General features: G+C 42.8%; 1 long non-coding RNA gene across 1 annotated transcript; it reads right to left on the bottom strand.

Moving 5' to 3' along the window:
- Positions 1-33,619: 33,619 nt before the first annotated feature.
- Positions 33,620-46,737, bottom strand: LOC141935807 (uncharacterized). Its single transcript, XR_012626633.1, has 2 exons — positions 46,690-46,737; positions 33,620-33,751 (listed from the first exon to the last, which is right to left on the bottom strand). It is a non-coding gene; the product is annotated as an uncharacterized LOC141935807 (long non-coding RNA).
- Between the last annotated feature and the right edge of the window lie 25,352 nt (positions 46,738-72,089).

Raw genomic sequence — 72,089 nt, 5'->3', positions numbered from 1 at the left:
GAGGATGTTTTCCAGGACTGGGTCCAAATGAGCCGAAATTCATCACTACTCAGAGGTAAGTGTAGTGCTGTAAAAGGGAAAGGAGAATCATTAAGTTTCCTATTTGGACTAAACCTGAAGCATTAATTAGGACATTAATTTAATTTCCCTTCCTATGTCAGCTTTTAATTACGCATTAATTTACCTTCCTATGTTGGCTTTGGGGATTGCATGGAATTGCCATGGACTCCACGGCATCCTAGAGAGTGTTGTGAGCCCTGGGTCCGGGTGGTGGCTGGGCAGAGGGACCGAGCAGAGGGAAACAGGCACTTCCATCACCGGGGCTGGTAGCTCAGGCAGAGGGAGGACGGAGTCTCCAGGGCTGCTCACCCGGCTTCACGAATGCAGATGCTCAGATCCTCCACTAGTGTGAATCTCTGCAGATGCACAGATTTACTCCCCTTTCAGATCTGGCTCTAAAATTATTGCAGAAAAAATACTAATGGTGTCTTAGTCAAATTATCTCTCACTTAAATTCAGCTCTTTAAAATGTAATATTAAACTAACAATGTCTGGTGGCTCTTAATTCATTACTCCTCTATTTCAACTTTTTAAGACTTCCTTTTCATTTCAGGATATTAGATTTGATATAACAATAATGGCCTTCGTAGAGGAAAAAAACTTTTTCCTAAATAATCTTGTACTGCTTCAGAAAGATAGCTCTTCATGATCTTCATTTTCATTGTATGCTCAATTCCATTACTCATTTCTATTATGCACTACAGTTCAAAGAATAGCTGCAGCTACTTAGAAATACAGAAAGATCTCACCTACCCTCTCACTTAGAAGATTTTAGGGGATTAGGACCTTGCTGTGGGTAAGGCACAATATTGTGTTGGGTAATCTGGATTGGAATCTTGTGTCTGCCCCAGTCTCCCTGGATGACACTGGACAAGCCATTTCATGGGTTTTTTGTGAGGGTGGAATAACAGTTTCTAGCCCCAAGTGACTGCTAAGAGGATCCATTCATAATTCTTGTGGAATGATGGAAATACTTCTACCTCCTACACAAAAATATTTAGTCGATCAGGAAACAGAAAACACACTGTATGATCTAACTGAAAAGGCTTGTGACTGGGGAACTACACATCCTTCCCTGTTCCTACAGGCGTTACTGCCAGTCAGCATGATGAGCTGGATGGATTGCTGCTCTTGTTCACTCTGTCCTTATGTAGCTGGTCTGACTCATGTCAAAATTCATCATAGAATCACGGGATGGTCTGGGTTGGGAGGGACCTTAAAGACCATCTTGTTCCCACCACCCTGCCACAGGCAGGGACACCTTCCACTAGCTGAGGTTGCCAAAAGCCCCGTCCAACCTGGCCTTGAACCCTTCCAGGGAGGGGGCAGCCACAGCTTCTCTGGGCAACCTGTGCCAGGGCCTCACCACCCTCACAGGGAAGAATTTCTTCCTTAGATCTGATCTAAATCTCCCCTCTTTCAGTTTAAACCCATTACCCCTCATCCTATCCCTCCCCCTGATCAAGAGTCCCTCCCCCCTTTCCTGTAGCCCCTTTCAGCCCTGGGAGGCCGCTCTAAGGTCTCCCTGGAGCCTTCTCTTCTCCAGCTGAACCCCCCCAACTCTCTCAGTCTGTCCTCACAGGGGGGTGCTCCAGCCCCCCGAGCATCTTTGTGGCCTCCTCTGGCCCCACTCGAGCAGGTCCGTGTCCTTCTGCTGTTGGTGCCCCCAGAGCTGGGCCCAGCACTGCAGGGGGGTCTCACCAGAGCGGAGCAGAGGGGGAGAATCATGTGTTTCAGTTCAACCAACTTTATTTACACAGTAAGGACAGGCCTGGGAGTTTCAGAAGGATGCCATGAATGGCAGGGAAGGCAGAACGTGGCTGTGGTGGGTCTGTTGAGATGCGTGAATTACTCAAAGTGCAGGATTGCACAGTAAGGTCTACCCTGAGCAATCTATGGGATTAAATTTTACCACAGAAATTACCAGTCCAATGCTTGCAAAAGGCCTATTTCCAGCCAGCAGAATAAGCTCATAGGCAGCAAAAGTTGCTAAAAAACCTACTCTTTTCATCTCAGAAGAAATCAGTTGATCACCACTGGGGTAATTTGCCAGGCCATTCAAATCAGTAGGAATTCACCACTGAATTTAATGGGGCTAGAATTTTTCTTGTCACATTTCCACAGTTAGAGTAAAGAGATTATCGAAGTGCACAAGCATGATTCAGCAAAGTCCTTCCCCATTTCCTCCCTATTTCCAGAAAATTTGGTCAAGCACAAACTTGGGCAGGGGGGCTTGGGAGGATATTCAAGTGAATTATATTTTGTCATATTAATTTGAGAGGAATCAGTTAAAAATCATTTTAATCAAGGAAACAAATGGAAAAAGAAATGGAATGATCCCTTGTAGACTGCTTTTGACATTTCTGGATTTGTTTTGTATTCCCTCTCACTCAATAAACTGAAGGATGACTGAGTTCATTTCACAGAAGATGGACTGTATTTTCTTCTCTCAGCTCTGTGATGTCCATTGAATTCAACCAGAAAAAAAATTACTGTGCTTTAAAAACTCATGATTCCTACATTATTAGAGTCAACCTGCACACCTGGGGCAAGGGGAAGGAAATTAATACAATCTCTATGTATGATAGCTGCGATTATCTAAGAATGGTGGTTAATATTTGGGGAAATTTCAAAACATATATGCACTGAGACATATACATGTGTCAGTACACAGGCTGGGCGATGAGTGGCTTGAGAGCAGCCCCAAGGAGAAGGACTTGAGGGTGTTAGTGGATGGAAACCTGACTGTGAGCCAGCAACGTGCGCTCGCAGCCCAGAAAGCCAACTGTGTCCTGGGCAAGTGTGGCCAGCAGGTCAAGGGGGGGATTCTCCCCCTCTGCTCCTCTCTGATGAGACCCCCCTGCAGTGCTGGGTCCAGCTCTGGGGGCACCAACAGCAGAAGGACACGGACCTGCTCGAGCAGGGCCAGAGGAGGCCACGAAGATGCTCGGGGGGCTGGAGCACCCCCCTGTGAGGACAGACTGAGAGAGTTGGGGGGGTTCAGCTGGAGGAGAGAAGGCTCCAGGGAGACCTTAGAGCGGCCTCCCAGGGCTTAAAGGGGCTACAGGAAAGGTGGGGGGGCACTCTTGATCAGGGGGGTAGGGATAGGATGAGGGGTAACAGTTTTAAACTGGAAGAGGGGAGATTTAGATCAGATTTAAGGAAGAAATTCTTCCCTGTGAGGGTGGGGAGGCCCTGGCACAGGTTGCCCAGAGAAGCTGTGGCTGCCCCCTCCCTGGAAGGGTTCAAGGCCAGGTTGGACGGGGCTTTGGGCAACCTGAGCTAGTGGAAGGTGTCCCTGCCCATGGCAGGGGGGTGGCACTGAATGGTCTTTAAGGTCCCTTCCAACCCAAACCCTTCTAGGAAATTGATGAAGCCAAAACTGAAAAGCTTTGTTTATATATAAGCCATCACCAAATTATTGGGTTTTTTTGGTGAGCCAGTTTGAGACTGGCACCCATAGCTGCTCACTCGCTGAAAGAAAGCAAAGCAAATGGCAGCAGCTGAAAACAAGACAAGACATTAAGGGTCAGTTCTGGCCAGCTGGAAGGGGTGTTCTGTCCCCCACTTAATCCAGACGGGTCCCCACCACAGGGCTCTAAGCCTCTGGGGTGAAGAGGCTTTTAAACAGTCTGAGGAAACTGGTCTTTACTATCTTTCTACATCTTCTAGTGGCACAGCATAAAGCAAGTGGTATATGTCAGTGCAGCTCCTATCAAAGCCAACGCTTCTGCAGCGACTTCTATCAGCTGAGGATCTGACTTCATGTTTTCACAACAAAGGGCGGCAGAGAAGGAGGGTGAAATTAAGAAAGAAGAAGAAAAAAAAAGAACAACACAGGAAAAATAAAGAAAACTAAAACTGCAACTTGCCTATTCGTGACAGAGCCTGAAAACAGGGAGAGGGTGAGATTGTTCTTATACCCGGGAGGTCCTTATGTGTAATAGGCATGGGCACCAGTTGAAGACACTCAGTAAGTCTGCAGCCTGGATAAAAGATTTGCAATACAGATTGCATAAGACACATTTTTGCTTGAGGATTTGGGCATTTTTTTGGTAGATACAGAAGATAAACTTTAACCATTTATCAGCAGAATAATCAGTTACATCTCCTGTTTTTCAGCTTTTGTGCTGACTTGTTTTATTATTTGAAGTCCTCCAGTGTTTAAGGGCACTAGTGAAACGTGATGGTGCCGTTATCATGGCCATAAGAGAGAGCACAGAGTCAAAAGGAAATCCTGATTCAAAGTCTTGGTTCTACAATTTCAGCATTACACAAGTGTGACTCCGATCTCCGTGCAGAATATCAAACTGTAAAATGTGATCAAGAACATCTCTCCCTGCCTTTTCAGTCAAATAAACTGCCCACCTCCACAGATGCTGATCTTTTCCTTCAGCAAAGCTGAAATGTCAATAAAAATATTTCCATTTTTTTTTTTCCCACCGTGATTTCTTTATTATCTCATAGGTGACAGGGGCAGATTGTGCAACAAGGAAACTGCCTACAAGCTGGGTCATACCGCTGTGGCCTACAAGCCTGCACATGCAATCCCCTTCACTTAGGAATTTGCAAATTGGCTTCACTATTTAGTATGAGAGAAGGCTGTTAAAGATTTAGCAGACCTATTGCCAAAAAACTACTTTGGGAGATTGGTTTTGTTTGATCAAGTCCGTCTTCCCTAAAGTCTCATATGATGCTGTTAACACACATCACAGACACTGATGACACCGAATTATTTAATGCTACGCACCTATCTTGCATGAAATCTTGCAAAGCAAAAGAAAACGTTTACTTCAGTTGGGTGCAGTTTCTCTGTACACAATATATGGTGATGAGACAGGCACTGTAAAATATTATGGGAACCGTGTGTTAGGAAATCAGTATAAATTCCTTTTGGCAGTCCTTCTCTGCCTCTTACACACCTGATTCCAGCTTTGCTGTGCCCTGATAACATTGTCAATCTGCTGACGTGCTGGCTCGCAGCTCAATGAGTGGTGTCCTTAAAACTACTCCTGCTCAACTCCACATGTGTTTTGGTGTTTACTTCTTTTGCAATAACAACAGCTGGTATGGTTATCTAGAAAGCCAACGAAAGGGCTCTATTTCCTCCCCTTGTTCAGGTGAGCGGATGATTCGGAGAATTTCAGACAGAACTTTGCCCGTGGGTAACTGGCCTTCATTCCTTTCAGCCTGACAACAATCTGAAATGGTCACCATCCCATGTCCGCTCCACGTGAAAGGAGCTTACAATCTTTGTTCAGTGGCTCCTGAAATACTAAATTAAAGTTGAACTAAAAGTTCAGCTTTTTTTTTACAAACACTTGAGATCCTCCCAATTCATTCTTCGGGCAGATAAAAAACATGACAACAATGTCCATGCAAAAAGTAAATAGGGATTGTCTTATTGCCCCCATTCCTTGGTGGTTTGGATAACACATGTCACAAGATTAAGCTAAATGGGCAAAAAAATAGTGGCAATGGAGCAACCGTGAGGATGGCGTGTCAAAGGTGTCAAAATTTGTCCTCTTAACTATGTGCGACTGGCAAAAAGCTTAAAACCTGCTTTAAATAGAATGAATCTCAAACAGCCCCTTGTTCCTGTTTCCTCTTGTCCTGGTCAGCCTCAGCCATGAGCATCTTGTGAGCCGCACACCAAACCTACATGAAAGCATGAGTAAGGATAAGGAGATAATCAGATCAAAATGCTGCACTTGCCCGCTCTCTCAGCTTCACCGGCCTTCCGTTTTCTTTCTGAGGAAATGCAAGGGCACAGGTTCAACCTAAAAAGCCCCAGCCAGTCTCTGATCAAGCTGCCTCCTCCATCTACTAAAACAGAGGTGGCAATTAAGTACTTCGGGAGTATCTCTTTGACGCGTTCTCAGATCCTCACACAGAGCAGTTTCAGATAGGATGCTACAGCATGGGAACCTGTTATCTTGAGAAATGCAGTTTTGAGATCACAACGAATGCATTTCCTTATGAAAATGCAGAGGAGTGAGTTACAAAGACTTATTTGAAAATTAGTAATTTCAGGAGTACTCCAGGCCACGTTTTTAAAAACCTTGCAACCAAAATTAGGAGAACGTGTCCAGAACACTACACACTCTTCACTAGACAAACAGCCATTTCCAGAAGTATTCAACAGCCAACAAACTGAGCTAGTCAGAAAGCTAAAGTTCTTTTGTTAGTGCAAAATGAGGCTGAAGACCTTGGCTCGAAGGTCTTTATGAAAGCAGATGCAAGACCAACGGACTAACGCATACAGGAATTAATTTTAAATATTCATCTTCATTGTCTAAAGCTGAAAAGCATCTGTGTAACGCACATTAGCACAAAGGCCCTGCTTTTATGTTTTGAGAAAAACTCTACTATCATATCTCCTATCTTCGGATGCCTTGTATCATCGAGTAGAATCCATGTAAAGCCAATTAAAACCTATTTGTCAAAGGGTAGAACTAACATCATAATACGCATGGTCTGCTCACAGCTCACTAGCTGTTACTCGAAGTCACAAATCACAATAACTATTCTGTTGAAGTTGTAAAAGAGAAGCTAGAAATCCTGCTAAACTCAATGAGCCATTAAATAATTGACAATATTCTTTATAGGAACCTAGAATAGTTAATTAGTCCCAAAATACAAATGGTGAGCGTGAATAATTACCACCATAGATTCCAATCAAGATATCCAAGGCTAGATCTGCAGCTAGCATAAATTGACATTGCTTCATGTACAGTGCCAGCTCATACCAGCTGTGAGACTGGCTCTAAAAGCTTGGTCTTGTGCTTAAAATATGGGGGTCCGAGATGAGAACACCTTGGTTCTGTTTTCAATGCTGCCATTAACTTCCCATCAAATCTTCAAATACTTTTCCTATCAGTTTATCTGCTGGCATTGCTTTCGTTAGCACAGTTCTCAGCACATACCAGAGGATCTGTCCATTCCTTCATCTTCCTCACTGTAACAGCTTCCCCCGGCTGCTCTCTATCCCTGTTACTATTCCTCCACCTCTGTTACTCTAGGTGCTCCATTCCTCTCCCTCTTCTGTCCTCTCCATTTTGGCATTTTCAAGCTGGTGTTTCCCTCTTCAGACCAGTGAGGCTCTGCTTATTGATGGACACAACACTCTGCCCAAGTTTCGTACTGATGAGATGTGACATTCAGAAGTTATCACATTATACAAAAACAAAGAAATGCCATCGAGTTGAGTGCAGGGAATTTCTCAGTCAATAAATACTTGCAGATCTTTGGATGAAAGATATCAGTAGTACAAAGTATTGTTATAAATAAAAGCCCTCCGAGAATCTTCTGTCAGGCAAACACAACTAACGATGCGATTTGCTGCCTGTCTTGGCACCCCACCGAGTTTCACATGGGTTTCATGAAATACCATCTTCTTGCTCAACCCACAGCGTCTGGCAGAGTTTGAAGGGGTTTAGATGATCGAGGTGGGAGGCAAAGTTCTGAAGGGAGGAAAGATACACGGCACCCGTATCACTGCAAAGATGTCACGTCCTGGCTCCGTGCACTGAGCGTGACAGCAGAATGTCCTCTCCCCAGGATCCCTGCCTTCATTGCCCTGACACAGTCTTGATCTTGAAGGTGACTTTTCCGAACCAAGCTGCTCAGCTACGTGAAGATAAGCTAAACTTGAACATTTCACGGCTCAGGATCACAGGGCTCCTCACTCCTTAGGAAATTCATTCTGTGTCCTTTCCAACACTACCCAAACAACAGCAAAACAGTGGCCCTGATCCTGCAAACACCCACGAAGCGTTAGGGCTACCAACATCCAGCTTCTGACTGGACTGTCCTGTCTAGCTGGTGCCTGTGAGCAATCTTGATGGTGGAGATCTGAAACATAGCCTTGATCAACTGAAAAAATGCCTTCTATTTAGTTGCTCAGTGACCTATCATGCATCTTTGTCTTTCAAAATCAAACCAGGTGATTGAGCAGGGTATATTTGAGGAACTTGTAAATGGTTTCTTCCTCTTTTGCTGCTGCAGTGTCCAGAGAGAGCCAACTGCCAGAATGTGCTTGTACAAATATATTTGCTACAGTAAACAGCCCAAGGCAATCTGTTGCACCCAAGGACCTTGTGTTGATTCTGCACTACTCCTTGGAGGATTTGTTCCACCTTGCAAATTTAAAGATGTGAACCTGGGAGGGACCAGAACCTTGTTCCTGTACATTTGCTGGCCTGAGGCCAGCCATACAAAATATATTAATAGACACTGACAATTTTATATGGCTACACCAAAAAAACCAGAGCGGTAAAAACATCTAAAACAAATAATACTTGAAGAAAACCAGAAAAAGGGCCAAACATTATTTCTTTTCAGGGATGTTCCATAGCATTGCACTTCAAGAAAAGAGAATTTGTTGAATCTGGTGAATATTTGAGAAACAGACGAAATATTAAGACAAAAAAAAAATCTGCAGTAGCACTGACTTACTGCCCTTACTTTGGAGCACATGGTTCTCAGTCATTTCAATAGGAGCATTCATGTGGTTAGAACAAAATGCATCCTCAGGTACTTCATTCAGGGCTTCAAGGAGAACGATAATGGCCTTAGGGATGTCAGTGGTCAGGAGCCAACTGCTGGCATGAACTGTGATCTTAGAAACCAAGAGACTGCACGTGATCTCTTGGCAATATTACAGTGATAAATGGAGGCAGAGAGAGTAGCAAGATCTGGTTTTGATACGACCACTTGGCATTTTCAGTCAACCCTCTCAGTTCAGGCTCCTGAACGTGCAGCCAGTGAGGGACTCTGTTCTCATGACTCCACAGAACAGACCAGGAGCTCACTGTCAGGATTATAATGTCCCTCTCCCCCTCTTTTTTTCGTAATCACCCCTTCCACCTACTCCCACCTCTTTAGCACCTCTCAGCCATTCCTCTTGTACCATCTGTATCTTCCAGTACTTATAGGGGGCCTACAAAAAAGATGGGGAGGGACTCTTTATCAGGGTATGTAGGGGTAATGATTTTAAACTGGAAGAGGGGAGATTTAGATGAGATCTAAGGAAGACATTCTTCCCTGTGAGGGTGGTGAGGCCCTGGCACAGGTTGCCCAGAGAAGCTGTGGCTGCCCCCTCCCTGGAAGGGTTCAAGGCCAGGTTGGATGGGGATTTGGGCAACCTGGGCTAGTGGAAGGTGTCCCTGTCCGTGGCAGGGGGGTGGCACTGGAAGGTCTTTAAGGTCCCTTCCAACCCAAACCAGTCTGTGATAGAAGTCTATGATCTGCACCAAGGTGGCTCCACTCTGGAACCATCAGCGATGCCAGCAATACTGAAGAGGAGAGGGAAACCTTAGGTAACTGAGTGAAGTGTCTTGACTGCTGCAGAAAGAGAGGATGACTTTGTTGCCTCCAGCGAGCAGAAGGGTTCAACCCTGCCATACTTGTCCTTGAGCTGATGGGAATAAAAAAAGAGGATAATGAGTGGGGGTATGGGCGACAGAACACAGAGAGGAGAGCAACCCTGCTGTGGCTCTCTTCACTGCGCACAGAAGCGACCAAGCAGCATTAGCAGAACAGTTTGCCCCCAGTGTACAGTGGGATTGATCCGGTAGCTGTCCTCTCTAAGGTTTTTCAAGGAGCCTAATCTACTAAACCTCCAGCAAGTAACTTCACCTGGATTCAAATGGCACATGCTAGTGTAGCTTCATTAGCTTTAGTGGCAGCTTTTACCATCTGGGTGAAGCCCATGTGGAAGACTACTCTGATTTGCTGCTAGAAGCAAGGCCAGAATCAACCCCTTTATGTGTTTTATTTGAACTTTGCTTACCAAGTTCCCAGCTTTCTGCTGCGGCTGGCAAGAGTAGGTGACTGTAGCAAGAGTTTCCTTGTGGGTACCTGACTTTAGTTTCTCTTTGAAAAGACCCTATCATCTTCCCCATTGAAGTAATATCAGATAAGCAGTATTTAAGGCTTTGGTAGCTGTGAAAATAAAATTAAACAAAACCTCGTTGGCAATGCCAGGACAGGCTGAGCCAGTCACTATTATTGCTTTGATGTGAATTCAATTAAAATCTCGAGTCGCACAGTGATAAGTTGAAGAACAGGGGTGTCGCTGAAATTCCAGCAAAGAGTCTGAACGAGTCAAGGGGCTAGTTTCAGCCCCTCCTCGTCCTTGAAATAATGCAGTTCTACTGATTTGGCCACAGTGGTTTCAAGCTTTGAGTATCATACATAGCAAAACAATGTGACTTTTCGGAACAGATGTCCCGGGAGAAAGGCCGCAGGCAGAGATGACATTACACTCTAAATGCACAGAGAGTAACAAACAAGGTTGGATTTGAACTGCTACTTGGAGACTTCAGCATGGGAGGGATTTCAACAAAGTTTAGTTGCTTTTTAGGGCATTGAAAGAGAACACAGGTTTTCAAGAGGCCCATAAAAATGTAAAAAAATCATCTGGTCATAATAGCCCTTTTTCTTACCTTATATAAGGTAAGAAATATATCTTTACCTTACAACAGCCAGCACAGAGCTGCAGCAAGAAACTCTCACATCATGCCTGCAACTTCTTTTTTGGTCTACAGCTCTTGACCTCAACTTTACCTGGCTGTACAGAGCAATAAAGCGCTCTCTTGGACACAGCCTAATTAGCTCTGGAAAAGCTGATACGTCCAAAAGAACAGCACGTATTCATATGGAAGATCCAGCTGCTGTCCCAGAAGCCCAGTAGCTACAAAACTCCAGCATCACTTTGGAATAATTAGTGCAACGCTGTTTGCAGCACAGAGGCTGGATCTGGCATCCCCGTGCAACTTGCATCAGACAGTATCAATATAGCTTAGCGATAGAGAATCTGTCAAGTTATTTCCAGGGTTAACAACTCAGACTGTTTAAAATATAAATTTCACGTCTAGCCCGAACTTGGCTGCTTTCAGGTTCCCACTCTTGGGTCTTGCTATGCTTTTGTCAGATAGATTAAATAGTCTGCTATGATCAGAAACATCCTCCCCACGTGGATGGTGATAAACCATGATCAAGTTACTTTTAGAAGGATTTTCTTCTTCAAATTAAGGTAACAGGGACTAAACCACACTAGGGCTTCTTCCACCATGAAGCTAACCTTAACAGAGAAGGTTTTCTCAAAAGCACAAAAGACCATTTATATGCTCATTTCCCACTGAAAATCACGGGCTCCTGGGTGTCTTACTCCATTTGTAAAACTTTGAAAGTCTCCTCCCCTGTCTTGGACAGCATTAATGGAAAATAATAAAAATATAATTTAAACATGGAGTCTCAGAGAGGTGATTCAACTACCAGCCCTAGCTGCCACAGTTGTCAGTAAATTAGAAAGAAAAGAAACACAAAGTCATCTTTTTCCATTCTCTTTAATCACACCATGGTGGTTCTTTCCTCCGATGAGTGATTTTGAGAGCCTTTCCCATCAGCCTCTACCAGGTAGAAAAATGCTCAGCAAGGAAGGGGAAGGGGGAAAAAAGGGCAAACCAGGACATCCTAGCCCTTCAGCAGTGTTTGGCAGGGCGCAGATGTTATTACTGGAAAATATTACTGGATGTCTGGTATTGGGGCCAGTGCTGTTTAACATCTTTGTTGGGGACATGGACAGTGGGATCGAGGCACCCTCAGCAGGTTCACTGACAACACCGAGCTGTGTGGTGCGGGGACACGCTGGAGGGAAGGATCCATCCAGAGGGACCTGGACAGGCTGGAGAGGTGGGACGTGCCAACCTCATGGAGCTCAACAAGGCCAAGGGCAAGGTCCTGCCCATGGGTCGGTGCAATTCCATGCACAGATCCAGCCTGGGTGATGAGTGGGTTGAGAGCAGCCCCAAGGAGAAGGACTTGGGGGTGTTAGTGGATGGAAACCTGACTGTGAGCCAGCAACGTGCACTCGCAGCCCAGAAAGCCAACTGTGTGCTGGGCTGCATCAAGAGAAGTGTGGCCACCACAACTTCATGGGGCAACCTGTTCCAGTGCCTCACCACCCTCACAGGGAAGAATTTCTTCCTAATACCTAATCTGAATCTGCCTTCTGTCAGTTTAAACCCGTTACCCCTCATCCTATCCCTACCCCCCTGATCAAGAGTCCCTCCCCCCTTTTCTGTAGCCCCCTTTAAGCCCTGGGAGGCCGCTCTAAGGTCTCCCTGGAGCCTTCTCTTCTCCAGCTGAACCCCCCCAACTCTCTCAGCCTGTCCTCACAGGGGGGTGCTCCAGCCCCCCGAGCATCTTCGTGGCCTCCTCTGGCCCCGCTCGAGCAGGTCCGTGTCCTTCTGCTGTTGGTGCCCCCAGAGCTGAACACAGTGTTCAAGACCAGGTTGGATGGGGCTATGAACAACGTGGTCTAGTGGAAGGTGTCCCTGGCCATGACAGGAGGGTTGGAACCAGATGGTCTTTAAGGTCCCTTCCAACCCAAACCACTCTACGATTAGTCATCCAGCAGCAAACACACTGGGTAAAGAGAAAGGAAGGCAAAGAAGAGAACAGAACCTGTCTCCCCTCTGCACCACCTATTCCCAGGGGACAGCTGTCAGGAGCTCATAGTTCCTAACAAAAGCTGCAGAGGAGCAACAGACATTGCAGAAAAACAAACAAACCAAGAAAATGATTTATCAGAGGTGCACAAAATAAAACAAATCCTGATTTTAGAGGCTGGGGGGGCCAACTGCTTATCTGTCATGACAGCCCTACCCGCTCAGGTGCATTTTAAGTCCTTCTGTATACGCCTCATTCATTCATTCCCACAAGTATATTCATTAATTGCAGTAGGATTCCTGCTGTTACACACATTCTTAAGTAAAGCAGCGTCAATATTTTCCATGTGGCAAATGTGAAACCTTCAACTCGGAGAGGGCTTTGGAATATGCAGTCCAGACCCAGGACTGGGCTTAGGGAAAAGGCACTGCCGTGGGGAAGGAAGCCCAGGAGACACCAGTGCATGAATTAGCTGCAGCCTGGGAAATTCACCTTCTACAATCGTGGGTAAGTCACTGAACTTCTGCATACCTGTGACTCCCATTTATCCCATTGATTTAGGAGTATTTTCTTAATTTTAAGACCAGACAGTAGGAACTTCAGAATTACCTAAGATGGACTTTGTATTTAAAACTCTCTTAGTTAATTTAACAGGCTCAGGGCTTTGCTGGCAATTTCTGTACAGACACACAGATAAGCATAACCACACATTTCATAGAATCATCGGATCCCAGGTTGGAAGGGACCTCAAGGATCAGCTGGTCCAACCTTTCTGGCAAAAGCCCGGTCTAGACAAGATGGCCCAGCCTCTCGTCCAGCTGAACCTTAAAAGCGTCCAATGTTGGGGGATCCACCACTTCCCTGGGGAGATTATTTCACTAAGGCCCCTTCAAGCCCCTTAGCTACCTCAGATTTCACCCACTGGAACCCCCTTGGGGCAAAGCAGTGGGCTACAAATGCCATTTTGGGGTGCTAGAGCTTCACAGCCTCTGCTCCCTCGGGTGCCTGCCCCACTCCCCGCAACAGTCGTGCTGAGCTCTGCAAAGCAGGAGTTCCTCGTTGCCCTTGCCTAAGGAGCCTAAGCACTAATTAATCATACCAAATACAATTACCTCAAACCTCAGCAACCCTAAAAACAGTTTGAACAAGGGTTGTTTGCTCCGGGCCTTCTGTTTCAAAGAAGACCCAGATGACAGGAATTACAGAAAGTTTGAAGAGGAAATCATGTAAGGCTTTTGATGCCATTTCTCAGAAGCTTTCTGACCTCACCTCTCTCTCTCTCTCTGATTTATACCTGTGATTGTATCCCTTTCCAGCTGATTATGATACCTCTTTGGTTCTTGCTAGCTGACCTCCAGCAGGCATGTGTTAGGAGGGAAGCACGCATGAACTTTTCAAAACCAGCTTTGCTCTGCTCCAAGGAAAAGGCCAGTACCTTAATGGCTGCAACTGCCTACAACTTTATTGAGAAAAAGCCTTTCTTTCTAGTTTGGTTTTTTGTTTTTTTTCTTTTTTTTTTTCCCTCCATAGGATGTCTAAGGCCCAGGCCCAGTGCTAGTTAACGGCTGGGAAAAAAGCCCTCCCACTCCACAAGAAAAATGCACTTAATTAGGTAGCACAGATCTAATGCCTCCAGTGCTCTTTGGTTTAATCTTCACAGTTGTCCATTTTTGATGGAAAATTTGTGCTGATTTCATGGTGGCTGCTTGGAGAAAAGTCACCACGCTTCATGGTTATTTCATAGCTGGGGCGGGCGGGAGGGGTAAGCGGTGAACAATGATTTAATTAGGTTTCTGTAATAACATCTCAATTTCCAAACGGCGGCCCATATGTATTAGTACGGAATGATCTCAGTTATTGTATTTCCTTTAATTTTGTGACTGCAATGCTGATGGAAACTGAGAAAAGACTGACATCATAAACTAAACCAGAAACTCTTTGCCCACAGAATATCTATAACATCTATTAAAGCAGTTCACGCTTCCTCTCGCTGCAGCCGCATCCACGTGCAAAATCTGTGTCCAGATCTAATCAGTGCAAACGTTCATATTAGCGACAATGCTGCTGGATCAAGCCCTCCGTTAGAAAGACAACCTGAAGAAAGGTGTATCCTGATGCATGGATCAGTTAAGATAACTTAGATTGCAGACTAAGGAAAAGCTCAGCCAAAAAGCTTGTGGCATTCCCTCATTCTTGACTTCAACTCCCCATCCCAACACATCTTCCAAAATCCTATCAAAGTAAAATATCTGCATTCTACCAACACTTATACGGCTCCATAAAATAGATGGTGCATTTTGCCTGGGAATTTCAGGAGATGGCATATATACAATTTAACAAGTCTTGGTGATCTATCTTGTCCATAGGACTGGGTCAGACTGTTTATGGATGTGTTACTGTTGACATAAATAACAGGGCAAACAAACCAGAAATAGACCCCAAAGAAAAACCCAATCAGTAGCGTCTGCCTTCTAATTCCTCATTAGATAGAGTGTCAAAGCCTCGGCTAATCTCATCTTACTGTACAGTCACTCCATCTGTTCCAGTCTCTAATTTCAATATGAATTGAAATAAACATAATCCCTGAAAATGTAAAAAACATCTCCGATTTCCAAGCTCCTTTGTCTCTTAGCAAATTTTATATCCTCCTGTTTGGCACAGTGAGCTTTTCAAGTGCTACCAAGCTGATTATATTAGAGAATACTACAAATTGGATAACTCAAAACCCTCCTAGAGAGCTCTCGTAAAACTCCATGGTTGGATGGAAACTGGAACAGATGGGCGAGCTCCACCAAGCGCTATATTAACCCTGCTGTTCTCTGACTGGTGGCCAATAACACATTCAAAAAGTACAGATCTAAAAATAAGTCTCCAAAACAGAAGATGATCCAAAGCTTTTAATATACGACGGCAAGACAGATGACCACTTGGTGACATACTTTTGGTATGATTACAAACAACTACTTCCACGGAAATACAAGTATTTCAGCATCTCAATGTCTAAAAAAGAGGAAGTATTTAAACGGGAAAGGCATGTTTCAAGGCAAATTAGTGGCCATTCGTCCATTACAGCTGAAATGCTTCAACCATCACCTCATTACATATAGAGCAACAGCAAAGAGAGTGCAACAAGGGCCATAATTGGACAGGAGAAATGGAGCAGGAGTCCTGGGGGAGATTCACAATGCCCCGGTTGGTGCTGCTCTATAAAAATATCTCTATTTTGGCTGCTGAATACACAAATTCCTATTAGATTCAAATGCAGTTTTGGGTGCCCAGAGTCTTTCAATCTCAGCCCATTTGAAGTTTTAAATCCCCATCTTTCCTCCGTGCCACCGGTGAGTTGAATGACATGTTTCCACAGTCAGCCTGTGACTTCTTCGACACAACAGGGTGAAGATTTCAGAGATGTCAAAGGAATTCAGACAATCCCAAGATGCTCTGAAGGGGTCTGATGTGGAACACGCTCTGTTTCTATAGTGAGGACTCTCCTCTTGTGGAAACTGATTTTTTTTTTCTGCCAGCCACCCATGCAAAGCAGCGCTCTCATCCAGAAGTGGTGGACTGCTGCAGATCCATCTCTCTCATCCCCATTCCCATAATATTATCTTAAAACCTCACAGGTAATATACTCAGCTAAGGTATTTACTGCTGGGCAGACACCCGAGTGCTTTACACCAGTAGCCCAACACTAGCAACACAGGGGTGTGTCCCTAAAAGCCAGCCCTAAGGGAATAGCTTAGTCCTGGGGGAGGGGGAACCAACCAAATGAAAAATCCATTTAAAAATCTATTGCTTTTCCCTGATTAGGTATCAAAAAGCCTCATCCTGCAGCAAGCTCCAAATGAGCAGATCCTTGCACTCGCTTGTAGATGCAGTTGTAGGATGATCATTCCCACAAACAAACAAAACAAGCTCTATTCTTCATTCTTCATGCTGACAGGCTTGAAGGCTAATTGTTTGAAATTGCATTTCAAATGTCCCAGATGAGGTAAGTGCCAGGAGTTAGAGGTAAATCACACAACTACCCCCTTGCTGCCTCAGAGTTTAAGTAAATAGAAATTCAGGGCTAATTAATATTTAGGAAATGCAAAACTTGTCATCTTAAATCAGGCTGAAACACAATAATCACATTAAGTGCTTACTTCAGCAAAATACCACTGAAATGCTAAGTGTTTGTGAACTATGTGCGTATTTATCCACCTAATTGACTTCTGGCTCTGACAGAACTCTATTACCCGGGAGTTAGAAGAAAATTTAATTCTGATCTGTATGTTTGCACTCAAGGACTTCTGTTTGACTTCAGCTCATTTTCAGTGGCAGAACTGAAGAGCTACGCTTTTCCAGATGTAACACTACTGAGTTGAGCAACAAATGTGACATTTAGCTTTTCGCGTGACGACCTTCCATTCATATTTTGGAAATTCTTCATTCTGTTCTACTTCAGTTTCACTTCCAGATGTCCTTTAAATAAAGAAGCTCCTTGGTGCTTTAGCAGACACAGAGTCTGATAGGAATTACTAACGCAAATAGCCAACTACAGTCACTCTTTTTTTAGGCTAAGCAAGCAGCCTTGCTTTTATTTGGTACCTAAATTCTGTGATATATTGTGCCACTGACACGCAGACATCAGCTGCGTGCTCCCTTGTTCTGCACCACTTCCTTGTGCTGCAAGGAGTAAAGAGGCTGCATGGAGTAAAATTGAAAGCATTACACACCTACGCAGTAATTGACCGTTCGACCATCGTTTCCCGTGCCGGCCACAGCTATGAAAACCCAATGCCCCTCCATTTTTTGCAGCGTGGATGGCAGCTCTTGTGCAGACACCTTCAAAAGCCACAGTTCATGCGGTAGCTTGACACAGCAGACAGCTGTACAATGCTGCTCTTAAAAGCCAGACTAAAAAAACCCCATTTAATAATCTCTCTGCTGTACCAGGATGAAGCACAATCACACAGCTCGTCTGACAGTCATACGTTTGCCGAAAGGTTTGCTGGGGGTTTCGCAGAGAATTGGGACCTCGGCTAGCAGAGCACCGGGCAGGTCCAGGGGATTTCTCTGTTCTCTTCCCGCACATTGATCTGAAAACCGGTTTCTTTCTTCCCATAGGCACAAGGCTTGAATGGCCCTGCTGCTCCTTTCAATTCTCCTTCTGTGGGTGACACGCTTAAATATTTAACAAGTTCATAAGGTATTTGTCACTGCCTAACTTGCCTGTGCTAATACACCGCTATGAAAATCCTCACATTTTCTGCTTGGCACCTTTCAACGCGAACCGAGATCAACTGAGCTAATTACGCCCCTTGGATTGAAAGCCGATTCCAACAGACACCGTTCTGAGATTTACCATAGTCAGGACTGAGCAGAAGAATGTAAATAAATTTACAAGACTGTCAGCACACAGGAATTCACAGATTAAAGACAGCGCCTTGAATTGCATCAGGAAACAAAACAGAAACTCACGGAGAAGCAACGTTGCCTATGCTGTGCAAAGAAACCTGACTGGAATCAACGGGACTGCTTTTGCAGATTAAGTGTTGGTTGAATCAGGTCTTGTTTTAGCATCTGTAGCTGGTTTCCTAAGGTTTTTAAGGAAATAACCTGGCCTAGAGGTAAGAAAGTTGAGAGTAGTTCAAAATTCACAATTCCCAGCCCAAGACATTAAAGAAGAAACACTGATGCCAGCTCTTGGTTCAAGAGAATCCCCTATGTAAGAGAAACGCTGTGCTTGCAGGTAATGGAGAGAACCGGGAGCTGGTGCAGCAAAGAGGAGCACACGACGGGGACAGCACCATGAGGTTTGCCCAGATATGAAATGAAAAAAGCCTCAGCGCTAGCGATATTGGGCAAAGCAACATAAAGGACTCCTTGTCTAGCTCCAATGCTCCGAGTCAAGCCAACTGCAACAAAACTGCTCTCCTTCCCTGCCTCAAGGAAATAAAATCAAACATAGGGAGCTGGTTTTTTTTTTCTGCTCAATGAGGAAACTGAGATAAGGTTCGTGCACAAAGCCAAAGTGACACTCCTGCTTCACTTGAAAACAGAAATCAATGTTTCAGATCCCTTTTAGAGACCTTCAGATAAAGAGAGCGCCTTTGATTTCCGCACCGTGAGGACAGGTATTGGAACAAAGCTTTTGATGGATACTCCAGCCCATGTCAGTGCCTGCTCCTTTATATAGCAACAGTAGGGCTTTGCTGGCACTGTCAGGAGGACAAATGCCTCTCCTAACTGTGATGTTTTCGGCTCTGGCCTCCTGCACCAGACAGCCAATTACCAGAAGGTGCTTAGGGCGGTGCAGATGCAGGGGGAGGAAGAGTAAAATGTGCTCTGTCCTCATTTTGTGCTCTCACAAAGTAGATGATGACTGTTTGTGTTAGCCAAAGCCTGGGAACATTGGAGTGATGAAGGCCTGGCAGAGGGGAGAGATCTGTCACCCTTCCAGTGGCAGAGAGGCAGCCACCAGCGCAGGCACGTCAGCGCGCTGTGACTGCACTGGAGAAGCAACTGTTTGCGCTGGCGGAGTTAAATCCTCACAGCAATGGGAGACAACTGCACCAGCACCCCTTGCCTACGCGTGGGGCGTCTGCCAGAGATGGGTGCAGAGCAACACAGGCACTAACGCAGCACTTGGGTAATCCCGCTCAGTGTGCTTTGTCTTTGGTTTTCATAAAAATAAGCTGCAGAAAAGACTCTCACAGAGTTGCAAATGGGGCCTGGAAAAGCTCGTTAAAGGCAGAGCCTGGCAAAGTCATTACTATGTATATGTCAAGTTTAATTCTGCAAAGAAACGAATGCCATTTGTGCTCTCTGAGTAATCAATACACACCACATATCTGCCTACAACAGGGAACAAAAACTGATGGGGGGGATGACACTAAACAAACCACCACACACGTTCATGAAGTCTAAATACTCAGACTCCTTCATTTCCATACTATCCCTACTCGAGTCATTAGGAGATATTTTGTACTGTTTTCAGCCATGAAGACTTGCTGCAGGCCAGGATTAATGAGTCTGACTTCTATTGACTCAATTGCACCCAGATCAGAAACACTGGAGCCACAGGCCTCAAAGTTCCAAATAACACACAAATAAAAGCTCTGGGCAATGGAAGAGATGACCAGACCCACGACGAGATATGAGCTACCAAGGGCCCCATCATTTATTTCTGTCTTTCACCAGCTAGCTGTGTGACCCGGTGCTAACAGCTCTCTGCGCCTCCGTTCTGCAACTCAGGACAATTCACAGGAGGCCAAACCACACAGTTCCATCCAGAGGGAACTTGCTTATACTCAGATACGCACGTGTGTGTGTGTGTACAAAAGCACAAAAATACGCGTATCTCTGTACAAGTCTGCGCTGAATTCAATGCACAGGAAAGAAAGGGGGACTCGATGGGATAATGGGAAATAACAGAAAGTGTTTGTTCATTTTATAACATCAACTCCAGAACAAACCCGCCAAGGTGCTGGTAACGCTGTCTTGTTTGCTGCAGATTCACTCTTACAAAGCAACCAGAAAATCTACAACAAAAAGGAGGAGTTGCAATTCACGGGATTTCCAGTCCGTCCCTCAATTCTCGTTTTCTTCAAATCAACAAACGATCATCTCAGCCGGTAAGAAGAGTTGCCTGAAGTTAAGGGCAGTAGCCTTGGATTCAGGATCAATTCCTTGCTAAAATCTCCTGTGTGAACTAGAAGTGACTCAAGCCTGTGTGCCTCAGTTTCCTTGTAAAGCTGAGCTGATACTTTCGTACCATACACAGAGGTTGTGAACGTTCAGATATCGTTGCAGTGGCTATAAACAGGGAACGCACAATAACAACATATATTACTAATAACCCTTGTTCTTCCAACTACACATGCTTTCATTGCAACACCTGATTTTTTTTTTTTTTTTTTTACATTGTGTGTTCTGATATTTTCAGTTCAAAACCTCTAACCTGCAACTCAATTCATCAGTAAAGGAAATGGGGCTGGCTCCATCCCAACAGAAGTTCCTGCCAGACAAGTGAAGCTGCCTATTCACTCTATACTTCTCCTTTTTAAGAGTCAAAAACCGCCTATAAAGGTAATTAAATCGAATGAGTTGGATTATAAACATGACATCATTCCACACTGGATCTCAGATGAGCTCAAGACAAAAATCCCTCTCACAGTAACCTCCTTGTTCCACGCACCTGTGCACTTTGTAAATGGCTCCATATGCTTAATCGAAAAGAAATCTAATTACCTTAATTTACTTCATCCAAAAGTAGAAGAGTAAACTATATGTTTAATTATAAACTTTCCACTTTGGGCAGCTATAATTAATGAGTCAAGGAATCATGCAATATGCCTAGAGCAACCTTTATTACTCCTGAGGTACCCGAGCACCACTCGCGGTTTAGAGCAAGTCACTTCCTATTAGTATTAGGAGCCGAAGTGCCTACCTGAGGCATTAATCATGGAGGGCTACAGCTCTAAGACTTTTAATTACATACAGTGTGTATGCTATACATGGATCGCACACATAGTGCGATGTTAATAAATAGCCTTCCTGGGGCTATCAAGGGCCTTGGTTGGGTTTATTTCACATTGTTAAGTTTTATGCAGACACAGGCAAGGTTGCTAGAAAAATGAGACTGTGATTCCCATTGCTGGTCTAGCACGGGGTGGGCCGAGCCGTAGCTTGCAAATACTGAAAAGTTAGCACAGTCCAGAGAGTGGGATGCTGATGGGGCAGCGGGAGAACCTGAGCACCATTTCCACCACTGACTTCAACCAACTTTCTCCCCTCTCCGAGAAAGCCTTGCCTCCAAGTCGCCTCGACGATGGATTCCTCTGGAAATATCTCCTCTCCTTCTCCCCCTCCCCAGGTTCTGAACTAGTATTTCTGGATCACTGCATCATTTTTCCCCTTATTTACGTTAAAATGACATGTCAGACAGCACAAAGATAACCGTGTCAAACAAATTAAAATTCCTTCCAGGAAAACATTACAGAAACTAGATGGTTTCCCAGATTCACCACTTTTTGTTCCCGGATGAATGGCTCTTACTGAGGTCGTTTTTTCTCCAGTGCAAGGAGAGCCGCTGCTCTTCTTGAGCACAGCTACGAAGGCTGACCTCCAGAGGACTCAGCAAAGCTATCAGCATGAAGAAAAAAAAAAATCTTTAACAAATTATAGATACAAACAGAACAGATAGGAAAAGGGAGAGGAGAGGTAGATAATTACATGGTTTGTATTGGTGCCAAATGGGGAAAGTCAGGGTGATAACAGCTAGGGTTGCTGCTAGTCCAGGAGAGAAACAGAACACCTCTGGTAGTCAGTCGGGCTTATCTCTGAACACGGAAAACAAAAATGATTCCAAAAAAGAATCTGCAAGAAAAATCAGTTCAATATTTTCCCTTAATAAAACAAAACAAATTAAAAAAAAAATCTCTAAAGTGTACCTTTCCCAGGATGCTCAGCTGTTTTCCATAGATTTCCCCTTTAAGTACTTACGCCATTTCCTCTTCCAAAGCTACAGAAAATGGTGCAAGTGCTTTCCAGGCACAGCCTGAGTGCTGGCTCACTGCAAAGAAAACAGGTTTGCTTTGACTGGCCAAATATTTGATTGCTCTGGTTGCTATTAGCCGCACTGATTTCAACAAGGCTTCAAAGGACAACGACTATAGTCAGCAGTGCCTCTGCCAGGTCCTGCTAGCCGGGGCTCCCCGGACCTGTGTTTCAGGGTGCAAGCTTTCTATACCGCTCTCGCTTTCCTTGCTGGGCTGTGGTTGCCCTACACAGCTTGGGTGCAGACGAGCTGTACTGAAATGAATGGCAGAGAGCACCAGGTATCCTGCTGGGAGCCATTAAATGTTCAGTACAGGTTCACCTGCATGACTGCAGATGGTGAAATTAGTGGAAAATGGGTTTCCAGGCTTGTAAGAACTACCAGTACCCACCTGCATCTGGGCACAAGCTGCCTATAAACATGGGATGCGAGCTTCTAAAAAATTTAAACACGACTCTCTCAATTTCCTTTTAAAATGTTACAAAGGTGTTATTAGCCCCCATTTATATCTCTGCTTCTGCTGTAACCTTGCCTGCAATTCCTGCCTAAGCATGTATTAACCCATACTGTACAAAATTGATTTAAAAAATGTGAATCTGCCTGTTTAGGAGTCTCCGGGACTAATCCTCAAGTCTGGTTTCATCAGGGTATCACAAGAGCTCAAAGGATCCCTTTGGAATATTTACACCCTGTTATTCCTCCCTGCCCAAGGCTGCTCAAATTTTCATTCAAGGATGAGACAGAAAAAGCAAGCAGTTTTGTAAACTGGGAGAGAGCGCTCCAAAAAGGAAAGGGGGGACTTAGCTCATCTCAGTTCTTGTTGGAGTCTCAGCACGGATGTATATACAATTCTTCTGTTCTCCATAGGTTCTTGAACAAGAAACCTGTGAGAGAACAGTCAATCAGCCATTCACTCAGACGCTGTAATCTGACTACAGACCGCCCTATGAGCAGCTGTAATTGTAAAAATCTCTCCTTTGAAACTCAGGAGATAACTCCCTTTGTTCTTCAAGTGCATCATGCATTATTCCGAGGTTCATGACAAACGCCTCTGAAGAAAAGATCTCCAGAAAGCCTTGTCACACTGACTATGCTCTGAAGAGCTCTTAAAGTATTCATACGACGCTGTAAAACATTTCCGAGGCAGCCTTTACATATCTGTTACTTGAGGCCACCCATTTTGGTTTAAGTCTATTAACAGTTCCTCGGGTTTTAGGTGCAAGATCGTCTCTTGTTTTCTTGTGCATTCCTTACGCACGGTCCCTCAAATTGAGGAGGGAATGGAAGGACATGGTATCGTTACAGCTGCCAGGAACAAGTCTGCATCAGTTACATCTGTCCTTGGTTGCTCCCAATGAGCAAATAAGAATTTAAGAGACTCCTCTGGTCATCAACACCACAGGACACAAATCCTCCTGCCAAAAGGGGAATATTTTTATCCCTCTTTTAGGTCTTGAAAGAAGAGAACTAAATGACTTACACAACATGACAGAAGAAATCTGCAGGAAAGCTTGAAACAGTGTCTCACATTGAGGATAGTCCCCCAGACACCTTTGCTTTGCAATGTGGATGCAGAAAACAAATAAAAAGGAAATAAACTAAGAAACTTTTTATACCTTCTCCTTCTGGGAGTGCCTAGGGGTACCTCTGCCATAGCTGAGAACCTAATTTGTCCTGTTTTGAGTACTAGGACTCTTTTTGATGAGCTTGGACTCCACTGAGTTTTCAACAGGAGCTCACGATACACACACCTCCTCGCATTGAGGAGAGCTTCCTGCATTAAGAGCCACAAAATCAAAAAAGCTGTGGCCAGGCTGGAGAGGGCCCAGAGAAGGGCCACAGAGACGACCAAGGGAGTGGGCAGCCTGCCCTGTGAGGAAAGGCCGAGAATTTGTTCGTCCTTGGGAAGAGAAGGCTGAGGGGAGACCTTATCACCCTGTTCAGTATTTAAAGGGTGGCTACAGAGAAGATGGAGACTGCCTTTTTACAGGGAGTCACACGGAAAAAACGAGGGGTAACGGGTACAAGTTCCTCCTGCGGAGATTCCGACTGGACACAAGAGGGAAGTTTTTCACAATGAGAACGATCAGCCGCTGGGATGATCTCCCCAGGGAAGTGGTGGATTCCCCCACATTGGGCACTTTGAAGATTCATCTGGACAAGGGGCTGGGCCACCTTGTCTAGACCGGGCTCTTGCCAGAAAGGTTGGCCCTGCGGATCCTTGAGGTCCCTTCCAACCTGGTATTCGATGACTCAAAATCATCCTGACTCCTATTTTCCTTCTTTCTGGGCTCAGCCATCTTTGTTCATGGCTAATTGCTTTTGAGGCCCCCGCAGCGTGCAGCTGTGTGAACCCTCCTGCGATGAAGCGCCAGGACAGAGGTCCTGTTTGCAGGATAGGGTCCCTTTTACTGCGAGAGCATCCAGACAGGCAACTGGTTTATAGCTGCAATATACAGTAATTCAGATAATAACTCTCAGGAAAGACTTGGTGCCAGGAAAAATGAGCACCGCTGGCAGAAAATAAAGTAATAAGCTGAAGAAGATGTTTTGCAGGTGATCTTTACAAGATGGGTAGTCTAGAGGAGCCCATTAAAGAGAACATGAGTGTCTGTCTTTACTAACATGCCTGAAATCTAGCTTTCCATCTCAGAGTCTTTTCCTGGCTGGCAATTTGTTCAAAGTGCAGTCTAACCCTGCTGACCTCAGCTTGCCCTTTACAAGGAAAGCTGTGCTGGCTGTAACGCTGGAATATCAGCCCCACCGGGCTTGCTTTGGTGCTGACCCCACTTGCTCTCTGCTCCTGGTCAGACAAGCTGTCACTGTTAGCGGTCACACCGCTCACCCCAATTGTTTGAGTGCCGAGAGGCTGTATTACAACAACGGTCTCGGTTACCCACTGTGCTGTCATTTTCCATGGGACATGGAAAAGGATCTTACGGCTTTTATAGCTTCATTCCGAGTACTTGGAAACTTCAGGCTCTTTTCCCGTCAGTCAGTGCATTACTGGAGTCAGAAATGTCAGCTGGGATAGCGCACAAACTCAGAGATGGTCCCTATTCCAAAAAGCCAAATCAATAAGACAGCTAAACAGTGTGAAAAAGGATTCTCCTCACTTTATAGGACTCAAAGGGGGATGGAGAGGCTCAGGTGAAGCTGCAATGAGTCGTGTGAGAGAGCCAAAGGTAGAGATCAGACCCCCACTGCTCTCTGTCAGTCACAGGATGGTTTGGGTTGGAAGGGACCTTGAAGATCATCTAGTCCCAAGCCCCCTGCCACGGGCAAGGTCTGAAAAAAGACACAGTCAATTCACTGAAAACCCCTGTACTGACAAGGGGTCCAAGCGAAACAGGTGAAGTAAAACAAAAGAACTACTTGAGGAAGAGAAACCTCAAATAAGTGACTTGACAGTGTTTTATTTAAATGGAGACGTGGACTGAGCACCTAACACCGGTCACCCCCAAGATCCAGATTCAGAATTGCATTCTGAAGACAGGTCCGCAGGCCAGACCGCCTGGTTGAAGTGATCAGTAAGGACCCTCAACTTCAGAGGAAATATGCTACATCAGATGAAGCAAGATTTGAATTTCTTCTAGGCTGAATCAGAAAAGTTTCCAAATATTTCTTACCTCCAGTAAGGTCAAAAACCTGACTCCAGCGCTTGGGATCACGCCTCTGCTCCGAGCATCTCCCAGTGGCAGCTACACAGTGCTCCCCAAAATCCGGCCCGTGCCCCTCTGATGGGCTATTCACAACAGCAGGTACTTCTGAAAATATAAGCACTTGCTTCTGTGGGGCACATTGCAGTTACTGTAAACTTGTGCAACTCCTGTGAAATCAATCAGGCTACTTAGATCTTCATCAGCTGTACTCCCTCCCACACTTCTTTCCCCACTTTCAGGAACAGACCTACATGATGACTGTCTATAAATGTAAACTAGCACTTAAACACTAATTATTACTATATTTGATCGCCTGTGAGCAGCTACAGTTATATTTGTGCTTCTTGATGTAAAGGAAAAGATCATTTTAGGTACAGTTCTTCCTTGCTAAATTTATCAAAGACTTTAAATAAGACAGGTTTCAGAGAGAATACTGGGAATAGGGAAAACTTGATAATCCCTTAGATATCTGAGGTTTTTTTGGTCTTGATTAACTACTTCCATATACGATAATTACCAGGGGAAAAAAAAAAAAAAAGGTATGATGGTGATTCTCTAACATATTAAACGCCTTCAAAAAGAGCTGTGCTTCCGAACGACACTTAAAAGACTCCTCCACAAAGTTTACCCATTTCAAGCAGGATCAGGACTCCCCCTTACCTCTGGCTTCCTAATCTGAGTCATCTGTGAAATAAGAGGTAGTCCTTGCTCCACACAACGTGCCGTTCAATTATACACCCATAACACCCCCAAACCAGTCATGATTTGCGTTGTATAGATGAAGCAAGGAGGCCAAAAGACAAAGATTTACCCCCAGTCCTGAATTTACTCTGTGGCAAAGCCTGAAATTAAACAACTTCTGAGATCCAGCGAAGGGCCAGAAAAAGATTATTCTCCACAAACAAGAGTTCACTATATGGCCAAGTTCTCTTTTTGATATTTCACAGTAGGTATTTAGTGCTATACAAAAAGGCTATGACAAGAATTACTGATGGTGGCTTTCTCTTTCTCTCTTTCACCCTCTCCTGAAAAACGTAACTTAAATTTTTCATGGTCCATAAAATCTGTCTCAGTTGAACAAGTACATTTCCACCTAAGGAACCATCTCATGCACACTTTGCTGATAAAAACTGCGTAGTTGATAACTGATTATATGCTAACCACAGTATCACGGTTTGTTGGTTTGCAGAAGACAGGCATGTTTGTGAACCTTATTATACTTCTTATTATTTCTTTCAAAACAAGTGGTGGAATGCCTGCCTGGAAACTACAGAGAAGCATGCTAATTTCTATTTCAGGAAAAAGAAAAGGATGAGATGATGTCCTCGTTGATTTTTCTGCTCATTCAGAAACATTACATATTCTTTGTTAAACTCAGACATATCACTTAACAGACTGCTCATACCACTCAACCTTAAAAGCCTAACAGAGTCAGCCAAACAGCCACCCAGACCCTCTGTAATTCCTCTGCATTCAGGAAAAACAGGAGACTAACTCACTCAACTAAGAGTAGCTCACAATTAACTAACTCACAATTACTAAGTGTAATTCCCCATCTCTTAATGAGTGTAATAACCCCTTCTTCTGCCACGTTGACTTCATTGCCTAAGTTGGCAATTTCTTGGTGCAGAGATTTACTACAGATTTCCACAGCTTCACTTCATACAGAGCCAAGACTTCATGTGACTTCGGAGTCTTCTCCATCCTCTCCGTGACCATAAGATTTTTTTTTGGATTAGACTATTGGGGTCTTAGGCAGGAGTTAAATTCTGAACCTTCTGCTCATATTGGAGCTAAAGATGATGTGCACAGCATTTATTGACTATAGAATCCCTTTTAAAATACGTTTATTAATGGCTGATCCTCATGTCAGTGCTGGGCACCTTTGTGCTAGTCTTTTCATGCTTGCATTCATTTAACCAGGGCCAGAGATTAATTTCCTTTGCATTATCATTGCAGTGGTGACCTGCAGTAAATGTTGAGTTATGGCCAAACTTATCACAAGATACTGTTGCTGTTCATCACACCTAGCAATAATTCTCATTTTTACTCAATAGCTCAAAATGGAGAAGCAGCGAGATTCCTACAGTAAATCTTGCAAGATATTGTCTGTTAACATTTAATGCATGTCACCATGGTATAGTAAATAATTCCTTCTGTAAAACACCTAGAACCTATCCCATTTTATTATTCTTTGAACACTGGCAAAGACAAAACCAAAATCCAACTTGTGTATTAGACAATATGTATGAGATCTTAAAAAAAGAATGATTATGTCAAACCAGCCTTCTCCATCTCACAAGCACTAGCACTGAGTGACGTTCAGCTAGAAAACAGGCATTACTCAGTGTCGGGTACATAAGAATCACCATGCTGGTTCACACTAATAGTTTATGGTGGTATGTTTGGGGTTTTTTTTTAATATCCTCTCAGAGGAAAAGAAGCTGCAAGAGGAAGCATGACCCAGCCTTTTGTGTAAGCTGTCAAGCGACAGAAAGCAGAAATAATTTGAAGAACATGCTGGAATCATGGATTGTCCCTCCTGAGCAGAATGTCTTTAAGGTCCCTTCCAACCCAAACCATCCTGCGTCCTGGCCACGGCACAAACTACTCCCTGTTCCTCCCGCCCCCTGGCCCCGTGGTCCTACCCTGCACAGCCACTGTTCAGTGACACAGAATTTGGGAGTTTGGGTCTTTTCAAGCTGGTAGGAGAACCGAACCCAGCATTTTCAGTAATTCCTAGGCTAGAACATCACAGGATCGCTATCCCACTCCTTTCTCCCTGGGACTGCCATTTTAAACATCTGCCTTTAAGGGTCGCAGTGCTGCCCTCCCTTTGTTATTTTTCTGGAACCCATCTTCCCTGCGTGGTGTGCATTCTGCCTTACACAGTCATCTTTACTGTCTAATGCTATATACTACAATGAAAATTTTTACAATCTGAAAGTCATCATTTTAATGACTTTACAGAGCATAATAGGTATCATAACATATACCTTAAATGGCTGTTTTGGGGAGATATGGGTTCATTATTTTCACTTTAGAATCAAATCACCCCCTCCCAAATAAAACAATGCAATTTTATTCAAGCGATTATTTGCTTCTATGACTATTTTTCCATAACATTTTCCTATGTACATTTTTTTTTAAAAACACATTTGCGGAGATGTACCGAATTACTTATTCTGAGATATACCCTAGACATAAAAGCTTACAAAACACCCTACAGGCTCTGATTGCTGGTCCAGTGGAAATGACCAGTTCCACCTCTGAGCAGCAATCAGAGATGCTATTTAGGCAGAACAGCCAAACCAAGCCACTTCTTTGGTCTGGTCCCCTCACATTTCCAGATCATCCAGAACTGATGTATCAAACAGTTCTTCTAGCACCCATTTACGTACACACTGCCTACGAATTTGTGTCATCCCTGTTTGAACCTTCAATACTTTTTGCCTCTGCAACCTCCTGTGTCAGCAAGCGCCAGAAAATCACCTTGCCCTCAGAGCAAGGAACTATTAGCTGATTTAAATCAATCTCCAAATTTTATATAGTGCTGAAGTTGCACCCTAAGCATTCACGTTTTAAGACGATTTGCTGTGAACTCCATATGCAACTTGAGTTGTCTATGAAGAGCTGGAGTATTAGCAGATTCAAGTGTTTGCTTCACCAAGTCAGCTATGCTGCTTTAATCATATCCAATAAGACCGATAACCTGCAAGCGTTTCAAAAATGAACTATTGCTTCTTACATTATTTCAGACAGAAAAATGAAAACCAATGGAAGAGCATACATCTGCAACTCGCATATGATGCAAACACAAACAAGTGTGATTGGGAAGGTTTGAGGGAAAAATACCAGTATGAAAAAGGAGCATCAACATGGAATTCAATAACTGAAATCACACAAAATGGCTATTTTACAAGTAAAGTGAGGCTGCAAAAGGCAGGAGGGAACAGCATGTGGTGGAACCGAAACAAAACATCAAAATCACGCTCCAGCGCAAATGGATGACGTGCACCTTCCTTTTCTTTGGGCCTTTGTTCCTTTAAAAACAGAAAATAAATACTTACTGTCCTAAACACACACAAAATGACTATGCTGTGTGGTTTTAGCCAAATTTCATCTTCTCACTATAGGACTCCAAAATACCATCCCATATTTGAACATATGCTTGCTTCATTAGCACTTGCACTTGCACGGCAGAGAGATTGAATGCAATTTCTGTGAATATTGCAAAAGATGTATGCCAACACACACGGGAATACTAATACCCTGCAGTGACAAACCACTGTTTTATTTTAATCTTGGAGTTCTTTATGATAGATTGAAATAATCCAATTTTTTTTGTGAAAGATACCCCAGCAGATGTAGATCTAATCATCATAGTCGGTAATAATAATTTTGTTGGAAGAATGTGTTAAGACTGATCAATAATATATCCTCATGGTAGACAGCATGCAAACAAACCAGTAGCAATAGCCAATTCCCATCTTAAAAATCTTATGACCTAAGTATGAAAATGTCAGCGACAGATCCAAAAGTACAACCTAAAAATAGGAAAAAAAAAAAAGTCCCAAACTGGAGCCAGATGGACCCTGCCCAGTATCCTGCAGTGAGACTTCTGGAAAGGAATAAAAACCCCACAACACTGGCAACTCACAAAATGCTACCACTTTCAAAGCTAAAGATTTGGGAAGAGACATGGCTTCTCATGCTTGGTATCACAAAGTCCACCAACATTACACCGAGGCATCGGAATCCATAGCAAATTTATCAGTAATAAACCTCAACACAGAAGTGCTCAGAATGCGTATGGAAGAACGGGACTTTGCTGAGATGAGAAAAGAAAATGGAAAAAAGAATGACTCCAGGCAACTGAAAAGGACATTGGTGGAAAGTTTTCCCACGAATTCAGATAGTTATCCAGATAAAACACCACTTCAAAACAACCAAAACAGAAAAATTCAGTCATGCTGAGGTGAACTCAAGAGGTGTCGCAGTGCCTGCAAACTGGGATTCCTTGCCAGGAAAAAAAATCACAGGTGGAAAAACTTCCGTAGCTCTAATTGAAAGTCAAAGGCTCCTCAAGTTACTCACGTATTTTTGAAAGCATTGCCTGCAGTGCTTTCTGTTTGCTTCTGATCCCATAACGCAACTCCAGCCCTCGTGTAAGCTTCCTAATCCTTTAGCAGTTACGGCTACAAGTTGCCAATATAATTTTATGTTTGATCCCCCTGCTCTCAAAATGTGCTGCTGTGCAACTCCAAATGAACTCTGTTAGCACTGACCATGAAATCACTTGCTGTGATTTGTTTGCATATATATTGAAAAATCAAGTGATGTTAGTTCAGATTTGTGCAGAAGGGGTGGGGGCAGAGAAAGGAAAAAAAACCTCAGTTGCCTACAACCCATAAACTGAAGGATTTGCTGCTTAACACTGCAGGGGCTCTTGTACTTTCTCCATACCTTGTACCTATTTATGGTTCACATAGCAGTATCTAGTAAAACAAGGTTAACTCTGAGTTAATGCAGCGGCAAGTTTATTACAGGTATAAACATAATGGTCAGAGAGGTCAAAGAAATATAACGAATGGCATCATCGAATTTTGGTCTAAACCTGTAAGAAATGCACAAGAAGCCGATGCTTTTGTGCCCGACCCTTCGTTAGACAGCATCCCTTCTACTCACAGGATGTTTTTATATACAAAGGGCCCAGATGACTGCCGAGTAAATCAGCGTAGCTACGCTGACTTCTGCGGGACGATGCCAACTGAGGGTCTGGCACAAACATCATCCTCTGAGGCCAGGAATGACAAACGCGAAGGAGAACAAAAGAATTCAATGCAGGAGAAAATGAGAAATGGGTATTCTTCATTATGAGCACTGCTTGCCTCTACCAGCTGATCGTTCCAAAGTGACGGAGAATAAATTCTGGTCTCAGCAGTTCTGCTGTATTGTAAATCCAGACTGATAACTCCACTGCACCCAGCAGTGTTTGTTTTAGAGTTAGGAGCGGTCCTAGCAAAGGACTGAAATGGTAGGGCTTTGTCACACTGCTATGGCCTAAGTCCATCGTTAAGCTCTGGCTCTCAAAAGTGCTTACACACACTTTGTCCCCCTCTGAGTCACCAGACTGCTCATGTGGGGAATAATTAGGAGGAGGAAGAGGAGGCAAGGAGCACACTACAAATACTGAATCACCGCAGCATCGTGGAATCTTGCGCGTGTTACAGCGCTCTGGATGGTATGTTTTCCAGCTGCCTTCTTTCACCGTGCTCCCTCTGATGCATACCCTACACCCAGAATTAAAAAGCGCTGTAGCTGTGAAGGTTAATAATTGACAATGGACAGTTAAGAGTATCTTAGCCATCTAGTTGAAAGTCAATGATGCTAAACGCATAATTGTCCAGTACAGCTATATTTGTTTCAGGTATACTGCAGAACATTTTCTCATGCCCAAGATATTACTCTCCTGTGATAGCAGGAATATCTGAGCCAGATCAGCCTGCAAATGCTTCTTGAGGAAATTGGGTTTCTCCGCTCTATTAGGAGCATTTCATTTTTATGATTAAAATCAGAAAACAATGTTCTTCCCAGTTAAAGCGAAATGTGCAAAATACGACTTTCCTATAACTAGGTTTCCAAATACTTATCTAAAGTGCTCTGAAAAGGCATTAATAAATAAGGATGAAAAATGAAAACTGCATAGCTAACATGTTTCATAAACTATATTTGCTGTGAGTTATGGACAACATGCTTTAGAGAAATAATAATAATAGTTTACACTCCTGTACAGCACCTTTCAGTTGAGAGACTTCCATAAATAAAATACTGAGCTTTAATCAGAAAGGCAGGCATCAACTTCTCCATTATACAAAATTAGGTAAATCAAGGCAAAGACTAATAACCAGCCAACAGTTAAAAACCACAGTAGCCAAATTTCTGTGTAGACCCTTATTGACTGAAGGACTTTGATGTGTGCTCATGATCCACTCAAACTAGAGCTAAAATGAAGCCTATACCTATGTGGTAGGAGTTTACGTGTTTTGGGGATGTGCTTTCGTTGCCCTGGGATGGGTGGTTGTTTCACAAATGGACAGAGAGAAATATGAATGGATAGATGGAAGAATCGAGGCTGTGTCTTATTCCAGAAAGCGTACTATCTTGGAAGATCTCTACAGCAAAACAAGGAAGGACTTCTGACAGATCCTAAAGGTGTTTAGCCAACTGGTTCCTGCCATGATAGAAATTAGGTACCAAAATACTTGTGATCGTCTGGACCGAAATGATTTAACCGAACGTCACACAAGTAGGCTCGGGCTGGACGAAGTCCCTCAGGCAGCACACTGCCAGCTGGATCTATCTCCGTTTGTGTCTAGGCAGCTAAGTCAGCTAACAGTCAAAATTTCGTGTGGTTGGTGTCTCATTGAGCATACTGGGGGGAAGAAAAACTATGTTTTCACTCAGGTATGTGAGCTTGGATTGTACAATAGTAGAAAAAATATCCAAAAGACGAAGTACATACAGAAAACACAACGCAACAGACAAATGGAAGTAACCGAGAGGCCTTTTCTTCAATGCAACCAAAACACCTGAGGTTCCAGGGCTTTGCATCTTCCAGATCATAAAAAGGGGGAGAGCAGCAGGCTTTCGCAGGTGACAAAGGTCTAAAAATGTGCCACTTTGCTTGTGATGGACAGCTGAGAAAAAAGGAGTACAGCTGAATTTTGATTTAAAAAAAAGTCCTTGAGGCAAAAAGAAAAAAAAAAAAAAAAAAGGAGAGGGGATTACTTGGCATACAGGGGTATGCAGGAAGCTCTGAAAGACCAGAATAATGCACCATCAAAACACAACCATTTTAAAAGAGTACCTTTTCTTCCCTGCTCAGGTTGTCGTCTTTTGTTCCGTCTCATTTCAGTGACCATCAATACATCTGTCTCTTCCCTTCTCAGCTGGATGTGGTTGACAGTAATCCAATTGGATATAAGCCCAGATGCATTTCTTTCTTTCTTCCTTCTTTGTAATCTGTCTAAAAAACAAAATCCACAAAAGACTAGCATTACTTACAATTCAAAGTCAACCACTATTTCAAACTAAGCCCCCACGCTAGCAGCAAGAAAAAAAATCACAGGAAATTTATTACTGAAATTAAGTTGATAAAAAGCATTTCCTTTCCCCTCAATGCCTGTGCTCTTTTAGCATAGCAGGGCAACCTGACTCTGATAATCTAATCCACTAAATATAATGCATAGAAGAGTTCTGAGCCATCTTTAACTAGCTAATTACCATGAACCCTGCAGTAACAGGGCGGCCAACTTCACAATTTCACACACAGAATCACCCAGGATGGTTGAGGTGGGAAGGGCCCCACTGGAGATTGTCCAGTTCGACCCCTGGCTCAAAGCAGGGCCAGCTACAGCCAGGTGATCACGATCTTGTCCGATTGGGCTTTGAGGATCTCCACACAACCTCTTTGGGAAACCTCTTCAGAATTTGATCACCCACACAGTAAAAAACCAGAAACCTTCTGTTGCCAGAAGTCACAAGCTTCCATTTGTCACCGTGACGGGAGTCCCCATTTCCCAAATGGCTAAGCACAGACTCTGCCCGCATCGCCTTCGATACGGCTGGGGCTTCAGGCAACTCTCGAAGTGCAAGGTCTCCGAGATCTGATCACTCTCTTTGTCTTCACCTCAGGTGCAGCACAGCCTGCTGATTTCCTCCTGCAGCTCCTTGACCCTCCGCTGCTGCACACCTGCTGTGGCACGGCGAGCACCTCTGCCCTGTCCCAGCCCCAGCGTGGGGCTCCAGGCACTCCCCGCAGCCCCCATCTCCCCCCACAGCAGCTCAGTCTGTATCACGGTCTCTGACGATGAGGAAGAGCTGCTCCAGGCCATGCTGGGGTGTCACCGCCATCGCTGAGCACACGGATGCCGTCCTCAGCAGAGTTCCTGGTTTTCTTCTGTGCGCCCTTCTCCGTGAACCGCTGCGCAAAGCGCCGCGTCTTTTGGCTGCTTCAGCTGCACAAAGCGTGGCGTTTGCTGGCTGCCCTCGTGGAGCTGTGCTTTAGGAGCTCCCTCTGACCTGCTGAAAGGGTGCGTGACCCTCACCGTTGACCCTCAGTTTGATTAACTGCTTTCGCAAATCGCTCTTCCTGATACGATATTTCTTTGTTGGCGAGAGGAAACTTCAATGGTACAAGTCTAGAAAAGGACAAAGGACAAGCAAATGGACCAGAAATGGACCCCTGAGAGAAACTTTCTATGTTGCTGTACAATTGCAGCCCTGGTTGCAGACATTCTCAAGATGTACTGAACTATCTGGGGGCAAAGGCCACCATGCTATTCTTGATTGCCTCCTGAGATCTCCTAAAATTCAGTAGCTGCCTCACAAATTCAATACGGCCATGCTTTGGTGCCTAAGAAAGCATTGTTGAGGATCCCACCCCCTCTTTTTCTTTTGAGATAAATGCTAGCCTCTAAGACTTCAGTGAAAAGGCCGAAAACATAATTTAAGTTTACCTTAAAGTCTCAAAAACCAGGACAAGCCCAACGTTTCTCTCCCCCTGCTCCCTTCAGTTTTAGCACACCTGATTCCAGATTTGTGAGTATTCAGAACTGATAATGCTGTCAGATGCTTTTCAGCTCAGTGTAAGAGGGCTGACACACTCCTACTAGATTTTAATAACAACGAGCCACATCTGCACCTGTGGGAACCCAGCAGGGGCCAAAGGCATACTCAGAGGCAAGACGACCAGCTAGGCAGCACCTTCCAGATTTATTTGAGCATCTGGAGGCACCATGGAGCGATCTGCTCATCCTGTGGAAGCACCTTGCTGCTGCAGACAGCTCCAGTCTACAGAGCCAACTTGTGAAACACCTGCAGAGCCACGGGGACCTGGTAAACACAGGATCCCTGCCTTCTGGAACTGCTTGCATTTTGTTTTCCTCAAGTTTATGTCAGCCAGCACGAATGTGAATGCAGGAAGAGAGAATTTAAAATCTCTGGCTCTGCCTTCTGTCAATTCAATCTACCCTGTTTCTGTATCTGTCTGCAGGACATTCCTCTGGCCTCACAAACACCAGTTAGCTGCACAAACTTCTTATACACACCTCCTCCTCTGGCATATGTATTACAAAACGCACTATTTTGTGCTCTTCAGAGCCAGCTAGCAGCTCTCCTTGTTACATAAGCTTGGGCAGAGAGACCGACATTTGTTGAATATATTCTTCTTCAGGAGCTTGAGTTGACTGAGGTTTCCAGTTCTTCCTGCTCTAATTCAGTCTCATTTGAATTTACCCTGAAACAAGGGAGGCTAGAAGGCTCTCAGAAGGAATATTTAAGATGACAAAATGGTCTTGGGTAAAAGAAAGAACTTGAGGAAAGCTTAGGAAACAGAAATTGAATCTCCATTTCTTCCACAGATACCCTCTCATGGCTTGAAAGAAATCACACAACTTTTTTAGACACTAGTGCGAGAGATGTGAGTAGTTATCCATCACCAGTTCATCAGTACTGCCTCCAACACAGGGTTTGGTCAGTGCTTGCTCTTGCTTAGGCCCTCAGGATATCACAGCTCTAACAGTAGTAACAGAGCCCATGGCTAACTGTGAACAAACCAGGAAATGCAACCTTTAGGATTTCATAACCTAAAGTCCATTGTTCTTCACAGTAATGCCAAAACCTGTAACCAGCAAGAAATGTCATTTCCCAATTTTCCAGTATCCTTTAGTAGCCACTGCTCCATGTGGACTACAACTACCAGAAACACAATAAGTAAGTCCCCTCATTTTCCACCTTGACCTTTATCTGCCTCTTGACAACAGTTAGAAAAATATTTTAATCAGAGATGGTTAAAACCCAGCCTGATTATTTATGAAGCAGGTATTTCCCCCTCTCCTGTTGACTGCTTTGCTCCACTTAATCACCATGGCCATTAATTTTAAATAGCGCTAATTGCCACCTTTTGGCCTTTCAAAGCACATCTCGCCCATCTGCACTGGCAAGACCTAAACACAGAAAAAAACAGGGTTTGAGTCTTGTCAAAGCCAGGGAGGATGACAAGGGAGAATGTGCTAAGATACACCCAAGCTGGTGAAGAGGAAGTGTAAAAGACACCATCTGGATATCCCACATCACAGGGTGGATTTGCTCAAAATTAGGATAGACAATGTTGAAGTGGTAATATTACGACCCTCCTTCAGGTCAGCCACAGTTACTTTCTGTTTAGTGCTTCAGTGAGCTATGAAAACGGCTATTTCAAGGCAAAATGTCCACCCAGCCCTGTATTAGCATGGCATGTTGGGACAGCAGCACAAAAACTGCACGTGAAGCAAAACGTACACTCTCCTCGCTGCCAGCAACAAGGTTTCCAGCACCGCGTTGCCCTCTCTGATTAGACATCCCACCTAATAAGCAGTCGCTTTGAAGCTCTTACAAAGACCCCCTTGCATAAAAAAAACATTTGCTTTCACTATTCTGCTAATGTTCTGGAAATCTGTGTATTTCCAGGAGGCATCCTGAACCAAGAAAGTCCACCAGCTACTTCCCTTTGAAGACAGACACGCTAAAATAAAGACATCACATGAAGTTAGAGGCCAGGGTGGGGTAACAGGCTGGTAATGTCCCATCTCTGTTATTCTTATTCAGGATAATTGAGCCTGACATATTTCAAGACAAAAGCCCCTGCCCAAAGCCAGCTGGACTCTGGCTCATGCTAAATTAATAGAATTTAGGACAAAAAGGAATTATTAGCTCCCCTAATGTGACATGCTGCGGAGTTGCTCAGTACTGAGGCCAAGCTAAATGAATCCATTCCCAGGCTCGGAAGTGAAACCAAAACTGCAACGGACTTTTAATGTTATCATCGTGTTTGTGTAAAGTCTCTTCTTTTCATCTTTGGTCATTTCTTTGTGCCAATTAGTTCCAAACGAGGGAAGAGGTGGAAACTGCAGCATCTTCTGACAAAATCTGTCTTCCGTTAAATTTACAGCTCAGTTTTATACACCTCAAAAATTCTCACACTTCAAATAAGCCAAGGACAAACTTGAATATCTGAAATGAACCTCCAAACCTTTTGAATTTTCCCCAGCATATGCAAGGAAGGCAGCTGCCAATCTCAGTATACATCTAGTTAGACTGCTATTCAGAAATATATAGTAACTATTTTATAACAGAGCCTTGCTATGATTCAATTTAAGCTTGAGTTTCCATATTTTATGACTAAATATTGGTTACACAAGAAGAATTTTGGCCCAGTTTTCCCAATGCTGATCACGGCATCTATTTGCTCCATTAACTAATGAACACTGATTTGTCTTTCATTTGCGCATCTCGTCTGTTTAAACTGCTGAACGCTAATTTGTAATACTTGCAGAAGCTGGAGTGCATTTGAAAAGTTCCTAATCCTGCTTCCACTTCCAGTGGTGGGATCAGTGAAGTTTTGCCATGGAAAAACCAACGCATGATGGTCTGGCCATTCATCTTTGGGATGAGGGATAAAACTCCACAGTCTGGACCATTTCTTGGTCTTAAGGCCTCCTGTGGCACACAGGCTCTCCAGGTGTACATCTAAAACGTTGTGCTAATCCCCAACACAAGTATGAATGCTGTTTTTTTCACAAAACAACTCCCCATGCCCCATGAGCAACTACAGTTCAGGGAAAGCTGCTTATTTGCTGCCTTAACCGGATGAGCACGGAGCTGAGGCTGCATTTCTCTCCACAGGTGGCTGCTCTGAACTAAAGCAGACCTGGGATCTCGTGAACACTTTCCTTTTCAAACACAAACACACTGGTTTGTTGAACCACTACCAAACCGTATTTGCAAGCTGGAAACAGAACTGAAAAAGTAAAAATAAACCAAGTTCAGCTGGCTTAGGTATCACAGCTTTGTTGCAAAGCTTTTTCTAGTTAAATTCAAGCTCAGCTGAAGGAACGATGCAGCCTTTCTCCTTGTGTTTCTCTGCACAGGGCACCTCTACAAATAAACATTTAAGAAACACAATCTTTCTCCCTCTCTCTCGCTTCCCACCACTGTGATTTACAAGGTGAAATTAAAAATACACACATCCCAGTGCTTGGGGTTTTACATCTTGGGTCACTGATTTATAAAAGCTGCCAGTGAATTTTAAATGCTTCGTTTTGATTTAGAAATCATTGCTTGAAAGTTGCATTTATCTCGAATATTCAGCTGTACTGCACATCACTGAAAATCTGATTTATGGACTGCAAAATGTATGCAGATAGACTACAAAACATATTTATAGATCACTCTCCCTAATAATAATATATGCAGCTCACCCACCCAAAAGATATGCACATATTCATACATATGTGTAAATGCATATATGTGTATATATCTCAAATATTTATATTAAATCCTTCTCTCTCTAACCACATTTCTGATGGTAAGATCAGGCACCATGTCAATATATAATGAGAGGCTCTGTGATGCCTTCCTTCCACCCCCTCACCTTATCATTCCTGCTAACACGTATAAAATTCAGCTTTAAGCTCTATTTCCAGCTCCCCAGGTGCCTCTTTCTCCTGCTGCTGCTGTCAAAGGCAGAGGGGCTGGAGTCACAGGATTGCAAAAACAGTCCAAGTAATTGGATCCTTCATCCCATCCTTTTGGTGAGGGTGTGGGATTGCTTCTGCTGGCCTCTGTCCCCACCAAGCTCACCTCTCCCCGCTGGGCTAGAAAGAGACTAGAGATCAAACGGGACCACGGGGGCATTGCTTTCTTTAAAACTGAAAGGAAAAGACCTGCTTTTCCTTCTGGACTCATACAACGAACACTGGAAGAAAAGGAGGAAGGCCAGGAAAATGGAACAGAGGAGCACATTCCCCCACAGCTTCGTCTCTTTTCCCAATTCCATTTCTTTAAAAGCCACCAATTCCCGATCTTTCAAATACAAAGCACATTATCTGCTAATGACATCACACAATGCCTCATCACCCACTGATTTTTATTAAATAAGCCCAATGGTAGTAAGAAGTTGGGTCCTATTTTGTGAGATGGTCTAAAAAGCTCTGGCCATACGGCAGCCTTTTCCACCAAACGCTCTCAATCTGAACCACACCACCTTTTGCAGGCAGCAGAGCGTGGGGAGCAATGAGATGGTTAAAAAACGCATAAAGTAGATATACACACTATTTTAGTCAGTCATTAGCACTAATCACAGGTTTCCCCACCCACTTACCTATTTTCAGCTTGAAGTGTATTACACTCTTCAGGGGGCAGAGGCTGGCATTGCCCTGAGACAGAGCCAGGGGCTCATTAAGCCTCCACAAATTCAACAACATAAATCCACGTACTCACACCTCTGTTCACACTTGCCCCTGCATCCTCCTGCCCGGTTGTCACAAGGGAGACCAACTGCACAGAGCAGTTCGTTAGCAAAACCAGCATATCCCCAGTCCCTGGACAGGGCTCGCATCCCTTCTCGCGGCTGCCTACTGAGTTGTTCTGGGCAGTTGTGATTTCTCCACTCAGCAGCAGCTGAATTGATGTCCCTTGTCTCCCTCCTGGGGATGTTTTGAGGCTTAATTGATTCCTACTGTGGAGTGCTTTGAGATCACCAGACAAAAGGCAAAGAGAGCTGCGAAAATGGTGTTTTGAGCATCCTGACATTGTGCAAAGGACCAGAGCAAAAACAACCCAGGAAACCCTGTTTTGCAGTTCACCCTTACACTGGCTCCTCCACACAGGGGTTAACTTCACCCTGTGCTCATGATTAAAAAATAGCTAGCCTAGTCATTCGCAATTATTTATAGGCTGAAGAGGTGGCGTATATTGTGCTAGGAGCATTTTTCAAGCTGATTAAGTTTGCATTACAACTTCGCGTACGGTGAGGTCTGCTGACAGCTGGGTGTTCTTACAGGTTACACGTTGTACTCTATCAAATCACAGGCAGAACTGCGCTCGACTTTCCTCTCCCCTTCCCCAAAGGCCACTGGGAACACCAGGTAGCTGGGGTGGGATAGGACAGAGAGGAAGATCTTCCTTAATCTATGTCATGTATGGGAACAGATCAGAAGTAGATCCACCGCGAATCTACCTTACCCATCCAGCCTCGTATTATTCAAGCTCCTCCCAGCTGCTAAAGGCTTTACCTTGATCTGCTAAGTGAAGGAGGAGGTTTCATTGTCCTTACTCCAGAGGTGTCACAGGGAAGCACAGCTTTGTACCCACAGTTAAGTTCCTAAATAGTACAGGGGCTGTGATTTTAAGGATGAGTCAGCATGGCACAATGTGGTCTGAGCCCTACAAAGGGAGGAATTGGTAGGACTGAAATTTGATTCATCCTTTCTAGAAACTAAAGAGATGGGGCTTATCCATGGATAAGATGTGGCAGTTCTCAACGCAGTCTTTAACAGAGGTCTTACAGTTTACTCCACACCTGAAAGCGGACAATGTTTAAGAAGTCGGGCACCTTGGGAAAGCCTTTGAAAACCTGATGCCAAACCTCTCTCAGTCCAAACCCAGGAGCTTGCACAGACCACACCACAATCCTGTCCTACCGATCTCTATCTTCTGTATGCTTTTCCATCAGAGTTATGCAAAACAGATGGAGGACACTGCAAATTCGCACTGGTGTCAACGACTAAAGAGACTGCAGGGCTAACAGAGCACTGGAAGTAGTATCTCTCCCTCTTCGTAGAGTCCCTTTAGTGCTAAAAGCTGTCCCAGAGGAGAAAACGCACAAATGGAGGAAAGGAAGGTGAAAACAGACATTTGGGACATCTATTTGCTCAACTTTCTGTACAACAAATGTCCTATGTATAGTATGTTTAGAGAGCATTAATAGGTATTTATTCAGCCAGAAGGCAGGTTTATGAAGATACTCTATAAAATACAACATTGAGCACAGATAAATAACAATAATAAAAATATAATATAGGTGAATCCATTATCTGACTTAAATCAGCGTAATTAAAAGCTACATATTTCAGCTGCCAAAAGTGGCAATTCAAGTCATACTGCAACTTTATGGACACGTTTCCATTAAGACCATCAGTTATGAGTAATATAATTTCCTCTTCACCGAGCATTGCTTACCTAATTTCACCTTTTCCTTAATAATACACATTACTTAATTCTCCAAACAGCTGTGTAATTTAACTAGGCGTGGTAAAAATCCACCGATTAGCCCGCCTGCAATTCTGAACATGCAAAGCAATATACAGAATATGATTCTTCAAAGAAAGGTTTCAAATTTAGGACAGCAACGGGATTTGGGGCAATGGTCTAAAAGGTGCAATTACGATAATATGCCAGGAAGGCAAAAGATTAAGCTTTTTATTATTCTGTAACATATTTTTATATTTTATTGCCAATAATTACATAGGTTTCTTTCCTACTTTCATTGCCTCAACATCTCCCAGGTTAATTATGTTGTCAAGATCATGTCAAAAAGCCACCACTAAAATTATGATTCTCATTACATGATGATCTAATCAATTTTGTGTGGTAATTTTGGTCCAACCTATTCTACCAACATACACATCCTGTACATGGAAAAATCTATTTCTCCGTCACACTATATTATACTGTTGTTCTTGTGCCACTACAGTTAAGAGCCTGTCAGCAGTTCTGCTACAACCTCTTATATCCAAGGTTTATAATACAGACATTAAAAAATATAATCATTTCTGGCTGACATTTGACAGGCATTTTCATTATGGAGGCCAATTATATTTATTTGGAATTTTGGTTCCACTTGAATAGAGAGGCTCAAGCGTTACCTGTTATCCAAAGAGCTGTTACGACTAGGGATTGAGCCAGGAACCAGAACCACAAATCTAAACCACTCTTGAAAAAGAAAAATATGCCTTGCTTGATAGTTAGCTCTGCAGATTAGGGCAACACTCCCTCTACTCCATCACTTAACTAAAGGCTTTGCTTTACCAGCATCACAGCACTGAACGACAGGGCATTAACCAAACACACAATTATTGGAGGATCTTCTTTTGCCAAGAAAGGTTGGACCAGATGGTCCTTGAGGTCCCTTCCTGGGGTTCTATGATTTGCATCCTCAAAAATATAGAAGATAAGACACAAACAAAAGCCCCTGAAAACATCCCAAACAAGTGGTTAAAATGACCATGTTCTATGTGAAGCTCTCAGTCTTATTGTTGATAAAGATCAACAGCTGTTTAAACCTGTTAATCAGCTGCTTAAAGCTGTTCAAAATGCAGGATCTTATATAAATGGGGAATTACCAATTCATAAGCCTTGTTCTGGGTCAGTAAACACTTCTGATGTTCAGCCATAGGCGAAAACATGAAATAAAAGGTCAGAAGCAAGTGGGAGAACCTAGCAATGGCCAGCTCTAAAAAGAAAAGGCAGAAGGAACTTTTCATACTTTCTCACTGATGTGGTTAACTAGATACATTTCAGTCCTGCTTGCATGCCCACATCTTATGTTTGCTTCCTACAAACATTTCAGTGGTTGGCTTTTCACTGCCAAAAATGTCTCGGGGAGGGGAATTTTAAAATGGCATATGTGAATATGCATAGCAGCAATGTTTTAAAACATATCCGCGCTGAAGTTTTTGCTCCAGAACAGCTTGCATGATCAGTAGTCAAAAATAATGCTGAGTGGTTTACCAGGTTTATCACAGAATGAATGACAGAGCTTGTGTCACAGACTTGCAGCTCCTAGAGTGAAGAAGAAAGATGGAAGTAACTAATCCACTGGAGAAAACTGAAATGTGCTCGTGAAATGTAGATGCTCCTAGCAGTAGCGAGGCTGAATTACATTCCTATCCAAAGGCCAAAAGCATTACTCCAGCCCAAGATCCAAGCAGTGCAGAGGGCTCAGCACATTGCACAGAGAATATGTTCCACTTCAACTGCATTATTCAGCACAAAAATATTTTCCAAGATGTAATTACCTTGGCACACTTTGTTCAAAGAGGGATACAGGTGGAGAATGTATTAAAATCCTAATCTCTTTGATCACAATGTGCTAGTCTCTTGCAATCCCTAAACAGCATACATAACAATTTAAAACACATGTGATTTCAAAGTAGAATTCAATATATATACAAATAAGAAATGAGGCAGCACCATTAAAAAAGATGGGTCAGATCTGCTCAGAGCAGCCTAGCTGAAATGAATTCAGCAGCAGTATCAAAGCACATATTAGCTAAGGATCAGGCACAAGTAGTAGTGAGCTCTACTGCTGGCAAAATACAGATTTTAAAGGGGCTTTGCATCGAATAACACATCTGAACTCATATAAAACCAAAAGCATTCCCTCCTTGTACCACTCGGAATCATGAAAAAGCAAGTTTATTCAATACCTGCTCTGAATTAGGACAAGAGGTAGGACAAGAGGAAATGGCCTCAAGTTGCGCCAGGGAAGGTTTAGACTAGATATTAGGAAGGATTTCTTTGCAGAAGGGGTTGTTGGGCGTTGGAATGGGCTGCCCAGGGCAGGGGTGGAGTCCCCATCCCTGGAGGGGTTGAAGAGTAGAGTCGACATAGCGCTGAGGGATCTGGTGGAGTTGGGAACGGTCAGTTCTAGGTTAATAGTTGGACTGGATGATCTTCAGGGTCCTTTCCAACCGAGATGATTCTGTGATTCTGTGAATTCTTCCAAACTGCATATACATTTATGTCATAAAATAGGAAAAATTGGTCGTTGGAAAGACTTAAAAATGATTTCCCTTTCATTTTAAAGTCGTGCATATGCTGTGGGCTAAGGGCAGGAGAGGGATACACGAGGACCCTCCAGATGCACCCAGAGCAGCAGAGGCTCATCTGAAGAACGCTCCTTCGCCTGCCCTCTCACTACGGACAAGCTCACACGCTCCCAAAGTGACTTGCCTAAAAGCCAGAGCTAAACCCCAGCCCTACAAAAGGCTGAAACGTAGGGTCTTCAGTGGGTCAGCAGCAGGCATGGATTTATGGTGGGGAGTAGAAAGTCAGAGAAGTTAAAGGACCAGCAGTTCCTCCCTCAGCACCACCAAATACATTCAGCGGAGCAGCAGCAGCAGTCACGTGGCAAGGCAGCCCTGTCCCTCTTCCTCCCATCCCACCCCAACCAGGGTTCACCTGCCTCTGGGCTTCATTCGTGAATGGTGACAGAGCTCTACTTCCCTTGCCCAGGACAACTACTGCCCCTTGCCCTAACATCTTGTCCCCTCTGTAGGTACTTACGTTGTCTTAGATTCTCTTTGAAGAGCTTGGGCTGACCACCAAAGAGACCACCTCCCGACCTCTTAAAAGCAAGAAACCAAACTTAACCTCTGCTGAGGTTTGACACACATGATAAATGTGCTTCATACAAACCAGCGACTGATATTTTTTTGCTGCTTAGTCAACGCTGCTGTAATTTTTCAACTGATAGTCAATCATCAGTGAAGTGTAAATAGGTTGCTATGTGGATTGGCTAAGCTACCTATTAATCAACCAGATTAAAAAGATGATGGCAAATCTCCAATAATTATGCAGCATAATTAAAAGGCTGGGAAGCCTGATTTAGGGCTTATTAGCCCTCTAAGTCCTTCATTAGCCATATTAGTTTCCTGCATCACATCCCAAAGGGAAAATATTACTGTTGCACCGTGAGTCACAAATATCTGACCAGTACATTCAAATATTACACTCACTCCTGAATTTTCTGAACTTTGGAATGTCAGTGTATAAATCCAAGTGTTTTTGCCCTACGCTCTTTAAGTGGAGACAAGACACACACGTTTTATGTACGGCAAACACCCTTTTTCATAGGGTAAACCAAAAAAGAAATCCATGACGAACAAACCATTTTACCCTAATGGATATACCTCTGTACCTCTGTCTGCCCGATCTTTAAAATGAGTGAAAGATACTGATCTTGCGTAATGAACCATTCTGATAGGTATCTGCTCTTTTTCATCGTATGCATGTTTATAATTTCCAGGTATATTTACTCTTGGACTGTGGGAAAGAAAAAAGTGGGCAAATCCGTGACTCCTCCTTCAGAAAGGTGACCAAAAACCCAAGCCAGGTACCATTACATAGCCTTGCCTTGCCGTGTTTGTCCCTCTTTAATTAGTATTGGACAATCTCTTCAAATTTGCCACTAAAGCTCAAGATGATGCAGGTAAACGTAGAGATGACAAGGGCAGAGTTTGCACAAGCTGTCCTATAAACCAATCCACCTCCCTACGTGCAAGATCTACGAAAGAAAAGATAATTCTCCCCCAAACTTAAATGCTAAACAAATTGGTCCAGCGTACTGAGGCCATGACAATGCTGAAGACATGGAAGCGATGTCAGGAATCTCTAGAGATCTCAAGTTGCTCTGTAGATGGGGGGAGTGTTTACCTGGGATCAGACAAGACACTTTCACACAGAGATCACCTAGCTGAGTTGAGCTTCTGCTCAGCAGCATGGGATTGTCCCCTCCCAGCATTTATGAGGCAGGGCTGTAAATTGTAGGACACAAATGCCAAACCAGAGAAGCTATTATTGCACAGACAGCATCTGGCACCTTTTGATGGGCTGCATAAGCAGATGCCGTTGCACAAATGCCAGCACTTCTCAAGTGGTTCACCCAGTGTGATATCAGCTGGCCACCTTCCCATTGCGCTGCCAGCTGCCAACGATTCTCCCATGCAACCTTCTCACCTTTGAGCAAGAATTGACATACAGCTCTGTAAAGCTAAGGAAGACATGTCATATTTTTCTTCAATAAAAAGAGATGTCTTCTGGGCTAATAGGTACTGTGCTGGAGACCAACATCTCCCAGTGTCACCTCATTTTCTCTGCTGTCTCCCACATTGGACTGGAATCCCACCCCTCACCTATGATGGGAGGACAACCAGACACTCAACAAGTCCCCCACAGGAACTTCTCATGCTGTAATTTTGGCTACCCATTCCCAGACTACTGTCACACTGATTGATCAAGCACTGTAGATCAATACATAAGAGTTCCTACCTAAACATAGGCACAAACAGGTTCTATACTTACCTTAGTTACTCTCTTCCAAGTAGGAAACCCATCACTCCACAACTCTGCTGCTTCTTTCATCTCTAGACCTGCATCTCATCTTTAGACTGCAGGGTGTCTCGGACAGGTATTGGCATGGTCCCTATTAGCATGGTTCTGCTCTTTAGTTCTTAATGAACTTTATTGTTATAATCTTGATCTTGCTTGCATTTGGTGAGGAAAAAGCTCATTTACATGATCAGATAAAGACATGCTTTCCTGACAGAACCAGTCAAAACAGGAGCTGCCATTCTGCTGAGAATAACCGTGCAAGTCCACCCCTGCTATCTAAATCAGGGCAGGATCTACCCCACCCACCACCACAACACCTAGGCTGCCATACTCTTATGAAATAGCTGCCTGTCCTCCAACACACCTGTAAAACAAGAAGCTCCTCCTGTCTTCCTCCTTAACGGAGCTTTCCAAGCCTGATGAATTATTATTTTGGCTGGGCCAGCAACAAGCTAATCAGAGCTGCTTGTTTCTAAAAGCCTCTAAAGCAAAATCCAGATTGCTGCTTGTCTCTGTGGTGCTGAGGCACCACTCTTCCTAGCACTAAGGATGATGCTTTTCTACAAAACAACATCCCTGCTGTAAAACGTGAAGGGATCCGTTAATTAAGTCAGATTGCCAGTGGCTCCTGGTGGGGAGGCAGCTGCACTGCATGTTCCAGTGTTTTAAAAGTGTCCTGGTGTTCAAGAACACTGTCATTATTTTCTGCAGAGCATCCTCCCAAACACCGTTAAACACACTGAAGCAACACATTTGCTCGTACATCACGTTGCAGGTGATCAGGTTGCACTGGAAGACTATGACTGCATATCGCATCTGCTTTGCACGCATCCTCCCCCTCCACTCTTCCGAGTGGGAAGAAATGGTCCTGGTTTTAAAGAGCTTACAGCCTAAATGCATGAAAAGAGGAGATAACAGCTAAAACCAATCAACAGATAGTTGGGGTGAGAAGAACAAGGTAACAGCAGACAATTATTTTCAGTGTTTCGAGCAGACACAGCCAGCCAACTGCTCTGTCGTCACTTGCGGTTGGATTCTCACTACAGCTTCATCCCCTTTACTGATGCATGAAAAGGTCAACCCAAAAAAAGGCCCTAAAGCCACCGCTTCCAGCTGTAGAAGAACTGTTGCCACTGTCATCGTGGAAAATAACCATAGACTGTGTGAAGAAAAAGATTTCACAATTCTGGCCAGGCTTTAGGGCTTTGTGGGGAGGGTCAGGGACTGCAATACCACACTGATTCTAAACAAAGCCCAAAGGGGTCTAATTTTGCTACTCATCCTCTGGCTGAGCAAGCATAGCTATGCTGCACCTAGAGCATGCTGGCACCTCCCCTAGGCTTGTTCAAAGCGAGGCAACAAGGAGCTAAGAGCTCTGATAATGACCTTGACTGTTGTTTGAGTTCTGCTGCTGTTACTGATATCCCGGTTTGGTAGATCAAGGCTGGCTTGGGCAGGTCTACGCAAGCTAAGCTCATAGCTGAGAGTGCAGATCTGAGCTAAGGCTTCTCGAAGCACTTGACAACAGTGTGGTGCAAAGTTGGGCCAAAGTCTTCCTCACCCACCTTGGGGTGACAGATGTGAGAACAATGAACCAGGCACCGTCCCAGAGCTGTCGAGAGAGAACAGAAGGAAGAAGGTGGAGTGGATTTTGAGGTTGCTGCAAGGGGTCTTTGCAGAGAGGACAAAAGGATTTAGGGAGAAATTGGGCTGCTGAGAAAGGCTGGCATGTGGGTTGGGAAGGGCATGGATGGATGACTAGGCAGAGCATGAGAGATGACAGCACAACCAGGACCAAGCTGTGAAGACCTTTTAAAATAAGGACAAGTAGTTCCCTTCACAGGATACTCACAGTCCAGAGTGGCAGCTTGATCATTCTGTTCTGTCTGTTTTACGTCAGTAATGGCAAGACACATCTGCTCAGCTGCTGAAAAGACAAAAACCAGGTTCACTTAATGTCTCTATAATCACAGAGATAACAACGGATCTCTTAGAGCACCTCATTAGAACCCATTGCTTTCAGTTTGTCTGATGAGACTGACACCAGGGCACAGGCAATTCCAGTTTTATCTTAGTGAAATTGCTGTGAATTTGAAATGATGTGTATATATGATGGGAATAAATACACCTCCTTCAACTTCTAGTCAACAGAGAAAAAAAGACATATGTGAGTTAAAAAAACCCCGCACGTACTAACAGCTGCATCTTAATGAATCCTCATCTAACTAAGCCCTTTAAAGCTTTAAGCTGACAATCGCCTATATAAACTGAAAATCCCAAGTATGATTTGGCTCTTGCATAAACACGTTTTCTTGGTATCGGCAACACAGCTTTGGAGAGTCTGCGACGTCATGAAACCTTCAGGGCTAGGAGCACCCTTTCATACGCTTGAACACCTTCCCTCCTCTGGAACCAAAAAGAGGAGCACGTGGAGATAACAGAGCTTTTCACTTCAACGGTTCAAGTGACAAGATCCTACCACATAGGGCCTCGTTTTTGTTCTGGTCCCAAAATATTAAGAGGGCATAGAAGTGAATTAAATAGCCCTTACAGAACACCACCTCCGAGGGGGGAGGGACAACGGCAGTCTCTGCTACTGTGAATCCTGCAACACATTAGGCAGGCCAAAGAACTGACAGCAGTTCGATATGATACAGTTAAATCCTCCTTTCTAGGCTCCTCCTCTCATGCCATTCCCTAGAAAGGATGAGCTTCATCAGTAGGGCGAGAGGGAACGAGATGTAGAACCTAAAAGTCACCCTCTCCTAGCACCAAGCAGTAGGGATCCCTCTAGCTAAAGAGAGGATAATGCAGGAAAAACTCATTCTGTTGTTCTGTCCTGGACCCGTTCTAGGCAGAGCACCTGGGTTTTTAGTTAATAAAGCGGGGCCAAGAGATAAAGGCTACTATTACAAATAATTGCCAGGAAAAAAAAGATGCATTAGGGTAAGAAAATACAGAGCACATAAAAGCTCTCGTTAACATTCTTTATACGTGCTTATCATGAATTTTATACAGGGTTAAATATATTTTCTGGTGACTAACACTGCAAGGCTGAGGATTAAAAAGGATAATGTACAATGTGATTTATGAAGTTTTAATGGAAAATCCCCATGGGTTGTGTATAAATCTTATTTATAGCTTTAAAAGTATGTAATATACTTATTGTATATTTTAAAAACTGTGGGAGTGCAGTCCCTGTCATAGTTAATCCATTAAAAAAAGCAACTCCTAGGGGGCTCCTAGGGATAAAGCATTTGATATTTTAGAGACTATCAGTGTGTTCAGCGTGAAATGTCCAATATGATTTAGTTAGTGGGGGAGAAAAGGGGAATAAAAGAACCCAAACTGTCATGAAGGAAGGAACAAAATGGCTGTTTTAGAGGTAAGCGTGAACCATTTGGATAAAGGTGATGAGTGTGTGTGTGAATTAAATAACTTGCTGTGGGCTCTGTCCTGATGCCTTTGCTAGCTAATCTCTGCCGGAGGCCTGAACTTAGAGCTCCATCTTTGTTTTTAGATTAGAAGAGCCACTATGGGGCCTTGCATCTTAGTTGTCAAATGGTGCGCATTCCCCCCAGATGAAGTTAATCATATTAAATTGAACCCACAAAATCCAGTAGCTGTATTTGGGGAGGGAAGGTATGGTATTGTCTACCTGTTTTTGTTAAGTTGCTTCCTCTTATCCTTGTGAAAGTATTTTTTTTTTTTTTTTTTCTTCTAAAGGTTATGGAATCAATTTTACATCAATTCAGGATATTAGCTCATGGACTCTGAGCTTTAGTCTTAAAGGGTGGAAAAAAAGGGAGTCCTGTCTGAAAAACCTTTGTTGCCACCAATGTAGATAAACCAATAAAAGGACTATCTAACAATTTTTCTGCTCCAGACCATGCAGGTTTGTTCTTTTCAGTGGTGAATGTTCATCCTTTGGGCATCAGCCCAAAATAGCCATATAGCTCCTAATGAAGAAGTAAGATTATCTGGCAAGATAAAATCAGGCTTTATGAAAGATCCTGACATATATTGTGTTAGGCTGTTGTTTGGTTATCTTTAATAATAGGAAAAAATCCCAGGGTCTGGCCAGGGAAACAAAATCCCTAATCTCATCTGAGTTAGGTACAGAGGATTGAATAAGGGTGTCTGAAAGTTAATTTTGCTTTCTTGTATTTCTTGCAATTTCTTAGAAGGATGTTGATATATGGGAATTCCTAGACTAGACAATCAGAGCCAATGATTCATTTCCAATGTGCCAAAATGAGCTAGCATGGTACTTTGGATGAGAATATTGCATGAAATAAGATTTTTTAAATGATATTTCTGAGAAATGATGATTTTTCTCTCCTAACACACTCCACTCAGACTTATTCTAATTATGTCATGTTGCTCAACATCATTGCTTGTGCCTTAATAACAATGTGAGCTGTTCAGACATATTTCAGCCTACCCAGGGAATAAAAGATAAGCATGTGCTAGACATGCTTACCTTCTCAAAGGAGCTAGACGTGATCATTCAGGGAATATATTGCTGTTTCTTATATTTTACATCCAGGTCAACTGCTGATTTTCTACTTCAGTAAGGCAACATGAGGATACAAAGTAGGATTCACTGCTGTGGAAATTAGAAAGAGAATAAAGAGCACCCTCATGAAACTGGATGTTTGGTGAAATCCATTATTCCATGCAATTGTAAAAAATCTGGTCTTCAGTGGAGCACAGACGCTGCAGGAAAGACTGGGGCTGCCCTAGGCCAAACACACCCACATAGAAAGAGACAGTCCCCACTTGAATTAACCTACAAGCTGCATCAACTGAGTAAATAAAGGAAACATTAACATCCTGAGTTACAGAAGGAACACAAGTCTTCCCAGCCTTAGAGTGCTGCATCTTATCAGTGCATCACACTTGTGTTTCCCAATGTAAGACTGATCCAAATCTGCCTTCTCCCTTTCAAGTTCGCACATATAGATATATCTCATCTCTTTTATGCACAGGTCCCTGCAAGAAAAAAAAAATAAAAAAAATACTGGCAATGATGCCAAGGTCTGGAGCATCAGATGGAGTTCCCATTTCCAGTAAATGTACTGGAATCCTATAGACTTGTGCAGTCCTCACCCTCCTCCTTGGGGGAATAAATCAGGGCTCCACAGAACAATGGAAGGAACTGTTATAGAGTTATTCCCTCTCAGAAGAAATGGTCCAGATATTTCTACACCATCCCTTCCCATGGCGTCTTCATCGCCACTGTTTTTAACCTTGATAAATTGGCACGCGCAGTCTGTTTCTTCTTCCTACAGTAAATTACCTGCTTCAGCGCTGGTGCCACATACCAGCTGCACTCAACATATGGCACACAGAGGACTGCCAGCGAGGCCCATTATGTCCTGATGTTCGGTTCATTTGAAAAGATGTCGTGCAGCGTGAGCCTAGGCAGAACTGCCACTCCCTCTGAGCTGTGATCACTGGAGAAGGGTTTCACGTCATGGGTACTTCAGGCATCTAATTTAGGTGAAACGTAGTGGATTTGAGCAAAGAACCTTAAGCGCTCTTTAGAGGGGAAGAAGGTGATGCTGCTGAAGGAATGAGTCAGAGCGTTTAAGATGGATCTAAAGCAGTGTCAATGGATCTTGCCCCCATTTCCACGGCTTGGGGCACTCTGGAGCTGGAGAAGACGGGTACACCAAGCCCTTTGCTACCAAAAGAGAAGGGACTAACCGGCACTTGCACCACAGCAGAAAAGCAGCAGGGAGAAATAGCAAGTGTCGACACACAGCATTTCCTTCACCATCAGCAAAAACACCTCATGAAAGGGATCCTTCAGGCCGCCACCCAGAGATACAAAATCAAGCAAATTGCCGTTAGATGCCCCGCGTGTTTCCGCAGCGGAAAGGCTGAGCGGCGAATGCAGAAGCAACACGTTGGTACAATAACTGACAACATTTTATCAACCTGGCCCAAAAGGTTCTAGGGGACTTCAAGAAGTGCTAATGTATTGGAAAGCCAAATCATCACCTATGAAATATTTACACTTCTGACAGCCTTATAATCTGAAATTCAGAAAGAGAGATCTCATCAGCATTTTTCAGAATGGGAAAGACAGCTGAGAAATTAAAGAAGGGTGATAAAGTTTTACCAGATAATTACAAAAGAGCAAGCTTGAAAACAGCCCAGCTAAAGATACATTACCCAGCAAAATGGTCTCTTGCTGTTATCAGAATAATCCTTAGGGGCATCTTCAGTCCTATAGAATTTAATAGGAATGAAGCCCAATAGTTTTCTGTAGAAAGTGCATTAAAAGCCTGTGTTTGTTATAGAAAATAACCTTTCTATAGGGTTTTAGAAGCTCTTCAGCAGAATTACATAGCACAGCCAACATTTTCTATCCCATTTTATAGGATGATTTAAAGCCTTTTTTTTTTTTTTTAATGCCAATGCTACAGATATTAAGATGATCACTACTGTTTATCTTAGAAAGGAGGAAACTACCTAGTAACAGAGAAAAAATATGATGAAATAAACCCTAGAGAAAACAGAATGAAAATTCCTGTACATCACTTAATAAAGCATTAGGACCAAAATAGTTTCTTTCAACATCGCATCCAGATATCATGAAAAACAAGAGCTCAACTCATTTCAGAAAAATGAGTCAGAATAAAGAGCATCTGGAGTTACAGGATGAGGGTTACAAAACATTAACTCTGGGTGTCTTTCAAAGGGGTAGGAACTGCCACGTACCCTACGTCAAACCAACAAGGAAATCTAACATCCCATAGTGGCTTTCTGCATCATGAAAGCCCACTAGTTTCTTGTGCTTTCTTTTAAATCAGATGCCACTGACCAATGTCGGCAACACACTAAATCTTCTCTCTCCCCTCTCTTTAGGGTAAGACCTGGGAAGTTTGAGGAGTTAAAGCTATAAAGAGGAGCCCAGACTTCTGAGACTGCAGTAACACCTGTGGGTGCTTCCAGGTTTGGACTTTGGGGGCACAATATAAACAAATATTTTGTCATTTGTGACATTTAACAAAATTGGTCAGGAAATGGCATCAGCAGCCACCCCCCACAATCCAATTAATAAGCATAAATCAGTACTTCACGTTAGGAGAAAGCAAGCGCCTGGCTCTTTCCGAATCTCATTTCTACAAAGTTACTTTACAGCAGTCTCAAACTGGAGATAAATGACAGGCAAGGATCCCTCTATTTTGCCAAAGGAATATAAAGGTGCTTTTTCAGAAAATGAGAAACAGTCCCCATAATTTCTCACTGCCAGCTCAGAAACGAGACTGGTGTAAATCAGCACCCATCCAAATCAAAGGGCTGACACCGTTTAGCACCAGTTCCGGATTTTTTCCTTTGTATTTAAAAGGGAGGTCTGTGATCCCAGAAAGTTCTCGTGTGTACAGGTTTCACACACAAATGTGCCATGACATACCTCAAATACAGTTGAACTGAGACGGTTAAAACCTGCCAGAGTCTAAAACATTTGCATGAATTAAAAACCAGCAAAAAAACAAGCGCCAAAATCCCCCTTTCATACTAGTATATTGATAGTACATCATTAGCTCCGGGGGAGTTGTTTCTGATTTGTAGCAGAGAATGGGAGAAGTGAGACCTATTTATCATTCTGTTGGAAAGGCTCTCCTACATTAAAGAAATCTTCTTAGCCCTTTGCTTTTCTATTGAGTTTTCAAAAGCGGAAAATCTAGAAAAGCATTACACTCAGAACAGAGTTTTTTTCCTTTAGTATTCAGTCTTTCTCACATGGCTGCCAATGCAGAGGTTATATTAAAAGCAGCAGAAAATTAGGTTAGAGGATTAAGGAACAGCAAGCTTTCAAAGGTGTGCTGTGCATCTGATTTCTCCCTGCTTTTCACCTCAGGTAGAGATTTTATGTACTTGTGCAAAATGAGCGCACAACTTGTGAAAGTGGCGGCGAATCAAGCTGGCAGTTTGTAGTTAGTATTACTCCAGCACCAGCGGCAGAAATGTTATGAAGGGGGAGCCCCCCCGGCCCCTGTTTCCTCCTATTTGCAAGATTCAGACAGGCAGAAGAGGGAAAAAGCTTCCTTAAACTCTCTATAAAGTCTGGGAGTTTGCTTCATAAAAATAAGATCCTGCTCTGTTGTAGCACTGACTGAGCCTAAGCAAAACTGAAGACCAAACCAACTCTCTTTCCACGCTCACAGTTACCAGCAGTGTGTAAATCTTGGTTCAGGCTACCCCTGCGTGCTCGCCAAGTCCTCACCTCCGATGGAACCGAACTTGGAGGGTGAAGGGTAGAGACGTGGGTCTCTGGCTCTGTGCAAGCACAGGAAGTATTGCAACTACAACCAGTACCATCTGAAAGTCAAAACAACTACAGAAGCAAATTAAGACTACTTAATTATGAATTAGGGGGTCTATGTCAAAGTTCAATATAATTTAACTTTGGTCAAGTTTAACTAGGTCAACTTAAATTTATACTTTCCTGTGTGTCCCACATAAACAAACCCACCGACTGATTTTGCTATCAAAGAGGTGACTTTCTAATAGCAGGTTTATTAATGGATGCTGCTTTAAAATTCACATGAGATCAGCTCTTTGTGGATAGATACTCCAAGCAGCAAGGGGGGTTTTCTTGAGTTGCAAGTTCATGAGATGTGAGCTGAGCTCATGAGCAAGCTGCACTTGCTCAGTCCCAGGGGATTGAGAGTCCCGATTCCTTTCACCGTGTTATTCTTCCCCTTTGGTGACACTTTGTGAAGTCCAACAGAGCTCTTCCTACTCTAAGGCAGGGAAAAACATCAGGATGAAACAGATGTAAGAATCTAGCTAGAATGCTGATTGCATTTCCATAGAGAGACAGTAACGGAGGGCTGGCTGCTCACTGAAACAAAGCACAAAACGGTCCCTTAGATGAGCACAAGTGAATTCACTTACACCAGCTGAGAATCAAACCCCAGTGTGGGGCGTAGAGGTGAAATCTAAATGAACCATTCTGAAAATGTTCCCTTACCCGCTGATTGTGCCAGCTGTCTACTTCCTCTAGCTGCCATTAATTCCTTGTCATTGTCCAACATGTGCAGCCAAAAGCTGGTGACTCTGCCTTCTTATTAATGGCAGGTGTAGAACCAGGTCACATCTGCAGGACACCAGGCTTTCTTACCATGAGCAAGTTCTAAACTAGTAAGAAAAGGGGATTTCAGCTGTGAAACAGGTTAATAGATGTGGAAGTACCACCTACTCAACTGTCTCCTAAACACAGCTTAACAGTTAACTGGACGTGGGCTGCAAACTGCAAGCCTGAAGGAGCCACTTTAGAAAGAGCTCGAGACATCCAGGTGTGCAGAAGGGCTGGGACTGAAACGTCTACGTTTGTGCATTTATGTAGCAGTAAGATTTTCATTGACTCTTGAGAAAACATATCCCAATAGTTTGGACCAGATGTCCTCCAATCTGCGCACACAACCCCTACTGCCATTTCGTTTTGGATGGGGTGCAAAGCTGGCCGTCTGAGCGCTTGCGATCATTAAGAGATCTGATGGCATTTAACAGCCCCAGAATCCTTGCCAAACTCCAATTTGCTTTATCACCTCCTGCCCAACTAGTATCTTTTCATGTAAAATCAGTGTATGGTTTTTGACACAAAGCCAAGTAAAACTCTAACTGCAAAGTTTTGCAGACTCTGGACCATTCTCAGAAAAATAAAAGGAACTGAGAGCAGGGAAATCCCAGCCTCCACCAGCGTATTAAAAAAAAATACAAACAAGGCACACAGCTAAGGAAGAGAAGAGCTATTTCTCTCCAAAATCAGTGAAACAGAGAACGAGACAAAGAGATTCTGATCTATTTATCAGGGCTACAAAATCCATGGTGGGCATTGGAAATAGACCCAGATGTTCAGAATTAGTTGCCTCAGCCACAAAACTAGCCACCTGCAATTAATGTTATAAACATGCAAAATAATGCAGTACCCATAAGGTCAGTCCAGATTATCCTGATCTTAGGGACAATGCACTTGTACAAGCTGGTTCCAGGCGGAATTTCCTGACGGTGACCTAGTTCAGCAGCCCGCTCTGATACAAGCCCTCCAAGGCCTCCGAGGAGCCGGGCTTTACCCTGCGATGTATCCGTGCAGCACGGATACTCATGTTAGCTCTGAGCTGAGCATGATCCACAGGCAAGCACAGCATAGCTGAGTCAGCATAGTGTGGCAACCAGCCTAATTACCCATGTTAAGAAGATAATTATCCCAGGCAAAGTACCATAATGATGCTGCTTCTGGGACTCCAGCTAATATCTCTGTGTAGACGTGGCAGTTTGCTGAGGTTGGTAATACCATTTTGCGTCAGGCCGTATAAGCGCTCTCTGTGCCCGGCTGAGAGGGGAGGAGAAGGTGGGGGACAGCACTTCCATTGCCCTCGCCTCTCACCAGGGCGTTTGAAAGATTAATGTGCTAAGAAGGGAGTCAGGCACTAAAGTTCAAGCAAGTTCTTCAGCCACGTAGAGCTCCTGGCTTTCAAAACTGCCATGTCTCTGCTGTCTGGGTTTCCATCCATGGCCAGTTCCCAGCTAAAACTAAGTAGTACAGCAGCTTTAAAAAGGAAAACAGCATCAGCGTGCCTCTTTATCTCTGCATTAGTTAATGTTCCAGAACCTGCAGAGAGACCTGTGGTTGTGTGTCTGCATCCATTAACTTTTGCTTTATGGTTTCTTTTTTCTCATTACGACTTTCATTCTTCTCAAATCTGAATCGAAGGCTTTAAAAATTTTTTTTAAAGCAGATCAGTAACTTATGGCAACAATCACACACAAGAAATCATCGAGAGGAATAAAGTGTTTTGGAAGGAGAATATGTGGGAGTGGAGAGAATGAAAATGATGATGCTTTGTGGGCAGCTTTTATCTAAGAAAGGAAAGTGGGTCATGGTGGCAATGTACATAGTGAAACTCAGCAGCGGTGAGAGTTCAAGCTTCATGTTAATGAGGCATCCCTGATCAGTCCGGGAGGAAATGTGGTAGCAGAACTTCACTGTTAAACTGTCAAAAACACAGCTTGAAAGCAAGCACGCCAGCCAATGATCCTGGATATGACAATGACAACGGTCTTGCACGTCGTGCTTTACACCAACAGAACATACCGCTCTTACAAACGGAGGCAGGTACCTCCCCTGTCAATTTAAAATGGGGAAACTGAGGCAGGGGAGTGAAGGCAGAAGGTCACTTAGCAGGTTAGTGACAGAGACAGCAACAGCACATAGATCTTGTGGTTCCTTCTGCAGCGGTCATTACATGAAGTTGTTTGCCAAATACGAAAAAAATAGTCTATGGCCTAGGCATGGGTTTTTGTGGCACCTTTCAAGTGATGGATAAACTACAACTGTAGTAATTTCTCCAAATTCTTACTCACTCGTAAGAGTTTGCACCTGATTCCTAGCATGAGACAACTTCCAGGTATCAGAAATTGTTATTTCATTATCTCTCAGAGATATATAATCACATAACTTCTCCCTGTGGGGATAGACTGTGATCAAGTTTCCTTCAGCAGTATTTTGATTAACTTAATAAATTGAACTCCTTAATACTTTTGTTGCAAGGGGTATTTCCACCCCTCTTCTCTCAACCTGATCTTCAGAAATAGTGATATCCCTGAAGAATAAAAGCCTGTTTTGCTTTCAATCATGGAAGTCTGATGACAAAGGAAAACCTGTTACTATTAGTGTTGCACATTTTATCTGGAGTAAGAGAGAAACACAAAACCTGCAGCTGCCAGTAGGAAAAGACAATTTTCAAAACTGAGCTGCTCCATAAAAAAACAACCAAACAAAAATTTTGTTAGCAGGGGAATTTAGTTCTACAAAATCCTGGCTTCTCTATATACGATCAACATGTCATAAATTCAGTTCCCCAAGTGATCATACAATCCTCACACGCCTTTGAAGTCGCAGTACCAGGAGCCTCTCACCGGCAGTGACAAAGTCCTGTGTTTGCAGTGCCTACCGACACTCCAAAGGTAGAAAAGCCCGCGGTGCAAAGGAGAGTGCCAAGTGCTGACAAAATGTTTTTCCTCGTGGACCTCAAAAGCAAAGTTTGCTCGGGATACATGTTGCCTTTGTGCCTTTTGTTTTGTGTGTGTCAACAAATGTGCATCTCCTTGACTTTCAGTGTCATCCTGGCTCCTAAATCATTTTAATAACGGGATGCAGCCTAGAGACCTTCAAGGTTTGTTTGTTTGTTTTTTTTTTTTTTTTTTTTTTTTTGATCCATATACTGCAGCTAATCCCAGGAGCTGCTAGTTCAGTTTATCTGACGACAGTGGACTGATTCTGCATAGTCTCAAGCAGTAATCTCTCCTGCTATCACTGCGACTGGAAAGAGGATAGGAATTATTAGAAATCCCAACATGCAAATTCAAGTTTGCTACATGCTGATGATATGCACATAACTGGAACCAGAGAGACTTCTAATTCTACCGAGACTAGTCCTTACAGTTTTGCCTCAATGCTATCTCCCCCTCTTTGGATGAGTGAGTTTCTCGTGATGTGTCCTACTTGACATTCTAGATACTATTTTTTTTCTTCTTGAGTTTAGCATTTTATTTCCTTTAGCCGCCTTGTGAGCCACTCTGACTGCACTGGGTTGTATTCTCATGTGCTTCACAAGTCACTTAAGCAATACAGGCTCATCAGTATAGCCAAGAAATCTGGGAAATTTTTAATCCAAAAAGAAAGGGCATATAAATGTAAAATGAAAAAAAGAATGGTTGGAATTTTACGTCACCGAGGTATTACTAACATTATTATTGCATTAATAAGAGTCTCCTATGAGGCCTGCTGGGCTAAGAGCTGTAGAAAGAAGAGAGACTCCTTGCTTCAAAACAACATTCAGTATATGATTTGCAGCAATACCCAACCTAGTAACTGGTCTAAGAATCCATCCTCTCTTCCCTCAAGATTGCTAACTGTGGGAAGATCTCAGATATTCTTTCGCTAGGCAATTTAAAATACTTATCTAGTTGCAACCTGCTAATGTCGGTGGTTCAGATAAACCATATGGCTTACACCTCTTCTATAACATTTTTCTCTGTAATAGAGGACGGGTATTTTCCGTTCAGTCTCCAGGCGGAGCATTCTCCTCCTGAACTGGAGAGTCTTTTTGTCCAAGGGCACCAGCTCAAATGTTGCTGTTGGCCCATCTTATTCTCCTCTAGACATACCTGCTGGCTTGCACCTAACTGCAAAGGCATGTATGTTGATTTTCCTGTTCTAATTCTTTGCCTTGCAAAGTAATAATGAGCTAATACAAAAAAAAAAAACAAAACCAAACCCAACCAGATAAAAAATAAGCAATTGTGCATTAATGTTAGGTTGTATCTTAAGTATGGCAATGTCACTGTAAGAACTGGATATACTTTAAATACTTTGGGGATGGCAGAGGATCTAGTCCCCTCCACCCTGTCAGAGTTGCAGCACATTTTACAGGAACTTTGTTAGTAAAACAGCATCAATACTGCGATCGACAGAACTCCAAATGCTAGAAAGACAACATTTAAAGACAGCTAGAGTTCACGAAGCATGAGGAATGACTTTTCCTGACTGTTTCTCAGTAACTTCCATAGGATCAATGCCATATATTGCTACTGCTCTGCCAGCAGAGTAGCCACAACACAGCAAATAAATCAGAATTGGCCTCTTTCTCACCAGGCATGTCCTGTGTGTTTTCCAATTCAGAGTGAGGGTGCTCAGACTGTTGCTATTTATCCCCTAGGGCCTCATTACACTGAATATTCAAGCCTTAAGCAACCTATCTTTTGGCATCCTCTACAGATATGAAATCAAAATCATTTACCGTCCCTATAAATTGCCATTAAAACCCACTTTTCTGAAAATAGGCTCAATAATTAATATCTTTGATTGCACAGGGAAAACTGTTGAATCTGTTAGAATGCATTTTAAATGCCAGCTTTCACTTTCAATGCAAGGCGAGAAAACTGAAATTCCCAGGACACCACCCACACAATCCCAGGTACCACTGAAAAATTAATGACTTTTCCAGACCACCTGATGCTAAAAAGAACAGAGACAGGTTTTCAACACCCGTGTTACTGTCTTTTTCAGATGGAACAGGCTTGCTATAAATAAGTAGGACTACAAAACCACAACTTTGGGGCTAGTTTGAGCTGTAAACATTCATATTGTGGTCTGCTCCAGACATTCCATTTAGGACTGAACACTGGTAGACGCTGCAGAAGCAGAGAGTTTCTTTTCCTTTGGGCATGCAGTCAACAAGGGCATAATTAGTCTGGTATGAAAAGTCTGTAAAAAAGGAGTCAAATCCCTCCTCCCTGTGCAAATTACCTAACCCAAAATCCATGAAGATTTTAAGAATCCCAAGTCTCATTGGCCTCAATCAAAGTCAGATATTCCAGCCTCCTATATCTGCCTCCTCATTGGAAACAGCCTTCTGTGCTCTGCAAAAATGTTTAGCACCATACCAGAATCAGCACATGGCTTCAAATACAGAGGTTGATGAAAACTGCAGAAGGTACCCTTCAGACATGCTTTGTAAGCTCTGTGTGTGCAAAATGTCTTAAAGGTCTCACTGTGCCCGGAAAGCAATAGATTAGTCATATTCTGTGTTTCTATTGATGATCTTGATCTCACATATCCCTTTCCAAATCCTCCATTTTAGCAGCCATAAAAACACATGTAAAGACTTGGGGAGATGCCTTTTTGTATCCCCTATGTGATGTACACCACAGTTTAAGTTCTGCAAATGCTGAAGTACCAAGCACAAAAAATTCTTCCCAACGGTGGTCGCTAGCTAAAATGCAAAGTCCTCTAAAACCATACAGTATACTGGAAAACTTGAAGTTATGAAATCAGTCAAACACACTCTCACTACTTGAGGGGAAGGAAAAAGAGCAAATGGGAGAAAACACTTGATAATTAAAACGCTTAAAATGTTTATTAGAACAATGACAGAGGTGGAATGCTTGCTCTAAGAGCGTGCTGGAAAATAAGAAAGAGGCTCTCTCAACAGATACAAAACCATTTAATGGTTGGAAATCAATTCAAAGCAAAAGTGACAGATTTATCTACACCCTTACCGCTAGCCATATCTCAAAATATTATCTACAGTCATTGAGCTGGATAACTAGAAACAGTATCAAGATGTTCAGGTTTTCTATAGGTGAAAAGACCTAAAAGACCAACTGCATTCTAGGAGGAATCCTAGACAAGGGAGGCAAGCGGTAGGCGAGAGGCTCATTTCTCTGGATCCTCAGACCTTCGACAGCCATCGACCTTGCAGCAGAGTCAGGGAGCAAAGGCACACCTCCTGAATTTCTGTTGTGCGCCTTACATGAAATTTTTTGTCTTGTACACCTCTATAATGAGAGCAAGCAGTGGCTTCAGCTGTACTCACAAAGGCTTCGCAGGCCTTTTCAACAACAGCATGGTCATCAACTTATTTTGAACCACACTAAGTAAACCAGAAGAGTCAGAGCTACGAAAACTGCCTGAATAAAAGCAAGACAACCTCACAACAGATGGGTAGGAATTTCAGCAATCTCTGTTCAACGTATTCTAATTATTCCTCTGATTTCCTCTTCTCTGGTCCTTCAAGTGACCACACAGAAACAGCGGTGCTTGTGATACACAGTCAGGACAGAAAACAACCGCTGACAATAATTGGATTTAGCAGGTTTTTAGAACAGAAGGCTGGTACATACAACAGCCATAACTGCACTGGCAAGATAGATCTAACAGCCATTAAATTTTAATGCTTTACAGGATAAATACAGTATTTGGCAAGTGCTTATATGGACAGTATTATTTTGCTTCTTAGTTCATAATAAAAGGTAAGCCACCTAACATGGCCGTGCCTAAAACTGAGATGGAGAGGGTTGTTTCTAATTCCACATTTCTGACACCAAAATTCAGAATCAGGAATGTTTTTTGACATTTGTTTTTGTTTGTGCCTATGGCTCAGAGTTTGATCATGTAATCATTTACTTATGGACAGCTGAGAAGCTCAATCTCTTTAGTCAAGAAAACTCTAACTGGTGACTTAATCATCATTTATAAGGACTTAAAGGAAGACGTTTGGTCAGATTTCGTAAGACTTGGGAGCAGTGTATTAAACTTCTGGCACCGCTGGAGAAAGTTAGTGGCCAACTGATTAGATTCAGAGTAAGGCCACAAGAATCATCGAATGTACTGAAAACCTGATTCATACAGAAAAGTTGAATGCAGCTGTGTTTGAAGGAATGCAGCAAAACAGCCCTCAAATTTATATAGAAAAATTATGAATATAAATATTTTATGTACTTATATAAATATTAAAAAATGCTGTCCCAAAAAAAGATGTTTTCCAGACCCACAGATACTTATTTTATACCAAGACACACACAAGTTAGAGAACAAGAAAAGCTCTTGCAATTGAGGAGACACTGAAATAGCTGTTGCTTCTGAGGTTGTAGAATCTCTGATGGGAGATCTGCCACAATAGCTGAGACCCCCAAACTAAGTAAGACAAAAAGCCAGTGCCTGGAAGACCATGCTACATAAATTTAGCCAAAAGATACATACTTTCTGAAAGCAATCAACTACTTGCATAGCGCATATAGGAAAATGGCAAATTCTTTGTCACTTGGAGCCCTAAATCAAGGCTTTATGTCCTTCTAAAATATATTTGAGAGCTCTCAGAGACATAAAGTATGTGTAAGGCAGATGTTTGGGAGGGAAAGTTTTCTAGCCCCTGTTTCACGGGATGCAGAAGATGATTATCAAAGTGATTCCTTCTGGTCCGAATAAAGGAGGATCTCTCAATAAGAAGCCGCAGAAGAAAAAATTCAGATGAGAGGCTTCTTTCACAAATGGCATCCAAATTCATGTCTGGAGGTAAATTAAAATATTACTCAAAGTCCATGAACAAACCATTAACTTGCAAGCTAGAAAAAAATAAGATCACAATCCAATCCTTCAGGCAGCAACATAGAGCTAAGTCTCACTGAATTCCTTTTAATTTGAAAAACACGTAGGCTAAGGGCTTTCCACCCCCCCACCCCCCCCCCCCCCTTTTTTTTTTTTTTAAGATCTCAGTAGCACATACTAAAATAACTGGCTTTAGAATGTTACAAAGAAGAAACCTTAGGCTCCACAAGCAAGACAGCAGGAATAAGTCCTGTAAATCTCTCACCAATTACTACACCATCGAGGAACTATACTAATAGGGATCTTTTATAAATAATAAGCATACTGTGTGCTTAATATTTTTCTTGGTTTCTAGGTGCCACTTATTTCCCAGCAATGTCCTGGCTGTCAACATGCATACACAGAAGTACTCATTAGCAGTATTGAAGGATGGTTCATAGAAGGTCAAATAATGGGCCATGACAATGCAATTATGTTCCCTGCTATAAAGGTCACTTTTACTCATCATACTAATTATCTTGACAGGACTACATTTACTTCCACTGATTTCAATGCAGAAACTTCTGCAGTACGTTGGCCTTTCTGATTTCAACGCTGCATTTGCCCTTATTGCTCTTTCTAATGCATGCTTCTTGATGTAAGACAAACAATAAAAACAGTCTCCAAGGCAAAAACCAACCAGAAAGCATTGTAATTAAAAGTTGAGTAAAAAGTTAGCTTGCAGTTTTAAGGACAGATTTTTCACACATTTAGCCTTCACCGCTGTGTGAGGAATCATTATGGTGCAAAAGGCAAGATTTTCGAAATAGCACAGAATCACACATGCCTCTGAAAATCTGGGCATTTTAATTTTCTGGATATAGAGGATGTTGGAAGAAAGATTTTCAGAAGCACCGTAGGACATACTCTCAGACTCTTAATGACTCTACATATTTAAGTCCACACTCTTAAAAAATTAATTTAATTGCACATGGTCACACAGGCAGCCAGCAGCAAAGGTGGGCACTGCCCAGCGCATCCCGATACAGTGATGACACAGCAGTACATTTACAAACGCATTTGCCTTCTCCTCTTTTTCCTACCTGAACTCCCAGATTGCCCAGCCTTTCTTGCCTAAAGGATACTCAATCAGTATCTTTAATAGTTAATTTGTTTAGACAGATCTATTAATAGAAAAAGGCTCATGCAATCTTGCTTTCTGTCAATCCAGTCCAATAAAATTGACCAATCACTCAGAAGTTAACCTTTTTCAGAGGCTCGGAAAGTCTGAGCTGGTTCCTACAAAGCTTCCTGCATCCTTTTTGGTTGTGAGAGGGAATGGCTGGGCTGCCAAACTCCACAAAAGTGCTCCTGAATCAGCCTTGGGGCTTGCAGTTCAAATTAGTAGGATCTGGGTGTTTGAAGTCTCTTTGCCCATCCCACCTCTCGCCCCAACTCCTAAACAGAGATTTCTTACAACAAACAAAGCAGAAGAAAATAATTTATCCCATAAACTTGGAGTGGTCAGTGTCTATTAGGAAGAGAATATATGTTTTATAATTAATTTCCTGATATGCTGGGTTAGAAACAAATTCATAATGGCAGTTACCCTTTAAGACTGAAGGAGAAACTAGGCTAGGAGGAAGACTTTTGTGAATGGCTGTGATTAAAAGAGATAAATAATTGGTGAAAGTAGATAACTCAAGTTGTATGCTTTAATTAAGGGAAAAAAATGTATAGGTATTAAACTATGTGCAGGTAATTATGTGCAAAGCTACAATGAAGTTTTTGAAATGAGCTGGTAATGTCTGCAACTCTCACAGCATTTGAAACGGGTAAGACAGGCTTTAATTTGGAGAATAAAAGTAAATACATATAAACAATTCTGCAAACTAGATGGGTCGGATTATCACAGGGGGTAGGCAGTAGTATTCAATTTATGTTGGTGGACTGTATCAATGGCTTTATTCTTCAACAGAGTTTTGCTAATTAATTCCAGCTAAACCTATGCCCAGCGCGATCTAGATCTTGCACATCAGCAGCAAGATTAGGCAAGAAACATACACGCTGATGTCACAGCACTAAAGGAAACGCACCGAGTTGGAGGAGAGACTAATACATGAAAGTTCAAGCAAAGAGAAAAAGAACTTGTATCATGGAGGGGATCAATTTATCACAGGCCACCAATTAAGCAAAAGAGGGTTGCTGTGACAACTTAGTGCAGCAAACACACTAAGCATTTGTTCTTCATTTCTAGAACTGCTCGGTCTCCCTCCGTAACCTCTCATACAATCAGCAGTCGATTGTGACCATCATGGGTCAGTTTTATTCCTTCAAAACAGCCATGGTGCTTTTACATAGAGACACGTGACAGCGTCTCTGCTGTGGACACCATATGGACAGACTGCATGGAGTCCACAAAAGCAATACACATATAAGTTGTCAGAAGATTCTTAGTTCTCTCTGGTTCTCTCACTGCCCTTTCTTAGCAGCAGGATAAGCATAAAAAAATTTAAAAGATGAGAAGTCCTTGATTTTTCACTACAGTCAGGACTATGTTCATGACTCTGCAGTGGTACATGGCCCAGTTTCAAGGTCTGAGCAGCATAAAGGGTCAATACTGTAAGAGAGAATGAGGCAAATGCAGAGATCTCTTCCCAGCTATAGCCTGTTTAACTCTCCTTGGCTGAGTGAATCTGCTCTGCTTGTGGGTCATTTAATTAAGGAGATGGTAAGATAAGAAAAGAGGGGGAAAAGCACCCCCTCCCATTATTCTTTTTCAATATTATGCTCAAATATGTTTATGGCATCTCTGAGGCACAGCAGGCTTACTTTCATGACGCCTGAGCACTTGAAATCCCTACTAAGTTTAGGCTGTGCTTTGAGTCCCTCTGGAAACAGAGGCTCAGTATTTGTTACCACTCCACTTCTCATTTTAGGGTCACTCTTAGAACAGATTTTCATTCTGCTTTTACACACTAACATCACCGACCAGCTCCAGTCCAGACAAGCCGGTGTGCTGCTGGAAGTGGGTGACCTGCTACTGGACAGCCTGCGAGAATGACCAAGTCCTTGATTTTGTAGGCAGAACACCGGGTTTGCTCCATGAGTTGATATGCTGGGGCACCGCAGACAAGTGACTTTATGTAATCTGGCAATTGTGATACTCATATTACTTTGTAAAGTGCTTCAAGGCCACATATGAAATGAAAAGTGGTATTAATGAGACAGTAACCACCTCTTTTAGGCAATAAACTCTTTCCCTCTGAATCGGAAGTCGACTTGCCCCTATTAAAACTCAAGCAATTCACTTGAAAAGGACGGGCAGGTCTCATACACAGCGAAGAGAGCTGCAACGGGATGAACAAAAGATAAACAGCCCCCACATACCCAGAGATAGTATAAGCACAAAAGCACTCACCCTCCTCTCAGAGCATCCTCCATACTGCCAGGAAATACAGGATCAATCAAACAGAGGAGCCCTCAGGTCAATGGCTACACACTCATAGAAAGGTCAATGATTTGTTTACAGCCTTCCTGGCACCACACCATAAGACGAAGAGGGAAAATAGTTATATGTATGGCTCATATAAATCATCTTAACTAAATTACTGGCCTGCTTTCTTCCATACATCATGAAGCATACTTTACTGAAAGGAGAACCCACTCTCATTTACCAAGAAAAAAAATGAAGGAAACTAACTCCTTCTCATATCAGAGTAATATGGTCATGAACCCATAAATATGTCATATTTCAGATTGTTTTTAAAGTAATCTTTATAGGAAGTTCACATCCTGATTTATGGCCAATGAGAAAACGCTGTGCAGATATGGCTGTATGTGCCAAAGGGAAAAGGCGGCACCGTTTCTTCTCCCGATGATTCAACCCTGGCTTCACACAGCAACAACAGAACTGGGTCAGAACAAGATAAGCAGGTTATTCAGGAAAAATGAGACAATTAGTAATAGCATCTCTTGGACATTTTGAGTAACGCATAATTAAAAGTCAATTCCCTGCTAGGCATTCAAATGGCCGGATTAAGAAACAAATCAAAATGAAACTCAACCAAACCGAAGTCGAGCAATCTGAAAACGTGGCCACAGATATCACAGTGGGAACTTCTGAGGACTGATTTTAGAAAATTCATTACCAGTATAGGTTTGTAATCAAAACCTTTTAAAACCTTAGTGCTGAAGACACACTCTTGGCCACTATGTAATGAGCACAGCCCTTCTCCATCACCACACGCCATCCTCTTCCCTTGGGGATCTGGAGGTGGGTGAGGGTGTGATTTCCAAAAACCTAAAAGCCTTTCACAGAAGCAAATTAGGCACCGTGAAATCTATCTAGCAGGAACGGAGAACTTCTGAACAAAAACAGCATGTCAGGGGAAAACATCCAGTTTTGATTTTTAAATGAGTTCTAAAAATCAAATAAACTTAAAAGGAAAAAACCTGGCAATAAATACTGCTTTCACACAGAAGCCACACAAATGCTCAGACACCCAGCACTGTTTTCCCTGTCTTTCCTTAACTATTATTACCTTGATGAACACATTTAATCATTCCACAGAAAACCCTCCCCACACATGGGTATATTTTTAGGTAAGAGGGAAGAAATATATCCGATTTCTCATTACCTATTTCTATTTCTGAGGCTCCACCAATTTGCATTTATTGCTAACTATAAAAGAGACCCAAGGAATATGGAAGGCTGTTTAGTCATCAGTTTAACTCTCGATTCCTTCTTTTCTCTCTCTTTTTTTTTTTTTAAAGTATCAAATTGGTGTTTTAATCAGTAGCAAATGTAGGACACTTACCTACTGAAATTAGCAGACCTTACTGCTAATTTCACTGAAGCAGTGTGGCTCTCAAGTATTAATTAAATCTTAAATTGCTTTCTGGGGCAGAATGACTGGTCTAGTTTTTATGGTCACAGGAGCATTACCAAAAACAGACTCTGTGACATGACCGCAGACATTCAGTGAATCAATGTGAGAGCCAGAAGAAATTACAAAGAACCGAAGAGTCAAGCCTCAATTTTCTCCTACAAACACTCCGCTGCGCTCCAAACTTTAAAATGAAATGACTGAAGCAGCCAGAGAGAGAAAAGTGAGGACAAGACAAAAGCTCAAGGCTCACATCAAGGGGGAAAATTCTTGTTTGTCCAATTATTTGAAACCAAGGAAAATTAGATGGGGACATAGTATGAAGAGGATGAGAATGATAACAGATAATGAGGTTGTTTTTCATTTACACCAAGATCTCACTGTAACACTCAGCCTTCAAATGACAGAAAAATAGGCCCCAATAATTTCTTTTTTGCAGACATTGTTACCTCTACAGCTAATGTAAGGACTTGCCTCTTGGTACCATTCCTGCTTTCAGGGTGAAGCGAGGAGCAAACCAAGGACATGTTACCAAGGATGGTGTGTGCATCCGCTGGCTTCTGAGGCCAACACCACTCCAAGTTCATAAAAACATTCCATGGCCCTGAACTATGGGAAGCACAAAGATGTCTCAAACCAGCGTTTACTTTCTACTCCCTCTTTCCAAACAAGTGTTAGAACAGTATCTGAAGACTGGGCCAAATATGATGCCAGCTAAGACACCAGTCTCCCAACAAACAGCCAGGAAATACATAGTGGAGCAGATGTCTGGCATCCACTTTTCAGCTTTGCCTGAATAAACATTATTTCCTAACGCTGAAGGACAGGCCTGGTTTCTATAGCACAATCATATCTTCCCCATAGACAATAGACTTGTATTTACATGCTAATTAGGAAACAAAACCTAAAACAAAGCCATTTTTGTTTTCAATCACACACGCCACCAGCAACACTCACGGTGATGTTCCTTTATCACCCTGTGTCCTCCTACAGAGATAGAAGGCAGCTTCACACATCAGAGAGTTCAGAATTATCCAACCTTGAGACTCTTTGATAAAGCACTAGCAGGAAAAAGGGCAGGTGGAAAAAACAGGAATCACCTCATCTTCAGGCTTAGAGCAACCTCATCATCATGATATTTCTTAATCTAGATTATTTTCCAGGTCATCAATTCAATTTCTCAGCCTCTTACAGTTTTCAGTACTCTTTGTTAAATAATGTCAGGTCAATCAATCATTATCTCTAGGACTTCAATTTTCCTTTCAAAACTTTGCCATTTTAAAACCCAAGTTTTCAGTCCCCCTTCCTTACTCCTTGCCTTAAATTCACCTACTTCAACGACTCGATATCTTCAGTTGTCACCTTCCTGATTTTATTTTATCTCTGCATGTTTGGTTGGCAGAGATAACACACACACACACACACACACACACACACACACGACTGGATTCAAGAAATCTCACCTGTACTTCTGGGCATTTTGTTTCAGTGTAATGATTTATTAAAGGTCCAGGAAAAAAAAAAGATACTAAAAGTAATAATTGCTTTCAAAACAAAGAGAAATACTTGATGTAAAAACGTGAAGTGTGGGGAAAGAGGGAAGAGAATATGCCACAGCTTTAAATAAAGCCTTAAATTCCACCATGCTTCAAACGTAGGACTTGGTCAAACTCAGCTTTCACCTACAAGATTCAAAGTACTTCAAAAAAAAAAAGACTCGTCGAGACTACACGAACAAATTTTCATATCCCCTGGAAAACATACTCACCAAAGACTTCAACTATGAAGATGTCCCTAAGTGCAATCACTCTGAGCTCTTCAGATACGAGGGACTGTATTTTCAAGCTTCTCTCAGCTGCCAGAAGGACACAAATCTCAGCATTCACTCAAACAAGAAAAAAAACCTAAACAAGAGCAGGGGAGATTCTGACTTCAGGAAGAAAAGTACAGAGTAAAACATTGCAAAGAGTTTGCAACTCAAAGTTACAGAAAGATAAGCTTTGAAAATCCAACCAACCTGTGCGTTCACTACATTTTGAAGGGCTGCACAGACAAGAAGCTGATCTTTTTATTTTAGTCTTTCATCAGAGATTGGTTGAAATTTCAGTCAATAGAGAGGAACCCAGGCTTGCGTGGTGAAAATTCCATTTAGCCATTCAGATTTTAAAATGCAGCAATCAATGAAAAACGTGTTAAAAGGAACACGTTGTTGGAACAAAGAATAATTGGTTGATAGCACCAGTGGCAAGAGACTGCTGTTTAGCAATAGCCGAGACAATTAACCTGTACGTCATTAATACTTAGAGGCTTTTGGTGTATCTGTACTTCCAACACATATCTGGCTTTCTCCCATAATCAACAATTACTCCTAGTGACGTACATCACACAATGCTAGAATTTTTTCCTGGTAACATGTAATTCCCAGCCTAGCTACGTCACACCTCTGTCAGTCTGCAAGTTCCTTGGAGCAAGGAACTCTTCTTGCATATGGTGCAAAAAGCAATATGCAGCTCTGCTTAGAAATAAATTCTAATCTGATATAGGGTTACTTTGCATTTTCTAGGTGTAAAACCACAGCAATAATTGAATCCTGCCTCTTCTTGCATATACAACAGGGGGGCTGTGGAGATGCTAAAACAGTTTGAGCTCCACACAGTATCTACAGCCGTGAGTATCTGAATACAAGATCTTTAGGAAAACATGAACCACACAGCTTGTGAAGGATTAGAAATCAGTGGGCTGATGCTTCAAGTTTGATACACAAACATGCAGAAAACCCTCAATTAGATATTCTTAGAAAACATTTAGTCAAGAAAACATGCCTAAGCTACTCCAGCAATCTGAAGAAACGTAGCATCCAAAGTTGTGGAGGAAAGAAACCAAAGGAACTTAACAATTCTTTTCCTTTCTGCACAAATAACATTGACTCTACTTCAGTGGTCTCAACGGATCCTAAAAACAAGTATTAACTCAGAGGCAATGTGCCTGAATTAGACTGAAATGCATGAACACAGCCACCCTACTTTTAACATTTTTTGTTCACTACATCATAAGGGTTTTTTTATACAGACTTAAAGAGGTATGGCAGCTTGCTGAAATACACGGACTTCACATTAGTATTTTCAAAGATTCAGAAGATTTTGGGGCCCACAAGAACTCCAAGTATTAAGCAGCGTTCAGAAGGATGGTGTGACTTGCGAGAGGCAAGATTTAGGTAGGTGAGTTGTTATATTTGACAGAGCATTTAATCATCTTTTTTTATCAGGGGAGAATTCAAGAGTCCATAGTAACCTTTGCAGGGCTGGTTAGAAGAAAACCTGCAATGATAAAATGCATTTCTAAGGCTAAAGTAAAACTGGGCTAAGTATTTAATTGGTTACACACTGTTTGAAATGTGATGGATTTATATGTGTTCTGCTGAGCTGCTACTTTCCTGTAGTCTGCAAGAGAGATGAATTGTACTAGGAAGAACCTGGAAATCTTCCAAAACAGTACAGGGCAAACACAAAGTTTACTGATTTGTTAGTGAGCTGCTGCTATTATGTTTCAAGTTGATTAGTAGCAAAAATTAACATTTCATTAAACCCTCT

The sequence above is a fragment of the Strix uralensis genome, chromosome 28, assembly GCF_047716275.1.
Source record: "Strix uralensis isolate ZFMK-TIS-50842 chromosome 28, bStrUra1, whole genome shotgun sequence".
Classification (NCBI taxonomy): Eukaryota; Metazoa; Chordata; class Aves; order Strigiformes; family Strigidae; genus Strix; species Strix uralensis.
The sequence above is the reverse complement of the archived record's forward strand: the minus strand, read 5'-3'. Positions and strand labels throughout refer to the sequence as shown.